Source organism: Melitaea cinxia, chromosome 14 (genome assembly GCF_905220565.1).
Source record: "Melitaea cinxia chromosome 14, ilMelCinx1.1, whole genome shotgun sequence".
Taxonomy (NCBI): Eukaryota; Metazoa; Arthropoda; class Insecta; order Lepidoptera; family Nymphalidae; genus Melitaea; species Melitaea cinxia.
Window position 1 is genome coordinate 9,564,559 of NC_059407.1, and position 72,089 is coordinate 9,636,647.

A 72,089-nucleotide genomic window follows, 5' to 3' on the forward strand; every position below is an offset into this window, starting at 1 on the left:
TAAAGAAATACATGAAAATTTTAATTCACTTCTGAAAATTAAAGATTACTTGCCAAGGAAAAAAAAATATTCGTAACAATGACATTGACAGATTTCTTTAAACAATGTCATTTGCAACATGTCAAACTAATGTCACAATCATGTGCGATACCGCATGTTGATTTGTTAGATTCTAAACCTTGAAAGCAGTTAATCCACAACAAATTTGTTATTTTTTATTTTAATGAAGGATATACTCGTTATATGACATAAACAATTAAAAATGGCTTGTAAACTACATCGTGTTCGTTTTTATAATCCTAAACCTGAGCAAATAAATTGCGTCACTTATAACAAGAGTAGTAAACTTATGGCATTGGCAAGGTAAGTTTTTTTTATTGATAACTTACAGTTATTTATAGTTTGTCACTTTTTTAAAACATTTACGTATTTATCGTTTCAGACGTGATGCATCTATCGAAATTTGGGATTTAAATTATGCACCTTATCTATTGAAATTTATTCCGGGTGAAGAAAACACTTCAGTAGAAGCACTTGGATGGGTTAATCATAGACTGCTCTCTACTGGTCTCGGAGGAGCATTAGTGGAATGGGATATGGATACTCTGTCTATCAAATCTACAATAATTCTCACTGGTTACGCTGCATGGTGTCTTGATGTTAACTCAACTCACACTCTTGTGGCTGTAGGAACGGAACAAGGCTATATAAATTTATATTCAGTCGAAAATGATGAAATCGTTTATAGAAGACTTTTTGATAAACAAGAGGGTAGAGTATTGTGTTGCAAATTTGATAATACAGGGAGTGTGTTAGTTACAGGTGAGATTTGTGAGTTTATATAACATTTGAGCATTAAAAGAGTACATAATATGTAAGCATGTTATATACAGTATTGAGATAAGAATTATACAAAAAATACTACTTAGTTTATTATATAATATTTCAGGATCAATTGACACAATCAGAGTATGGAATGTTGAAACTGGTCATGCTACCTGTCGTATGTCTGTTAGTAGACGAGGAAAAGAAACTATTGTTTGGTGCCTTGCAGTACTCTCTGATAATACTGTTGTCTCTGGAGACAGTTATGGAAGACTCACCTTTTGGGACAGTAATCTTGGAGATCAGGTAAGAAAAATATTACATGATCATTTTGAAAAATATTTATTGAGGTAAGGCAGCAGGCAATACATCACTTAAAATTTGAGATACCTAACTCGGAAAGTACCTTAACATTACAAAAGATCACACCAAACGGACAAAATAATGCTGCTATCAATTAGAGCTATCTTTCTTTAGTTAATTAGTAAAAAACCCAAAGTATCTGGAGAAGTTCAGTAATGTTCTTGTAATCTGTTTACAGTGAGGCAAACCACACAGTTGTTTGTCAACTATGACCTAAAACCTCAATTTTTTTTATTTTTGATTTCAGATTGAATCATATAAAAGCCATAAATCTAATATTTTGTCAATAGCAGTTTCGGATGACGAAAGTAGTCTGTATTGCAGTGGAACAGATCCAGTAATTATGAATTTTGTTAAAGTGAGCAATACTACTGGAAAACAAACAAGTGCACAATGGGTGAAAAATGTGCAAAGAAATATACATGAACATGATGTCAGGTATTATACAATATTATAATTTTAAGTGATGTATTAAATATTCTTGATGGTCATCACTTCATCCTATCATAGTCCACTCCTAGACATAGGCCTACGTAAGTTGGCGCCAAAATTGGCGTGACCTCATGTATGTACTTAGCTCATAGTCACCACGCTGAACAGGCGGGCTGGTGATCGCAGGGCTGGCTTTGTCGCACCAAAGACGCTGCTGCCTGTCTTTGGTCTGTGTATTTCAAAGTCAGCATTTGGATGGTTATTCCACCATCGGTTGGCTTTTTAAGTTCCAAGATGGTAGTAGAACTAGGTTATCTCTTAGTCGCCTCTTACTACACCCACGGGGGGATGCGGGGTGGCTATATTCTTTACTGCCGTAATCACACAGCAATTCTTGATGGTATTAGATTATAAATAAAAAAATAATTTTTTGAAATTAAATATGAATTGTTTTCAATTTTTTTTTAAATGTTACAAACTACATCCAAATTTCCATTTGTAATTACATACTCCGACTTAAATCCCTTACTAAGGGAACAATACTGAATTAAAAAGTATTAAATGTATAAAAAATTTCATTCGTTCGGTTTTTTTAAAGACAATGCATATACAATGTACAAATTTTTTTAAACAACCAATAAAAACTAATAAATAATAATGTGCACATAGTCTTGAATTCATTTACAAAGGTTAAATGCCATAATAATTATGATCACCTGCATCAATTAATGTTTCTAACGCAAAATAATTAAGCAAAGAACAGATTTCAACTGTTTAATATTTATTTCAAAAAGCAACTAAACTTTTTTGTTAATTAGGCTGTTTGACTACTACTTTATTCTTTCTTTTATTACTACTTTTTCTTTTCTTACTTATACTATATTCTTTCTTGGAGTTTTACTTACAAACTCCACTTATATGTCAAATATTTCTATTCAAAAACTGGTTATTTCCAGAGCTCTAGTGATAAATGGTGATAAGTTGATATCTGTGGGAGCTGATGGTTACCTAACTCTGTCTAGCTATCCACCAAAATGGGTGATGAGAATACCTCCCATGGTTCCTCCTCCTAGGTCATCTGTGTGTCCTCAAAAGAAATTACTTCTGCTGAGGTAAGAAATATTAAAATAGTTTATTTTGACTTTAATGAAACCTAAATATACTGGAAAAAAATTATATATATACTTCAAATAGAAATAGTAAGTACATCTTTGTTTTGCAAATAAAGTTATTATTATTATTATCTTACAAAATATTTAATAATGATATTTTGCTATTTTAAAGTATTTTTAACCGACTTCAAAAAAGGAGGAGGTTACTCAATTCGACCGTGCATGTTGTTTATGAACCGATTTTGATAATTATTTTTGTTGAAAAAGAGATATCCCTGGTGTGGTACCATGATAAGGTAACCAGGATCTGATGATGGGATCCCAGAGATATCGAGGGAAAACCTCGAAAATCCGCATAACTTTTTACTGGGCCGAAAGCCGATGTTTATCATGTGGTCCCATTAAAATTTAATTGAGATCTGATTTCAACTTTTGAAGTTATCTTTGATAACGCGTAGTTATTTGACAATTTTTTCGACTACCTACGTTGTATTACTTGTCAATGTAATTGAAGTCGGTTTTTTTTTCATTTGCCAGCAAACACAATTATTATAAATTTGAACATTTTTTTTAATACTTTAAACAAAATAGAATGTTTTCAATTTTAGATACAGCAACTACCTCGAAGTTTGGAAACTTGGATCCTATGCTATAAACGAAAGTGGAAATGTAACAATAACAAATGTAAATATGAATGTCAAGCAACAGGACAGTAATAATGAATTAGAACAAGACACAGAAATAGATGTTAAGAATGACATCAATATTGAAAAACAACATGAAACAAAAAGTTTGAAAGTAACAGTAAAACCAGTAAAACTTGTATCTATACAAACTAAAGGGAATAAACAAATCAAGTGTTGTGAACTTTCTCCGAGCGGGGAACTGATTGTCTATTCTACTGACAGTAACTTTAGAATGTTAAAGCTGGACTGTGTAAGTTTGTTTTCTCACTGTCAAAAAGGTATTTGTTTCTTTAGCAAAATTTCGTTTTCGAAAGTAAAGGGCTCGTAAACAAAATGATCCATTTTTTGCATATAGGAATGGGTATTTAACCTTTAACTACCTTCATACAGTCTTAAAGGCCGCTGCGGTTTTCGAACCTTGTAGATAACACTGTTCCCCTATTCCCCCATCCTGATTCTCTCAGTAGCTTCGAGCTTAGTAACACCAACTTCGTAACGGGTAGCAGTTGTGACGTAGTATGTAGTTAACTGGAGTAATTTGGGTTCAAAGTCGATCAACGGTCTCTATGACCGCAGGACCGAAGAGACTACATAACTTTTATTAAGTGAAATGATAATTTGATATTTTGTCTTATTAATTTGAATTCCTATAAAAATGTCACATCCTGACCCATCTTATAGAAAAAACAAGTAAAACTATAGATTTTATTCAATAAATGTAGTTAGTAAGGTATTTTCTGCGTCAGAACCACGTACTGGTGAAGAAGAAGAACTTAAACTTTGACTAATATAATCTCACAAACGAAAAAAAACAGACTTCAATTATATCGCCAAGTAACGTAGGTAGATAAAAAATTGGTCAAGTAAATAAGTGTTATCAAAGATTACTCAAAAAGTAGTTATCATACGCTTCAGCCTGTAATATCCCACTACTGGGCATAGGTCTCTTTTTTCATGTAGGAGAAGGATCAGAGCTTAATCCACCACGCTGTTCCAATGCGGGTTGGCGAATATATTCCCTACTATGAGTAACGATCGCTATCAGGTATACATGATAACAACCGGGACCGACGGCTTAACGTGCTCTCCGAGGCACGGTGGGGAGACCCACAAGGATTGCACAAACACCCAGACCACGGCAAACACCTGTATGGTCAATACAAATGTTTGTCATGTGTGGGGATCGAACCCGCAACCGCCAGCGCAACAGGTGCAATCCATAGCTGGAACCGTTGCGCCAACGCGGCGTCAGTAGTTATCATATCTCGATCAAATTAAAATGGGACTACAAGGTAACGTCAGCTTTTGATTAAAACAAGAATCATCAAAATTGGTACACCCAGTAAAAATACAACGTAGGTCGACGAAAAAATAGTCAAGTAAATACGCATTATTAGATATAACTCGAAAAGTACTAATCAGAACTCAATAGGTTATTCCACTATCTTTGAAAAAGTACTTAAAAATGTTGATTTTCTAATAAAAAGCCACAAAAAATATATTTCGGCAAAATAAATACGCTTTCATGCAATAAAATTAAATTACAATTTAAACCGTTTTTATTTCCGCTATTACCATTTTGGTGACGTAATATGTTTAAAAACAAAAGTCGTGTATGACGTATGTAAGACCGAACTCGTTTAATACGTCAAAAGTTCAATACCTTATACCTTATAGATGTCTTATAGATATACTCTTTATCGTTCAACGTTAACAGCTACAAATATTTGGTGTTTTTGTGTAAAATAATGAATTACAATAGCTATCGTTGGTGTGTAGTGTCTAGTTGTACAAATACTAGCATTAAAAAAAACTATTAAGTCTTAATTTGGCAATATCATAAGAAATAAAACATAACATAACACTTTCTAACATTATTTTTCAAATTAGGTATATCTGGCACTTACATAAGAAACAGTATAATATAACAAGTAATACTTACAAAGATGTTTTAACATTCCGAAATTCGACAGAACAGAAGTCTGGGTTACATGCAAAAACTTTGCAACCATCATTGAATCAATTTTTAGCAGATTTGTACTATCGGCTTTTACAAAACCTTTTTGCATTTTAATAAATAGCTACAAATAAAATGCACTAACGAAAGAGCACAAGTATTACTCCTTGAAGTTAAAGTTGATAGATGTGTACCGTTAGCGTTAGCTGTTTACAGCACTGACAGAACTTTGTTTTTGACCGTATGACGTCATTCCATGGCGGATCGTGTTTTAGGTCACGTGATATACAGATTAAAATATACGACTTTTAATTTCAATATAATAAATCAATAATGTGCTTTTATGATTCCAAACCAGAATATTTAAGTGTATTTCTGCAAAAATTTTAATTTTTATAAAATGTTATAATTTATTTTTCACTACTGAAAGTACCCTATTGAATTGAAATCGAACCACTTGACAACCACTACCTTTCAATTAAAACAATAATCATTGAAATCGGTCCACCCAGTAGTTCTAAGGTTAACATACCTAAAAAACCTTAATTTTTGTTTTGGAAGCTGGTTAAAAACAAAGACAAACCGACTATGTATTTGTGTACAGAAATTGATAAGATCGTCACCCCATCAGTTAATTCATTGAGTATATACAACAACATATGGTGCTGGTTTTTAACCGACTTCAAAAAAGAGGTGGTTACTCAATTCAACCATATATATATGTTCGGGGATAACTTCGTCGTTTATGAACCGATTTTGATAATTCTTTTTTTGTTGGAAAGGAGATATCCCTAGTGTGGTACCATGATAAGAAAACCAGGATCTTATGATGGGATCCCAGAGAAATCGAGGGAAACTCGAAAATCCGCATAACTTTTTACTGGGTGTATCGATTTTGATGATTTTTAATTTAATCGAAAGCCGATATTTAGCATGTGGTCACATATAAATTTCATCGAGATCTTTTTACAACTTCTGGAGTAATCTTTGATAATGCGTATTTACTTGATTATTTTTTCGTCTATCTACGTTGTATTACTTGTCGATATAATTGAACTCGGTTTTTCTTCGTTTGCCTGCAAACACAATTATAGCACCTATCGCTATCAGCTCCCTGGGCGAGATTTTTCAATGTCGCTCTGTAATTGCTATTTAAGCCATACGAAAAAAGGAAAAAATTTAATCACCTAACCATTCATTACATACATATAAACACACACACACATATATATATATATATATATATATATATATATATATATATATATATATATAATATATATATATAAAAACACACACAACGCATTTTAATTCAAATCCATCTACATCCTACATAATATATAATTTTTTTATGTTTCAGGACGAAGATCAAACCAACGTATCTTTAGCAAAAGTATTAGTTAATGGGCTACCAAGTTGTGATCGCGTGGCTTTTACTGCGGATTCGCGTACGATGGTCGCTTATAGAAATGGGGAGTTAAAAGTTTTACAAGTTGACCCCGAGGCAGGCGCCACTGTAGTGCAGAGCATATCTTGCGAGAAATGTAAGTAAAAGGTTATAATAAAATATAATATTCGACGACCCTTTGTCGCAGCAACCACAGGTCAATCGGTTGCGGTTTCGATTACCGCATGCCCATGGCGAAAATTCGTATTGGTCATACCAATGGGCCCGTTGTGGGCCATTGAAAACAAGTCATTCATGAACACCTCAATAGATATTTAATTAGTGAAATGGTAGGCCATTTCCTTAGCCATAATTTTAGAGGCGTTGTGGTGTCATTTTAACATTCATTGTTTGTCAGCTGTAATTATTTATTATGAAAACGAATGAAAGCTGTTTAGATATACTATATAGTTTAAATAATTGAACAAACTTTTAATAAATGTTTCAGACCTTAGATCGAAATGTATACTTCATCTTAATATATCAAAAAATACTCCGTCGAAAAAGGTTTACTTAGTAGCAGCTGATACAGAAGGTGATGTTGCAGTTTGGGTAAAGAAACCTAAAAAGTTTGAATTCTACGTCTCGTTGCCGAAGTATAGATGTGTGCCATCCACTTTGACTATAGATGACAAAAACGAGAAACTGATCATTGCATATGTGGATCAAGAGGTAAAAGAAGATATAATTTTATATCATGGTTTTAAATAATTGTTATTTTTTTTTATTTTTATAATAATGATTTATTTTCTATCACAATCATGATGATACAATGAAACCTTATCTAATAATATCCTTGTAATACAAAATTAGACAACTCGATTAGTGAAAGACTGGTGCTCAAGAAAGGTATAAAATGCCTGTACTATAAATCACCAGGTTTTTCCCACCCTCCCCCCAAAGTTAGGGATACAGGTTCAGATGTACAGAACTGAGACAAATGGAGACAGACCTCGTAGATGATAATATAATATGTATATTTCGGATGGATCCAAAACTTGTTGAAAAATTGGTGAAGGCGGAACATAATCCTTAGGATCCTTATCCACAGCTAAAAAATTTAATTCAAGCCCTTATGTACCCTTATACACTTAAAAGGTAGAATTCCCAAATATCCTTCCTTACTGTATGTACTGATATATATTGTCTTTATGTTCAACACATTGATTCATTATATTTCTTTATTTCAGATAATCGAGTACGACCTAATAAAGTCGAAGGCGCGTAAGTGTGAGGTTTGCGAACGTCCGGAGTGGCGCGCGCGTACTGCGGCCGCGATGGCGCTAGTGACGCACCCCACACGCGACGCTCTACTGGCGAGAGATGACACCTCATTATGGCTACTGGACTCTTCACCCCAAACTGACAACCATCAGGTACATCACTAATGCACTCTACGCACCCCACACGCGACGCTCTACTGGCGAGAGATGACACCTCATTATGGCTACTGGACTCTTCACCCCAAACTGACAACCATCAGGTACATCACTAATGCACTCTACGCACCCCACACGCGACGCTCTACTGGCGAGAGATGACACCTCATTATGGCTACTGGACTCTTCACCCCAAACTGACAACCATCAGGTACATCACTAATGCACTCTACGCACCCCACACGCGACGCTCTACTGGCGAGAGATGACACCTCATTATGGCTACTGGACTCTTCACCCCAAACTGACAACCATCAGGTACATCACTAATGCACTCTACGCACCCCACACGCGACGCTCTACTGGCGAGAGATGACACCTCATTATGGCTACTGGACTCTTCACCCCAAACTGACAACCATCAGGTACATCACTAATGCACTCTACGCACCCCACACGCGACGCTCTACTGGCGAGAGATGACACCTCATTATGTTTACTGGATTCTGCACCCCAAACCGACAACGACCAGGTCATGGGTGACCACTACTACTGCACCCTATACAACTATTCCATACAATTTTAATTGAGGTAGCCTTGCACTATATACAGCGCTTTAGTCTTTAATGGATAGATAGCAGGAAATATCTTGCTCATAGTTCAGAGTGGTCTGTCTGGGGCAGTATCTCAATTATACAAATCACAGCCAAAAAATACGGTTTTTATATAACTTTCGACGAGGAAAGCGGAAAAGTAAAATCGTTTATGGAATACCTTGTCAATTGTTTAAGGACCTTATGCTGGTTTGTGTCGGTACCTAATACGAACAGGCGTATCTGCCATTGTGTCGAAGACTAAACGTTACCTAATATCTTCACTGAGCTTTCTAAAGTTGCAGTGAAGTACCGCATGTTTGAACAAAAAAAAAATATATGGAATGACAAAAGCACAGGCATTATAAGGCTATGGATTTATCACTTACATAAAAAAAATATCCTCACTGAACTAAAAATTTAATGTTATTGAATGATTAGCTAATTAAACCAAGCTGTATGAGTCTAGTATAGTGCACAGCTATTCTTTATAAAATGGTCATAATACTTTAAAATGTTCTTTTAATTTATTTGAAATTTAATTCCTGAATTTCATATATATATTTTTTTTTGATATCAGGACAAGACTGAGGAACCAAGTCCAAAGAAAAAAAATACAGAGAAGAAAATAAGCAACCTTAATGCCCAAATTAAAATTATCCCTATAAAGGTAAATATGGTTTTCAACATTGACTTTGATACGTATATTACTTATAATTATACTAAGGTTTCTCTAAATAAATGTAAACAATCTAATCTAATAACCTGCAGTAGAGTACTGGCGGTTGCGCATTCAATCCCCGCAAATGACAAACATTTGTATTGGCCATACAGACGTTTGCCGTGGTCTGGGTGTTAGTGCAGTCCTTGTGGGTCTCCCCACCGTGCCTCGGAGAGCACGTTAAGGCCGTCGGTCCCGGTTGTTATCATGTACACCTGATAGCGATAGTTACCTACTCATTGTAGGGAATATATCCACCAAACCGTATTTGGAGCAGAGTGGATTAAGCTTTGATCCATCTGCTACATGAGGAAAGAGACATATGTCCAGCAGTGGGATATTACAGGCTTTAAAGTAAAAGAAATGTAGTAGATTAAACTCTATATTTACCCAGTATTATCCAATACTTCCCAGTATTATTCACTCTTCTTGTACTAAATAAATAAAACATAGTATAATATGTACTTAGCTTAAGTAATAAGATAAGAAAGAATATGTATAGGTTACAATTATCATTTTTATTGTTACAGTACTTGGCTGGATTCCATTGGCTTTCAGACGATGAAGCTGTTACGTTAGAAATTTTACCAGAAAACATTATTTCTCAATTGCCTCCAGTTTTAGCAACTAAGAGACACAATGTATAGATATTCAATATTTTCGAAATATAAAAATATATTTTTAAAGAACGCACTTTTATTTTTTACTAAAATATTTTACTGTATTATAATTGTCTACATATACATAGTCTTGCCTTAAATATTGTTACAAAGAAAAAAAAAACATTTTTTTTATCGCACACAACATTTATTACAAGTGTTTTATTTTAATACATAAATATGAAAAAATTATATAATATATAGCATACCGCTTACGTAGTTGTTTTTACCACCCTATTCTTTTTGTAATTTGTAATTAACTTAGGGCGTCAAAATCAAATAATGCTACATCTAATTGTTGTGGTTGTCCCCAAATTTTGTCTGTGACGTCACACCGCGCTGGCGGCAATTTGTACGATATTGGGTCGCCATCAACGCTCCTGTAACAAGTTTTTAATTTTTTACCATATTAAAATAGTATGATAAGCTTTGAAACTCTATTTGTTTTAAGAATTTTTATAGTTCTAAATGAAATCAATTTTAAATTTAGTTTTTTTTATCTGTCGTTATAGCTTCGTTATACTGCCTGTAAAATTTTATTTGTATCAGACAACAGCGGAATTCTAGTAATAGCGGAGTTACTGGAAAAAATTTGAAATGAAATCCTAAGATATCCTATATATATATATATATATATATATATATATATATATATAAAATAGTAATATATATATTACTATTATTACTAGTTTTGAATAACGACTTCCATTACTGCTAATTAATAAAAATAAGAAACTATATATTTATATATATTACTACTTATATATTATATGGAGTTGTTATAAATGTAAAAATATTATTCATATATACTGACCCTAAGAACACAATGGTTTGTTTGTAGGGGTTGTATATTTGTCCAGGAGGCAACGACGGTCGGAGGGGGTAGTCACGTGTCGCTTTCACTAACGGTCCAAACCGCTCCAATGAAAATAGAGCACGACGACCAATTATTCCTAGACAACATGAAATAAAAAGAAAAAATAAATAACAAGAATGATAAAAAAATTCAAATGTAATTCTGTATTTTGTCCATTATTTATTAGTTTGCAAAAGTATGAATAAATAAATATTTAAGATTATGACTGCATTTCGTTCAGAAAATTCGGTTTTATTTTTCGTCAGCGAGCAAATTTACATCGACAGCTAATACGACGTAAGGCAATCTATTAAATCATTTACATACGCATTAATAGGGACTAGTTACGAGTAATCGGCAGATCTCGACCAAATTTAAATCACCAATTATAATTCAAGCCTGAGCCTAGGTGTGATATTTGTATTTATTTATATATGTATTATTTATATGTATATATTAAAAAATATATTTTTAGCCATAACAGTCTGCCGTTACCTTTAACACAAGTATAAAGTTGCTTTCCATAGGAACAGACGACCGCGTGTATATGTTATAACTAGTGATGTGCTGGATCGTCAAAAATTGATATCCGTGAATACGGATCCGGATATGGATATTTACTATGAAGATCCGCGGATACGGATACGAATCTATTATTACCCACTCAATCAGAGTCAGCGAGTGATCTTGAAACGATATTTGACGTTACGCCCACTACAACGACGGGAGGACAGGTTTCGACTTGCATTGCGCGCGTATTACTTTTGTTTAGCAATTAGGTCTAGAAAACGTCGGGCATCTAAAAAAACTTAATAAACCACGATAATATACAATTCTTTTATTGTTGGAAAGGAGATATCCCTAGTTTGGTACCATGATAAGGCAACCAGGATCTGATGATGGGATCCCAGAGAAATCGAGGGAAACTCTCGAAAATCCGGATAACTTTTTACTGATTGTACCGATTTTAATGATTTTTAATTTAATCGAAAACCAATGTTTATCATGTGGTCACATTTAAATTTCATCGATATCTGATTACAACTTTTGGAGCAATCTTTGATAATGCGTATTTACTTGACTATTTTTTCGTCTACCTACGTTGTATTACTTGTCGATATAATTGAAGTCGGTTTTTTTTTTCGTTTGCGAGCAAACACAATTATAATAGTGAAAAAATGAAGTCCTGCAATTTTATTATCATGAAAAACATTTAAACAAACGTAGTTAACTATAGCTAGATCGATTCGGTTGTTTTTTTAACCAACGTACAATATTTTTGTTTTAGGAATAACTGTAATACTTTGTCATAAAAAAAGTCAGATAGTTACCAGAACTAGTGGCTGGTAGTGGTGTAGGAGAGGGTTCGATGTGGACAGAAAGCTCCTTTTCAGGTTTACAGCTAACTGAACGAACTGCTGTGCGATATTCATCTAGAGACATACCTAAAAAAAAAAAGATTTATTGTGAAGATTTTCCGCACATGGGTTTAGTTTGCAGTGAATTTTCTTTCTGCTTTTGGAGGTGGGAGCCTGCCCTTAAAATGTAGCTATATATTAGCCGACTTTTGCCTAAAATACAGGCAAGGTTGAATATCTTAGGAAAAGTCCGCCGTGTATTATAAACATATTTATTTGTTAAAATAATCTAGTGACTAATAATCTAGTAATCTAATACTAATTTATTTACTCTTTCACAAAGAAACCTTTACATTAGATGACTGGCACAGTTGCACAGTAAACGTCTCGTACAACGCCTTATAGCATGATATTCACCAACCTTTAAGCTTCTTTAGTATACATATTTTTAAACGAAAAAGTAGATTTAAAATTAGTCATGCACGTTTCGATATTAGGGCAAACAAACAAACTCTTTCGTTTTTTAATATAAGTGTCCGTTAAATTTGTAACGAACCTATTTTCAATGCTTCTTCTTCTTGCATTTCTCTTATTCGAGTAAGAAAGCCCCACCTTTGCTGCCAAAGACGGGCAGCGTGTTTTTCTTTCTTACTAACTGATGCACTGTAAATTGCACAATTTCACTAATAATAACAAGAGTAAAATTATATTATTACAAATATTAAAAAATATAAATACACCCTGCTGAAAGTTCCAAATAGAAAACGATGATTGAATGGGAAGTTATTGTAAACTATTGTGTGTTTGAAATAGGGATTCCGAAATTTTCATACAATTTGTACTGGAATCCAGATAGAACTATCTGGATCAAGAAAGACCAGATAAAAACAGATAAAAATTGTATGAAAATTGTTTTTCATACAATCATCGTTTTTTATTTTGAACTTTTAGCAGAGCAGGTATTGTTCAAAATTAAACACATTAATGGTTAAAAAAAATAATTTAATAAGAAATTGCTTTCGATTTAAATTGTTTTAGATTTAAATTGCTTTCGATTTAAATTGCTTTGATTGATTAAGAATAAAAAAAACCGTTTCGTAACAAAACAACAAAAAAACGTCTCAAAATAAATTAATGTAAATATTTAAATAATATTACGTTTTGACGTAAAAAGTTACAAAACGAATATACGTTCTGAATATTAAAAAAAAACTTACAGAATTCCTTGTGCTTTAACTGGATCTGTAGATGGCTCTCGACGAAAGCCACCTCCAGTAGGAACTTGGGTCGTATTTTCCATTAGGTACTTTATATTAGATTAAAATTGTTTACCTTATTTTATTCAGAAGAAAACTTATTCCTATTTAGTTTTCCTGAGTTACGAGAAAGAACAACAAGTATTGATCAAGCAACTCAGTCGTGGCAATGGTATGTAAAATGGATTTAGCTCCGTGACCGTTATTAATATATCTCTGTTGCTATGATTCAGATGATTTATTGAAAATAATTTTTTTTATCTAACTTTTTTCAAATACCTTGGTATATAATACCAATGCAAATGCGGAAAAAAGACAGGTCTACAACTCTGAGTGCGTTTGTATGTTTCCACGTGTATGTTAGCAAGTAAGATATCTCTGAATGTTTCATAGTAAAATTACTCTAAGTTCTAAAGAAGAACATTAGGTTGTTTTATTTAAAACTAGCTGTGACCGCGACTTCATCCGCATGGTATTAAAAAAAAATATTGTTCAGTTCGCAGAGTTACACAATAAATAAATTTCCAAAATAAAAGTAGCCTAAGTTACTTCTTATTGCATCAGCTATTTGTCAGTGAAAGTCACGTCAAAATCGCTCTAGCTCTTTCAGAGATTAGCCGGAACAAACACGCAGACAGTCAGACAGACAGACAGACAAAAGTTGTAAAAAAATGTTATTTTGGTTTATGTACCGTGTATATATCCATATGCATTTAGTATAAAGCGGTTATTTTAATATTACAAACAGACACTCCAATTTAATTTATTTGTAGGTGTGTTATTGTGTGCTGCCCAGACAGACTTCGTTCTGTCAAGTTAATAGTAAAAAATTATTATTTTTTTTTAAGTATTAAAACCTTCCGTGGGCCCTAAGAAGCATACAAAAAATAAATTAGCCGAATTGGTTGAGCCATTCTCGAGTTATGCGCTTAGCAACATTAATTTTTATTTATATAGAAGATAAGCAGTTAGTCACAACTCATTACAGGCTTACTATTACTTTTACGGAATAAAATTAATACAACTCACCTCACACGATCGTTTCTTTGTTCTGAAGGCTCCTTTAACTCTGATAGTCGCAACATCGATTCTCCCTCGGGAGTAAGATATTGGTAGGGGACAGCGAAGAGGGTTGAAATAAAGGTATGTTAAAACAACGCAAATTTCTTAGAGTCGAAAAGCGCAAACGAGCTAGTAATATGACTAATTTGTCACTTTTGCAAATCTCTCTCAGTGGTAGCTTTCGAATCAAAACTGACACTTTTGCCATTTATTTGAAATAGCGCTCATAACGACAATCCAACCGAAGGTTCACCTTGAATGTTGCTTCTGCTGTAATCAGTGTGGTTTGTAGTACAACTGTTACAGTGTGCAGTTTGAACTTCATACATGTTCATAATAACTTTGGTTCAAGGTAATGAATATTCTTCAGTTTTCAACAGATCCTTTCAACATTTAACATATGTGGTGTATTTTCGCTAAACATAATTCGCCATCTACTAGAGCCTACACAAGGTACACAAAATATAAGAAAGGTAAGTCGGTTGTATTAACTGATACGCCAGTTAAAGACGAATTAGCAGCAATTGAAGACAAAAAAAAGGTTACGTTAAGGTTATTCATTTAATTATTTATCAATAGAACAGTTACTTTCAAGTTCATTTTTTTTTATAACAAATTAAGTAATTGTAGGTAATGTATGTTTTAATTTCGGAGACCTCTGTTTCAACTTACCTCACTAAGAGGACTGTTAAAACAAAGTCATCAGTTTTCTTTAAATTGATTTTAATAGGTACAAAGGAAATAATGGCAACGTTTGTCGTATCCATTGGTTAGTTAATTAAACAAGATTTCATTGCGTGTACAACCGTTTACATACTATCGTTTATTTTTAAAGTTATGCGTATGTAAAATAAAAAAAAAATGGTATGTAAAGACTGTTTGAACTCTATTTGATCTCCCTTACATCATGTAAATTTCGTTTGTAATACCTATATTGATGAAGTAAGGTAATTTGTTCTTTTTGACCATTTTAACCTTCATAACGTCTTTCAAACTTTTTCATAACAATAAATTTACTTTGTTTTTTTGACTCTAAATTAATTCATAAAATATTTCAAGTGTGAAATTATAACTATAATATCAAAAAGTATTTTTTTATAAAGAAATAAGTAGTATCCGAAATAATTCCATTCGAATAACTTTTGATAGCAAGCGAATATAAACTGTGCATAGTTTAATTAATATTAATAAAGATAAAATACAGTAAGTTGGTGAAAAATATGTTCTATTTTAATGATTCTCCTGCAATTATTGTCGCGCAAAACGGTCATCTACTGTCATTACCGAAGCTCTACGCACCCCGATAATTGCGCCCGTCTAGACATAGAGGTGAAATAATGCGAAGCAAGTGATTACAGTGCTTATGTAATACCTCAATTTACGATGACTGAAATTGTAAGTGAGATTGATACTTTTAGTTACTTTTAAATTAAGATTACTTCACTAAATAACATTAAAAATATCTCTACTTTTTTAGGTCTGTTCCTCCGCTTAAAGTACGCATCGAGGTTGGATACGGTTTGCACTTGTTATAAGAAATATAAACGAAATAATCATTTTGTATTTTGTGTATTTAGTGAGGGTGCTGTTCGCTGAACATTGTATACAGAGCAGGGTTCGCCAAACCGATTCATAAAGGTAACCGTTTGAAACGGTTACCGTATGAATCGGATACCGATTGAAAAGGTTACCGTTTTATTTCGGTTCCAAAACCGTAATAAAACGGTTACCGATTAAACTGTAATACCGAAATATAACGTTATGTATTTCGGTTTTAAATGATTCGGAGAAGTAACAGAGAAAAATGAAGAATCTGTAATGTTCCTTTGCTTTTATTGATAATGCTTGGTTTTTCATAAGACTGGCTTCTTTAACTATGAAAGTAATTAAGTTTTTTGTCTTGAATTATTCGTTATACGCAATATAAACATTAACGCGAAAAAGAGATGAAATCTTGCTCGCGCCACGCCCGGGGCCTGTCGTCTATCACAAATAAATAAGTTTTAAGTAAAATCACGCAACACACGGGAGCGAATGAGATAGAGATATGGTGTACGTTCGGACCGCAATCCGAGCTAGCGCAGCGCAGCTACAAGAACGGGAATTGCCCGCTTAAACTTACGACGCGAACGTTATGCCTACTACCGGTTTATTTCGATACTGTATTACCGATATGATTCGGTTACCGAATGATTCTCTTACCGTTATTTTGATTCGATAAGTACCGTTTTATAAAGGTAAATAACCCATACCGGAATATCCCTGATACAGAGACGTTTAAAAATAAGTCACACATTTTAAGCAATGTCTTTTTCATAATATTATAATCTGTCTATGATATGTCATACTTGTAGATAATGCTAATAGTTTGTTATGGGATCTGTAGTCATGGAAATTATATCACCTGATACTGATAACATAGGTATTGATACATAATAGTGATAGCTGCTGTTAGCAAAGATGTACTTTAAAGATTAGTAACATGATGCAATTACAAGAACATAATAAAATAGTTAGACAAACGTTTATTATAATATGAAGTTCACCGAAATATATTGGGGTTCTAAAAATCTGTCGTTTAGAATAATATTGGTTTACTAGAGAATAAAATTAAACTTTACAATGAAACTTAAATTAATTATAGCTTGTATTATTGATTGTAAATATAAAAATACCTCAGACCTTAGTTTTTGATCACATAAGTAATTATACTCAAAGTGATTCTGTATACATTGACAGGGTGTACATAAACGGTCTAGTCTAGACGCGGGGGCGGGCGGAAAGGTTACGATACTTTGTGGGAACGCACCGAGTATTTCACGACCTTTTCGCTTCGATGCAGACTTTTACAAAATTGGGTCACGTTTTATGTTCACGCCCATTTATAGATTTGTACGTGAGTACTGTAAGTATCCGTAGTTATGTACCTACAATACATTACGTATTTTATTATAAATTATTTAAAAGTAGTCGACCTAGTTAGTTTAATTTTTAATACTGACTGCTTCTTTCATATCAATCGTCTTGCAATGTCCTATTTTGAAGTAAAAATGATTTATTATTAAATTAAATTATATTTTTGCCTATAATAATTAATATTCAAAACATTTTGAAAATCGGACCTATAACGTACTGAAACTAGCACGTAGCGCGCTCCATGCTAATTTAGAAAGTAACGCGAATCAAACTAACACTACCTCTATGTATCAAAAAGTACAGGTGTAAGGATCTCCTAAAATGAATAGCACTTATATCATGACACCCTTATATAATAGACATAAATCTTTTCTAGCCACTATAATCTAATTTCATTTCAGTTCATGATATTATTTTGTCACTTAATCTGTAACATCAAAATTCGTAAAGGTTTGTATTAAAAGGTAATTGATGATTGGTTTTATTAGATCCGAAATATTATACTCACAAACAAAATTTATTTATAAGTCATGAAATAAACATTTTCAATGAATAACAAAACTAATACACTAGACTATAATATTATATTTTACACAGTAGTTCTAAATGAATGCAAATAAAATTATGATGCATTTAAAACGCAAGGCCTTCATCTCACCTCCAGACGTTTTGCACGGCTCGTTTGTTGTCCTCCGGCATGTAAAGTCTAGTCTAGACAGAATAGGCACACAAAGAACATTGAGTTTTTTACGTCAGCTTCATAATCGAGAGGTATGCAATTGACTTTCGTAACCTTAAAACTTATTCTTGTATACCTCAATGTGACTTTATATCCTACGTTTATATAATACATTTATTTTATATTATTTTAATATATTTTTAAATATGTGTATGTATGTATATGTATGCATGTATGTGTGTATATTTGGTTTTCTTCCTGTTCTCTTCATTTTAATTCTGTACACTCTTTCCGCTTTTTTCACATTATCTCCTCCAAGCTGGTTGTCTGGAAGAGATCGCTGTTTAGCGATAAGACCGCCTGTTGTACATTTCTTTTTGTGAATCGTTTTGTATGTAAACTTTTTTTTATGTGTACAATAAAGAGTAAATTAAATTAATCAAATTACATTTAAAAGTGGGAGAATAATGCTATATTTAAATTAATTAACAAACTATTTATTAAGGTAACGTTAATAATAATTTATTAATGGTAACGTACCTAATGTTGAAAAATAAAAAGTGGAAATGTTTAGGTCAAATATTCATATGCCATGTACATTTTCAATTATTAAGTTACTTACGTAATTTTTTTTCAACACGGAGACAAGTTAAATTTAAATAGGACTTTAAAGTGAAGTAAAAAGTGCAGCGCACTGCAACTATTATTCGGTTCACCTCCAGACGGTGCCTTTTCTAGGCGCGCAAGCGAGCACTTTGTTCAGTCTAGACGAATTGCATTATGAAAATTTATATACCTAGACGATTTACACAAGTAGTAACTAATGTAAAAATGTTACGGAATTTATTTATTAAGTATGTATATCATTGTTTTTGCATATTACTGTCTAACTATAATATTTTGACAATTTTAACTGTAACTATTAGGCGTGAAAATTATTAACTTATCACAAATGCGTCATAAGTAGGTACTAACATCTTTATCAGTAAGCATTATGTTCTTAAGTTTAAGGTTCAATTTCGTATAGCAGAACGGTTTGTATATTTTGACGAATAAAACACGTGTTCACTCCTTGATAATGTATTTGAGACTGAGTTTAAACATTTATGTCAAATAGTGTTGGACATACCGCCCACCAAAAACAATTGTTTTTAAATAAAGTCTAACTACATTTACATCCTTTAGGTGAAACTAGCTTTATCTTGAATACAAATTACAATTGTATTATTACAAACATTAAACACAATTCATTTGTAATCTGTCCATAAAACATAATTTTGTAAATATTTTTGTTTTCACATAAATGACTTCAATACATTTAAGTCTCAGAACTATGAACTTGAAAAACACATAATAATACAAAGTAAATTCTAAATACTTAAATCAATCAATTACTTTAATTCATATTTTGTTAAAGTTTACACTTAATCACAGCACTTTTTATGACACAGTCACATACACAATCATATACACTTTTATTTGTAGATACATATAGTTTACTCGTATAATTAACCGCCCACCATGACTTAATTGTAATCTTTGTCTTTGGGTAATAATATTAACTTCGATAATGGTCTCTTAAGTTCATGGTTGCCCGGTGTCTGCACTGTTAATACTCTCACTAAATCATCTGCTCCAGGGTGTAAATGCTTGACCTTGGCCAATAACCATTTGGTTGGAGGTGTGTTTTCATCTTTAACTATGACAAGATCACCAACCGCAGGCGATGGAACCTTAGTTTGCCATTTATATCTTTGTTGTAGTGTATTTAAATATTCAGTTTTCCATCGCTGCCAAAAATCCTTTGTCATTTTTTGTATTAGATGCCACCTACTCATCAAACTAATATTCCTTTCTTCGTAATTTGTATCAGGAACACTTATTAACGGCTCGCCTACCAAGAAATGTCCTGGTGTCAAAATTGTATCTGTGCTTTTGTCTATCTGACAGAGTGGACGCGAATTAAGGCAAGCTTCGACTTGAGCTAGAAGTGTGGCCATTTCTTCATAAGTCAGTTTGGTATCCCTATTAATTCTTGTAAGGTGTCTTTTAGCCGATTGAATACCAGCCTCCCATAAGCCTCCATACGAAGGCATTCTTGGTGGTATGAAGTGCCATGTTGTGCCATCATTCGCTAATAGCTCTGCCACTTCCTTTGTCACGTTATTCATAGTCTTTGTAAATAATTCCTTTAACTCTTTGGCAGCACCAACAAAGTTCGTCCCATTATCGCTCATTAAATGTGCGCAACGCCCTCTGCGAGCCACAAATCTTCGAAATGCCGCTATAAAGGCCTGTGAAGTCAAATCTGTAACTGCCTCAAGGTGAATGGCACGAGTAGACATACACACAAATAGGCAAATATAACCCTTGGTAGCATGGTGTCCACGACCTTTCGATGTTCTTAGCATTACAGGGCCGGCGTAATCAACTCCGCTATTGAAAAAGGGTCTGTATGCATTGACCCTGGTGAGTGGTAACTGACCCATTAACTGATGCTTCACCTTGGCCTTATCGATAATACAAACTTTGCAGTTGCGTATACAGTTTCTTACCGCTGATTTTAATCCGATAATCCAGTATTTTGTTCTCAGAAAAGCCATCATTTGCTGAATCCCGCCGTGCAGTGTTCGAATATGTGCTTCCATAATTAAAAGTTTTGTTATGTGTTGATTAGCTGGAATTATTATAGGATGTTTAAACATTTCAGGCATCGAAGCATTTTGCAATCGACCTCCCACTCTTATCAAACTCTTTTTATCTAAAAAGGGTGAAAGTGTGATTAAGGAACTTCTAGATTTAACTATTCCTTTCCTTTTGAGGTCATCAATTTCTTCTTCATAAATTAAATTTTGGTAATATCTTATACTGTCTTCTAATACCCTTTCCAATTCATTTACTGTTAAATAACTTTGTCTTTCTTCTATCTTACCTTTCCTTAAAAATCTTCGACAATAAGCTAATACTCTTTTCATCCTAGACAAACTCGAAAATCGTTCCCAGATGGGTTTTTCTTCATCTTCTATCTTTGTATGGAAGCATCCTTTCATTTCTAGTTCCGTCTGTGGAATGTCATCTCTCCTTTCCATGAATTTTTTATTTTTCTTAAGCCATTCCGGTCCAGACCACCAAATGTTGTAATTCTCAAGCTCGTATGCTCTTAGACCTCTAGTTGCAATATCAGCTGGATTATCAATAGACTTAATGTGTCTCCAACGATCATTGTCTAGCACTCTTAATATATCTGATACTCTGTTAGCAACAAAGGTTCGCCAACGACTAGGTTGAGCTTGTAACCATGATAGTACCACCATAGAATCCGTCCAGGCAAATGTGTTATCTTTATTTATTTTTAGTAACTCTGCAAGATCATACATGAGTTCAGCCAATAAAGCCGCAGCACACAATTCTAGTCTAGGTACTAACAGCTGCTTTAACGGCGCAACCTTAGTACGAGACGCGAGAATCATTGTATGTACTTCATCACCGTCCACAATTTTAAGGTAAGTGACAGCAGCATATGCTTGAGTAGATGCATCTGCAAAACCATGCAATTCTACCGTATTAAAATTATTTTTAGTTGTTTTTAACCATCGTGGTATCTGTATGTTTTGCAAATGTGTCAGCTCTTCTCTATATCTTATCCAGTCTTCACACATATGTGACGGTAGCTCGTCATCCCATCCCAAGTTACAGAGCCACAGTTTTTGAATCCAAATTTTAGCAGTTATGACAACTGGCGATAACCATCCAAACGGATCAAATAATCTGGCGACATCTGATAGAATGGATCTCTTCGTCACAGGATGTATCATCTCAGGTAAGTTCACAGTAATTTTAAATATATCTTCTTTCCTATCCCATGTTAATCCAAGAATTTTAATAACTTTATCTAGTTTTATCTCCACTGTATCATTTATTTTTTTCTCTCCTCCTTGTAAATATCTTAAAACTTCCTCGGAATTACTACACCACTTTTGCATAATAAATCCTCCTTTCCGTAATATCATTCTAATTTCTTCACATTTTTTCTTAGTTTTTTCTTCACTATCACTTCCCGTCATTAAATCATCCATGTAAAAAGACCTTTTGATTACAGGTGCAGAGTGTGAATATTCCTTGGCTTCATCGTCAGCTAGTTGATGTAACGTTCGGACAGCTAAATATGGAGCTGCTGCAGTGCCAAACGTGACAGTTGTTAGATTATAGCTTTCGAGATCTTTATCAGGGCTGTCCCTCCAGACGATTCGTTGTAAATTTGTATGTACTCCTGTTATATTTATCATTCTATACATCTTCACTATATCTCCTACTACACAAATTTTGTATGTACGCCAAGTGGTTATCAGACTTCGAAGATCAGGTTGTAATACAGGACCTACCATCATGGCATCGTTTAAGGATTTCCCATTAGAGCCACTTGCTGATGCATCGTATACTACTCTAACCTTAGTAGTGTCTTTGTCTTCGCGGATTACAGCGTGATGAGGTAAGTATATAAAATTTTTGTCTGTTGTTTCAGATCTTATCATGTGACCCATTCCTATATATTCTCTAATAACCTTTAAGTATTCTTCTTTTAATTTCTCATTTCTTTGAAATTTCCTTTCTAATTGTTTGAATCTATTTATAGCTCCTTGTTTTGTATCTCCACATAACTGGACTGTATCTTCTATGCTTTTTTTCAGTGGCAAATGTACAATATACCTTCCGTATTCATCTCTTTTAGTTGTATTTTTGTAAATCTCTTCACACTTCTCTTCCTCATTTGTAAGTATCTTCTTCTTCTTGTATAATTCATTATCTATTTCCCAGAACTTCTTTAATATATTATTATCTTCTGTAACCATGCTTCTTATATGTAATGTGATTACATTGTGTTGATTCTTCATAAACTCTTTTTCTCTTTGTCCCGATAATATCCATCCTAAACACGTTTTTTGAGCTACTATTCCATCAGGCATTTTAATTAAACCATCTTCTATAATTTTACTAAAGACTTCAGCGCCCAGTAAAATGTCTATACTTCCTGGTTTATAGTAGTTCGGATCAGCCAAATTTATTTTTTGCAGCTCTTGCCAGTTCATCAAGATGTTCTTCGAAGGTAATCTCGTCGATATGGCTTTCAGCACATACGCCTTCACTGTTATGACTTCACTGCTGTTAAATCGCGATGCAACTGACAGGTAAGTTAAGTGTTTTATAGGTATTCGGGTTTCTTCTCCTACTCCAGAAACTTCACCGTTGATACTAATCCTTTTCAGGCCTAGTAGTTCAATGACTCTCGCAGATACGAATGAAGCTTCTGAGCCTTGGTCAATCAAAGCACGAAGCAAGTGTGTATCACCATCTCTTGACTTGACTTCCACTTGTGCTGTTGCCAATAACACCTCATGACCAGGTTGTTGTTTAGAGAAGTGAGCGGTTGTGATTATCTGTTCTGGTTGAGTACCTTGTTCTTCACTTGTCTCTTTTACTCGATGTAATAAGGAGTGATGTTTTCTTCTGCAGATTCGGCATGTCGTTTTATGTTTACAATTGTATACGTTGTGATTTGGTATAAGACAGTTAAAACAAAGATGATTCTTCTTTACAATTTCGAATCGTTGTTCAATTGGTTGCTTCGCAAAATCTTTGCAACTATAAATGTAATGACCCCCTTTGCAATAGGAACATGAAGGTTGTATATGAGTATTAGGGTGCTGGGTTTGATGAATTTCATGATCTCTGTTTGTGACATGAAATGACTTTGAAGTTTGTGGTTTGTCCCTTACCGTTGAAATCGGAGCGATTAGTTCGAGTGTACGAAATTTAGACTCGAGAAAATTCTTAAAATCCTCCCACGAAGGCATTTCATCACTGTTCTTCTTATACGAATATTCTTCCCATTCTTTTAATGACTCTAAGTCCAATTTCTGTCCCACTATAAATATCAAAATAGGATCCCATGTATCTGTACAAATATTTAAATTTTTCAAACTACTTATACATTCCGTAGTTGTATCTAGAAGATTCTTAATTTGATAAGCTAACTGATGCGAAACTTTCTTCTGGCCAAATAATCTTTTTAAAATTGAAAAAACAATCATTTTCTTATTTCCGAAGCGCGTTTTAAGTAATTCCCATGCACCTTTATAATTGTCTTGTGTAATTTTAATGTGTCGTAATAACATCTCTGCTTCTCCAGTCACACTAGTTTTTAAGTAGTGAAGCTTTTGCACATCATTAGTTGTTGTGTTATGTACAAGCGCCAAAAACAAGTCTTGATATGTGGGCCAGTCTTCATATTTACCAGAAAACGTTGGTAACTGAATCTTCGGTAATTTAGCAAATGATGACTGCGCATTTTGTAATAAATTTGACGAATTAGATTCTTCAAAAATTTTCGGTTTGGAATCCATATTCGATAGTAAATCTGTTAAATCACCTTTCAAACAAATATACAAATCTTCGTACGAGTAATATTCTTCATTTAGAAAGTAAGGTAAAACTCCCCTTTGTTCTCGTGGCGTACACTTCAAAAGGTTTTTATGTGTTTCTTTAAATGTCTCCCAGTACTCATCGATAGTTTTTAATCTTGTTTTTATATATCCTTCTGTTAACCTTTGTTTCGGACACTTTTTAATATTTGTTTGAGCCTTCTGAATCATATTCGCCACATCTTCTAAAGCAGATAATAATCTATTTTGTTCCACAGTAGGAGAGGCCATTGTAATTAATAAAAATAACTTTTCAAATCACAAGTAAAACTTCATACAAAAAAAGTTGTTTACTTGAACCGATGCAATTCCGTATCAAAGGAATGTTGGCTTCTTTTGTATTCACGCGGCCGACTGCACTGACCGTTCGCTTCTTCAATCCGGCTCGAAGGACCATATGTTCTTAAGTTTAAGGTTCAATTTCGTATAGCAGAACGGTTTGTATATTTTGACGAATAAAACACGTGTTCACTCCTTGATAATGTATTTGAGACTGAGTTTAAACATTTATGTCAAATAGTGTTGGACACATTAAAACCATTTAATATATGAAATATGTTTTTTTATTAGTTAGTTACAATTCTGCAACACGATGTCATGCATTTTATAAATTTTACAAATAAATAACATTAAGTTTTAAACAATTATGAAAAATAAGTTTTATGTTAAATTCACATAACTGCCAGTATTTAGGATAATACTAGCTGACCCAGCAAACGTTGTTTTGTCATATCCATTATTAACCCCCTTAATCCCTCTCCCCTAACTTAGGGGTATGTAAAATAGATGTTGGCCGATTCTCAGACCTAACCGATATGCACACAAAATTTCATAAAAATCGGTTATGATAACTAACATTGTGACACGAGAATTTTTTCTAATATTTTTATTTCAAATATATATCATATTTAATTAAATACATATAATAAAATACGTATTTTTAAATACAAGAAGTAAAAACATAAACAAAATCTTAAAAGCATTTACCATAATGCCTCCTTAATAGGATGTCAACAATTGCGTATCGGCCTCAATATATTTTAGGTTTTATTGAGGAAAAACGTAGTAATTTTATTGTTGACACACAATTTGGGTCATATTCTTTAATAGGTCGTGAGGACGAGCAAGTAGGGAGCTCGACCCCACGCGTCGCTCGCCGTCCTATTTTTTTTGCTGTGGAGCAGATTGTTATAATCGCGGACTGGCGACGCAGCAACCGTTAGTTACGGCCGCGCCACTTTAAACCTCATCCATTTTAATTTAACAAAAGTGCCGGCCGATAGCGCGGAGGAAGGACTCATTTCCGTCGTGGTAGCTCGCGCCTGACTCATTTGACGCGTCACCCGGGACTGGAAAAGAACGCGCAATGCACGTCCCGGATTTTCCTATGTCACCTGATGCACCATGCGATGTGCATTCAGAAGAGTTGAACTGGTATGAACGGTATTGTTATATTATTTTCTTCTTTTCAAAAATTGTCTTTGACGAGTAGAAAATATTACAACAATATGCAAAAGTAATAAAAAATAAGTCTAACATAAAAATGAGATTTGATAAAGCTTGAGTCAAGCTTCAAGGAAAAAACACTAAGAATTCTATGACTCTATTATAATAATTATGAAAGAGATCATAATGCTTATTGAATGAGAAACAAAAAATCTTTTTGAGACCATATGAAAAAGCTTATGTTATCCTGTGTGTATAATAATAATATTACTTAATAATAACGAGTTGTAAGTTTTCCACTCAGTCTCATCGTGCTAGTGTTATCATTTTTAATACACAAATTTAGACACTATTTTTTATATTATTAAAATTTATATATATACGGTATTTCGAGATGTATATAGAATAAATTTAAAATTTATACAAAATTATGCCAAATTAATTGCATTCGCATACCTACCTAATGAAATGTAAAAATGTATCAATTCACTTAAAAACTTCATTTTAATACTGAAAAAGAAATAGGGAATGTTTTTGCTTAATGGCAGCCCTATTTGTGACCTAACAATGTCGCCTGTGACGTATGTATTTTGTACATTTATACCTAATAGCTTCTTGTCTGAGCGCGTCGAACAGTCTGCCCGTTTCATTCGACACGCCTACGTAGATTTCGAACGTCACGAAACATTTTTTAGTAGTGACGTATTAATTTTTAGCTATACTCCTATTTAAAAAAAAAAACTTGTTATTCATCAATTAGTCCTCCGATCTAATCTTACACTAATACGACGTATTCGAATGATGTTTTTTGTCGTAAGGTCCCTATTGTGATCATGAATTATGTAAGAGACGAATAGTTCATTTTTAAGTAGATTAAAAATGCAGATTATCACACATATAGGTACTAAAGTGATCTTTCTTAAAATGAAATATATAAAAATTAATCTATACCAATAAATATAATTGGAGTGTCTGTTTGTAATATTTAAAACAATATATTAATATAATAAAAGATTTTTACTAAATGCATGTGGATGGATGTATACACGATACATGTACCAAAATAACATTTTTTACAATTTTTGTCTGTCTCTCTGTCTGTTTGTTCCGGCTAATCTCTAAAACAACTGGACCGATTTTAACGGGACTTTTACTGGCAGATAGTTCATATATTAAGGAGTAATTTAGACTAGTTTTATTTTAGAAATTTATTTATTTTATAATTGTTCAGCAATAACTTTTTGTTACATTCCATGCGGACGAAATCGCGCGCACAGCTAGTATTACATAGTTTCCATTAATTTATTAAATTTTACATTGCCATATTATATTCACCTTAGCCGGTAACATCCCACTGCTGGGCATAAACTTCTTTCTCCATATATAAGATATTTCTCCTTCTCTATATTATATTACTGTAAGTTATTGTTGATTTTAGAGATTAAAAAAGATTAACTAACTTATAAACATTTATGTTATTAGTAAGATGTATAAATTATTAGACACGGTAGTTCTTAATTTAAGTTCATAATTATATTAATTTATTGAGCATAGTGTTATAGTCCTCATATTAATTACAATTACTTATAAATTTAGTTAAAAAAATTATATGGGTAATATCGATTTGAAATCTAAAAATAATTTCATTCCTATCAATATTATAAATGGGAATGTAATGCAATTCTGTCTTTCTGTTTTTGACATTTTTACGGCCATATACCTACCTACTTATCAGGATTAATTGTGATGAAATTTAAAACGGAGAAGTGGGGAAGGAAATACGCTACACAATACAGGGTTATTACGTTGTTACTAGGCAGTGTTCGGATACGAACAAGACAAATGGAAAAGTGACATTCCACATTAACACACAATTGAGACAACAAAAGAAATTGCTAGTACCGGTTTGTTACAAAATAAATTCCTCATACAATACCTATAAATAATAAATATAATAAATGCTACAAATAAAAAAATAGTTCACTATATTTAACAAAAAAATGTTTTTAAAATGTTTAACACTTTCGCTTTAGCCTGTAATATCCCACTGCTGTGCATAGGCCTCCTTCCCAATGCAATGTAGGAGAAGGATCACAGCTTAATCCACCACGCTACTTCAATGCGGATTGGCGGGTATATTCCCTATTATGAGTAACGATCGCTATCAGGTGTACGTGATAAAAACCAGTAGCGACGGTTTAACGTGCTCTCCGAGGCACGGTGGGGAGACCCACCGTGCCTCGTATGGCCAATAAAAATGTTTGCCATGTGCGGGGATCGAACCCGCAACCGACAGCGTAACAGCCACAAATTAGTGCTGTGACCGTTGTGCCAACGCGTCGTCGTCCAATTTAACACTTAGCGATAGAATTGGAGGAACTACTTGTCTTTTTCCAACGATGAAGGAAGAAACTACTTGTCTCATATTTCCTCTGATAGAATCGCCGACTATAACAATTTTATTTAAAAAACAGATGTCTCTTGCTCAAGTACTTTTGTTTTTCCGATCCCAAGCCATATTGGATTTCTTTTTAAACAGGTATAAGCTGTTTAGATAGACTGCAAGTCACTAACACTTCAAAGAGCTTCTTTGTAAGCAAAGCTAGCAGATCGCAACTAAAATCATCATCATCATTACAGCCTATACAGTCCACTGCTGGACATAGGCCTCCACAAGTTTACGCCAAAAATAAATTATAAATAATAAACATAGATGTTTCTGTCAGTGGTTTCAGTATTTCACATTGGAACACTATTGTCCTGTTCTAATTATTAGATATCACATTCAAGATTTGCTACAATAATTACCTTTTTTATCCCCAGTCTCTCAGTTAGTTTCAGGTTATAAAAGAGAATTTGAAACAATCGTGCAGTTACTTTGTATTGTAAATAAATAAACGTCTCACACTTAACAGCCCTCAATAGTAATATCCTGTCTTGGGTGGAGACTGAACACGCATTGCTATTAAAACTCAAACAATTCCCAATGTAATATTTTTATTTCAAGCAGTGTACCGATTTTGATGATTCTTTTTAATTTAAAGCTGGTGTTTATCATATTGGCCCCATTTAAATTTGATTGAGATCAGACAAGAATTTTTTGAGTTATCATTAATAATAATGCATGTTTACTTGGCCATTTTTCGTCTCCAATTGTATTATTGTATAGTCAATGTAATGGTTTGGTCGATTTAAGTTAAGTCGGTTTATTTTCGTTTGCGAGCAAACACTACATATGTAATTATTGAAATTATTGTAATAATAAATTTTAATAATTACGCTAATACGACCGTATTTTGTGTATTTGTAAAAAGATCGAATGAAATAATAAATATTGTGGTTGTCAGCAGCGTCCTTCACGCTCACTTCTTTGAACGACCGTCACGAGCGTAATTAAATTCGGTTGTGGAATATGATTTGAAGATACAAAAATATTACCTATTTTTAATGATATTAATTTTAGAGAACAAAAAAAAAAAACAAATGACTAACTTATCAGTTCAGTATGGTCAATACCAAGATTCATTGTTTGTGTGTATTATTGTCTTTCATTTATAATCTTATTTAAAGTTTTTGCTAATACTAAAACTTTAATTACATTATTAATAATAATAACATGCGAAACAGAAATGTATATATTTCTAAGTGGTCGCACTATCTAAGCTTGTACCAGAGTTAACGTTTAAGCTAGTACAAAGTTAGGATTTACAACAAATGTTTGCCATAACACTCACATATAGATGCCGGTTGTGTCAAATAAATTAAATGTAAAAAATAAATAATACGAGTATTATGCTACTATTATTATATAAATGCAACTATAACTAAGCTATTTAAATACTGCACTATATATTTTGGGTTTGCGAGAATATGCGTGGTGGCGGACAGGTTGGCCTTCACCTTGAACGCCTCCGTCTGACCCCTGCGTCCCAGCCACCCTACCACCCGGCTCCTACTTCCAACCACCCATCACTTTACACCCTTAAATGAGCCGTGTTATAATAATGGATACATGTATAAAACCTATATAAAAATCGAACTGTCTGTCTATGATTCCGACATTTGCAAAGAAATCATAAGCCAAATCAATCAAAATTCTACTATATATTGGATATGTATATGTCGCTTAAAAAGATATTAGTACTTTTGTCTAGATGATTACAATTTTTATTTTGAGAAAATTTATATCTTAAATAGATTTAATAGGTACTAACTACTAGAACTATGAATTGTCAATTCACTTATAATTTATAATTAATTAGTTGTCCAAAAGTACTTCAAAAAGATCTGATTACGAAGCAAATTAAAATTCAGTTAGGACCGAAACTAGGAGATTTTATAATATATCTTATTAAATCTAATGTGATGCTGTAATAGAAAAAGTTTCTACGTGTATAGATTGGTAAAGACTCCCGAGTTTGAACAGAATCCAAGGCAAACGCAAACATGGCGCATTTGGTGTTCTTGACGTTCATAACCAAGTTGTTTGCCTTAAACCAATCTTGTATTCATGACGACGAGTAAAGATAAGCGATGTATTATTAGCAAATAATACTATATCAAAAATATCGTATATTAGAGAAAGAAAAGAACCTAAATATTATCCCTGTGGAACTCCCATTTTAGCACAGCTCCAGAAGGCTTTGTTCGGTTAATTGATACAGGTTGAATTCTATTAGCAAGATATGATGCAATGAGATTATGAGCTTTACCATTTACACTGTAATACTCAAATTTACTCAATACCGTGGTACAAGCAATCAAACGCTTTTGACAAGTCACAAAATATACATGTCAGCGCTTGAGAAGTAAAAAATGTCACTAACATTAAAATGGAAAATAAGTTTTCAAGATTGAAATTACTACAATTACTGATAATAAGTTATCACACTATAATTCCCTTTTTAAAAAGTAGTAAAACTTTGTTTTAAAAAAGTCGGAAAAGATATCACTTTAAGATAAACTTTTAATCACAAATCACAATCATTAGTCACAAATGATTGTACTAATTCATTTAACTGAAATACTCTAGAGATCACTTGTTTTTTTTTTCTATTAAAACTTTTGAATTAATCAACCTGCAAGAATGAAAAACCAACACTACATTTGCCATCGCTTTAAAAAAAATTGAGTACAACTCATTGAAGATGATTTCAGTTGAGATGTTAGGTCAATGGGTATTTTATCAAAAATACTTTTTCTAATGTTCGCTAACTAGTAATATGAATTCCCACTAACGTTGTAGTATAATTATTGCAATAAAACACACATAGCATTGTAATAAATAAATATGTAAATAAGACAAAAATTATATTTATATGGGAAGTTTTTAATTAAAAATTTTTACAAACTTCATCTAAAGATAACTTAAAATCCGAATTATAAAGTTCACCTAGATCCTGTGCCATCATATCTGCTTTATATTTTTTTTTTCCGCCACACTACCGTTAAAACATTTTTTTTTTTTACACACACGTAATTCTTCTCGAATATATTAATTTTCCCATCCATAGATAATTTTGATTGCAGTAGTCGGAAGTTAAAACAGTCGTAACAGATTCCAAATTCTTATGGACTTCAGGCGAAAATCATTATTCATCTTTTACGCGACGTCTTTAGCTGATATACGTGTCAAATAAACTCTCTTCAGACTGAGGAACGAACGAACGATGGCTCTTCCTGACAGGCCTGCGGGCCTGTCCGGGTACGGGCTTTTAGGCATAGCCTCTCCACCCGGGCTGTCATCACCGAGGGACTACGCCCTCGGGATCTGTGTTTTGACCCGATGGGTCAGGGCCATACCCACTTAAAGTAGGCTATGGCCTGTTAGCAATTGAGGTCGGCAAGTCTGGTCTGGTTGGAGTTCGAGGGGACACCGCGGTTGTAACCCGGGTGTCCTAGCCGTCGTCGTAGTCGTCACTTTCGTCGCCACCGACACCGGCGCTGGGAACCGGCGGTGACAGTAGGAGCTCACGAGGCAGGGGACGTCCATCTGGTGGTCTCGCGTGAAGCGGTGCGATACCGTGGAGGTGTGTGCACGCGCTCCTGTCCGCGCGGGCGAACATGGTGCGTGCGAGGCGACGCACATACTCCTAACCACGGTGGGCGTCTTGGTGTCTCTGTGTATGACGTCGTTCCTGACGTACCTCGGATCTCCTACTATCAAACGTAGGCACCGGTTCTGCTGGACCTGAAGCCGTCTGGCCTGGCTCGCCGAGCAGAGGGCGTACCAAGCCGGGGCCGCATACGTCAATCGCGAGCGGACGTAGGCTCCGTAGACCTTCAGCTTGGATCTTGTCGGTAATCTGGAGGTGAAGACCGAGTGGAGCTTCGACCGGGCCGCCGCTGCATGGATGACCGCCTGGTTGACGGTCGGGATCATGCGCAGCCTCCGGTCGATGTGGACCCCCAGATACCTCACTGAGGTCTTCCACTCTACGCCCTGGCCTCGGAGAGTAAGCTGGTACCACGGCTTGTACCCGCCGGTAAGTAGAGCGGCCGTCTTCCCAACGTTGACGGCCATCCTCCACTTATCCAGCCACTCGGGGAGCAGGTCCAGCAGACGTTGGATCTTGTTGGTGGCGACGAAGTGATGATACGACGACGCGAAGTAGGCGCTGTCGTCCGCATACAGCGCCAACATCACGTCGTCCTCGAACTCCATTAGGTGATCCTTGAGCGTCGGGATGTCGTCCGTGTACACCGCGTATAGGCGCGGCGACAGACAGCTGCCCTGGGGTACTCCAGCCCGGATGGGGCGCGGTTGGGAATCCACGCCTTCCACCGAGACGTAGAAGCTACGGCCTGCCAGGAACGACGCCACTACTCGCACAAGCGCGGGCGGCGTCGTCGTACCGATCACCTTGGCCAGGAGCCCGGCGTGCCATACACGATCGAAGGCCTTCTCCATGTCGAGAAAGACCCCGACCGTGCAGTGCCGGTTGTTCAACTCACTGGCCAGGTGACCGAGGACTCTCGCCAGCTGGAGCGTCGTCGAGTGGCCGCCGCGAAACCCGAACTGTTCCTCGCGCAAGGGGAGGTGTGGCGCGAGTCTTCGCAGCAGCAGACGCTCGAACAGCTTGGCGATGTGCGAGAGTAGCGTGATCGGCCGGTAGCTTCCAGGGAGGCGGCGGTCCTTCCCGGGCTTGGGGAGGACGATTACCTTCCCTGTTTTCCACGCCTCGGGGAAGTGTCCCGACTGGAGTATCCCATTGAAGAGTCTCGTGAGCGCTGCGAGACACCCGACAGGCAGCTGCATCAGCGCGGCGTTGGTGATCCCGTCGGCGCCTGGCGCCTTCCGCTGAGGCAGGCGGAGGATCGCCCTCCGTAGCTCGGACAGGGTGATGAGCTCGTCACCCCGGAGCATCGGAGTGGGCGCCGATAGGAATCGGTCCACTTGGTCGCGGACTGCCGCGTGATGACGGACGACATCCTCGCTCTCTGTATTGGCCGGGTTCGGGGTAAACTGCCCCTCCATGTACTCTGCCAGGATCTCCGCTCTCTCCTTGGCAGAGTATACCCTTTTACCCGCTCGGTCCATGAGCGGGTAGATGGGTGTGTCCACTCCGGTTAACTTTTTGCAGAGGCTGTACAGGCTGATGTCGCGCTCAGTCGCTCGATCGACGGCGGCCTCCCAGTTGTCGTCGTCGAGAGCAGACTGAGGCAGGGAACAGCAGGTCAAAATATGGAACAGCCCGACTTGGGTAGTACCTTACAGAAGACCACAGCTAAATAATACTGTTTTCAAGCAGTATTGTGTTCCTGTTGTTGAGTAAGGTGACCAGAGCTCTTGGGGGGGGGGGGATTGGGAATAGGGTCGGTAACGCGCCTGCAATGCTTCTGGTGTTGCAGGCGTCTATAAGCTACAGTAATCGCTTACTATCAGGTGAGCTGTACGCTTATTTGCCGACCTACTATTATATTCCCGATTTCACTCGTTGGTTTTTGTCAACGTTGCGTAGGCGTGTAAGTAAGATGCGACAAGTTTATGCACATGATTCAGCACCTACATTTGCTACTAGTTCTATTAGGTGGCAGAACGTAACAGAAACATAAACAGCGAAAGTTGATTGTTTTCCAATTTTTTTCCTGTAGGCTTACATTTTACAGACATGTTCGTAGCATTATTAAATGACTGTACCCGAAAGTGTTTAACGTTTTTCTAGTCTTTCTCAATGTGTCTATTTACGAAATTAAAACCATCTTTAATTACCAGTTTCACTCTCAACTAAACGCGTCAAAAGAAGTTTAACTTCAATAATTGTGTTTCCAGGCAAACGAAGAAAAACCGACTTCATTTACATCGCCAAGTAATACAACGTAGGTAGACGAAAAAATAGTCAAGTAAATACGCATTATCAAAGATTACTCCAAAAGTTGTAATCAGATCTCGATGAAAATCTCGATTAAATGTAACTACACGATAAACATCAAAATCAAATCAAAATTATTTAAGTTATTATATTGAAATAATATTGGATTACATATAACCAAGTTGGTTATATGTAATCCAAAAAGCAATCAAAAAAGGAAATTCTCAATTCGATTATATTTTTGAAGCACTACGTCTTTTGGTGTGTTAAGGAAAAATGATGAGAGTAATTATTACGATTCGCGCATACACCGTCACAAAAAACTGACACCCTGAAGTTTTTTACGTGTATTGTCTAATATTTTCACTATTTTACTGGGTTTTCAGATTTTGATGATTCGCTTTTTATTCCATAGCTGGTGTTTGTCGTTTCGTCCCATTTAAGTTTGACCGAGTTCTGACAAGTACTTTTTGAGTTATTCCTAATAATTAACTGTACGTCGGTCACCAACCCGCCTGCCCAGCGTGGTGACTATGGGTAAAACACATTTGTTCCTGCTATTTTTTGGCGCGAGCTTGTAGAGGCCTGTGTCCAGCAGTGGACTGTATTAGGCTGAAGTTATGAACTGTACGTATTTAATTGTCATTTTTTTGCTGTTGTTTTGCTTGTTAAGCAACTAGTACGTTGATGGTGTTCTCATTTTATTGCTTGTCGATGTAAGCTAAAGTCGGTATTTATTGTTTATTAAGAAACACAATTTTCAAAATTCATGATCACAAAAGTATTCTTCACAGAGCGTTTAGTATTTTTTTTTTTGTATTAGACATTGTTAGGGTACCGTAATGAAATATTGAAAATTTTATTTATGTAAGAATAGTGAAACTTTTCTAAATTGCTACCCCTAAAATTGGCTGCCCTGGGCTCCAGCCTACTCAGCCTACTTATACGTATTTACGTATAAGTAGGCTAAGTAGGACGCAACTACTAGACAAATAAGTAATGGTTTTAGTTGCAAAAATAATATACACCACCAAAAAAGAGAATAAAAACGAATCTAAACCTTATTATGGTTATATCATACAAAATCCACTTAACTCCAATCAAACTCGACTTAACTTATACCTCAACAGCTAAAGTGATTCCGATAAGTAAGGTGAGTAAAATAGCCAGAGTTCCTGTAGATGCATTGTGCTCAACGGCGGTGGGCGTGGGCGTTAGGATCAACAACACACATGTGGATGTGATACACCAATAACAGCCGTCCTAGGCTACGGGAGCCGCTTACAATCAAGTTTAGATATATCATCTTATTTTATAGTAATAAAAAAAATAAAAAATATATATAACAACGCTTATAATGAAATCCAGCGCTGATGTGTTATTCGTTGTCATGATATTATGCTTTATACGGTTCGCTTCTTGGTTTGACGCTATTTCTTTTAAATATTTCATTTAACAAGACTTATTTTTATAACAGCAGTTTTATTTAAATAGGCCTCAGCCTTCCAAAAACTATTTCATTTATTTCTTATCTTTAGACGATTTAATGATAATACAGTATTTAATAATTACACTTGTTTATTGATGTAAAACAGAAATAATTTTTAGATTTATTCTGAACACGTGTTTAGAATTCAAGCTATTTAGAACCATTCTATTTTTCATTTAGTACATAAGAATTAATCAATGGAATGTCAGCGTTATCTGTAATAATAAAATGGCATTTACAATTCTGAATTCCAGAATAATAAGAGTAGGGAGTATATAAAAGAGCGTTGTAAAAAAATATTACAAAGTTCAAAAAAATGCCTTTAAAATTAGCACTTTGCTTTTATTTTATCCATGGTGGTATTTATGCCCACTATTTGAATAATAAAAAAACTGGTGAAGAAATTATATCTACAGAAATTGCACCAACGAATAGTCACATCAACATCAACGGAACAACATCACCAACATCATCGGAAATCAACGGAACATCAACGGAAAGTACACTGACAACAATCATTTCAACAGAATTCACCACAACGCCTAATATAACCGGTAATTTGATATTTAATTATCTGTAATATGTATTTTCCCTTTTTTTTACTAATAATATAATTATGTGTTAATTATAATTATGTAATAATGCTAATTTTGTAAATAAATATATGGTACTTTGAAACTCTTCAGATAACTCATGTCCTGAAGATAAAAGTTTATTTAAAATAAAAGACATAAAAATACTTATAGATTACTTGTACAAAGAATCAGCCATTGACAAAAAATTATCGAAAGCTTATAAATCTCAAGCTGTAGCGACGCGTAATAACTATACACAGGAGCTTAAAAAATTCATTGAATGGTTCAAACATCAACCAGAACATCTGAAACACATTTTAAATAGTATAAGTGAACTGAGAGTACAAAATATAGAACCGATGGCAAAAAAAATTAAAAATACATTAAACAGTTTCCCAGAATTAGAGAAGCGCGTTAAAGAGAAAGATAAATTATTTCACAAATTACTGAAAAAACAAAAGAAGTACGAGTTTATATGTAGCTTTAATTGCGATGAAAAAGAAGGTAAATAGCCATTTTATTATTTAAAGTGTTTAAGACACTTTGCTCATGGCTCTTATACGATTTTCTTAATTTCAGAACGTAGTGCATTCACTTGGGTATTACAGAATGAGTATTATTGCAGTTCTTTAGAGGAATTGCATAATAAAATCAATAACAAACTAAATGAAACTATGGAACAACTGAAAGTAAAAATTATGATAAAACTCTCAAGCGATAACGAAAATTATAAAGAGAGTATTAAAAATATCAAAAACAATTTAACGGATCGAGCCTTACAGGAGTTCGGTCGGACAATGTATGATATTCTGTTTCTACAAGATCAGTATCATCACTTTGTTGAAGATCTAAACATAACAGTAGCAGAGAAAAACATATTTTCTTTAAAAGAACTAAGCGTACAATTAGATGATAAATTATTGCAACTTGACAGAGTTGTCGAAACATATGGGCAGCATTGTAAAACTTGTGGCAAAGGTAAGTAGCATTAACGTCATCATTTTTCAATTTGCTTCAACGTGAAAAAATATTTTTAATATCGTTGTCAATAGAATAAATATTGTATTTAAAAAAAAAACACCCGTACCCAGTGAGAACAAATGTTATAGTAGTCTTACAAATGTTCCAGATTGTAAGAACAACAATAATAAAAACTTATTATTAGTAATGGGCTATAATCGATTTTATTTCATGTTTTTTAAATAAGTAACATTTGAAATTTAAATAACATTATAAAAGATACCTTTTTTTGTTTCGAAACATTCTCTTTTTACCAAAAAAAAATTAGCAATCTCTACTTCATGTCACATCGATAATGTTTGTAAGATCTCCCGGCACTAAAGAAAGGTTCCCTAGATCTCCAGAAGAAGAATTCAGTTATGGTTCAGTTAATCATAGTTACAAATTAATTTTAATTGTTTGAATATTCCAATAATTTTGTATTTTTAAACGATAACTATTGGAAAATAAATTTAATAACTTATAATTTTTTAAATAAATGGCGCCTATTTGGGTGTTTTTAGAACTAGATAGTCAAGCACAGAATGTAATATAAATTTTTTGTATACATTGGTTTTGTTTTAAAATAAAACTTCGCTATTAATACTCATTTAATATATTACAGAATATGGGTTAAAAACAACTTTCTAGCAAGATTTTTTATAATATCCTTATTGACCGAAAACTTACTGTCGATAGTTACAGTAGCGTAGCATAGCAAGGGGGCCGCCCCGGGCGGCATTTTTAGGGTGCGGCAAATTTAACAATTCTTAAATAATAAAAATATTTTGTAAATATTTGAACCATAATATATTATTTTTATCGCAACTACAAATTCAGACCGATTGAAAGTAGCACGGAATTTTTAATTACTTATTTTGTGGCGAAGTCGAGGAATTCCTTTTCTTTGAATGATATTTTGTACAAATAGTCTAGTCAACAAGTTCTAAAACGTGTTAAATAGAAATAAAGCTTCGTCAGCGTCCACGTCTCGGCTCCTTATGTTAACACAGTTAGGACGCATTGCTCGAAGACTTTTGTCTTCAAGCATTGCGGAATCTTCAAAGTGAAGACTCGTCGAAGCCTGCCAAACGCCGGCTAGCCCAACCGAATCCTCCTATCGGCCTCCCTATCGAAGTTATTGCGGCCTAGTTGGAGAGTATGGCCTAGGTAAATATAATCCTGAACAACTTCGAGAAGGGTACCATCGACCGATACTCGTCTCGGTATGACTCGGTTGTTAAACATAATTTTCGTTTTGTCCTAGTTCATACATAGACCGACACGTCGGGAGGACTCGTTTAGGCCGGCCAGCATTTGGCCTAACTCATCCAACGTCTCCGCAAAGACGACGATATCGTCGGCGAAACGAAGGTGAGAGATGCATTCGCCGTTGACGTTGATGCCTCGTTCTCTCCAATCTAAGGTCTTAAAGTCAGCGCAGTGGAAAACAGTTTCGGTGATATTACATTTCCCTGTCTTACCCCACGCCGGAGGAAAATGGGGTCTTGTTCTCTGGTCCTGGATATAACGGTAATCGTCGCCGCATCGTACACACATCTCAGTACCTCGATAGTCGATATGACATCTCTGCAGAGAGTCCAGTACAGCCCAGGTCTCGACAGAGTCAAACGCTTTTTCGTAGTCCACAAATGCCATACACAGCGGCTGATTACATTCTTCTGTCTCTTGAATAATCTGGTAAAATAAATTTAAATAATAAAACAAAAGGTATTTAGTTTTTCGGTAATAGTTTCTATAATAATGATATTTAAGGAATTTTGAAAAAAGATCCTGAAAGAGGAGGAAATTTCTAATATAAAAATTTCGGCTCCCGGAACTCTATCTCTATTATTTACCTTTTTTTTTACTCTGAAAATAGTGCTCCGCGAGTTCGTTACGGCATAGGCGTGCCGTGTAAAAAGCCGATATATCACCTATAAAATATTTTTTGACATGACAACGTCTAATAAATCGATTAACGCCGGCTACATGCACGAAAAAGGATGACTTATTTTAGCGTTACGCTCATTGTACGCTTGCGCCGCATCTATTTCTCTTCCACTCGATTGGCCTATGCGCCCGAGAAGAATTCTTTTTATTTAAAACCAAAGAATTCAACAAAAAAGTTTTTGTTTAGTTCACAGTTATAAAATTAAATGTATAAAATAAAAGTAGCCTAAGTTACTCCTTACTACATCAGCTATCTGCCGGAGAAAGTCCGTCAAAATCGGTCCAGCCGTTTCAGAGATTAGCCGGAACAAACAGACAGACCGACAGACAGACCAAAATTGTAAAAAAATGATATTTTGGTATATGTACCGTGTATTGTACCCATCCATATGCATTTAGCAAAAACTGGTTAGTTGAATATTACAAACAGACAGTCCAATTTTATTTATTTGTATAGATGTATAGATATAACCTGTACAATGCAAAATAATGATGACTGATCTTGCCGAAAACTTCTCCATAATAATGAATGTAATGTATAGTATACATTAAATTGAAATACCTAAATAAAAGGGCGTCAACATTTTCTTCCGCCCCGGGCGGCCGACAACCACGCTACGCCACTGGATAGTTATGAATAATGAATGCCGACTGAAAACTTGATTTGCTTGTATTTAAAGCTTGAGTAAATAATAGTAATGATGATGAATTATGTGTCAATTTTCAATATACTTTTCAGACCTTTTTCTGCGGGGTACGAGAAATACAAAGTCTACTTTCAAAGAAGACAGTTCAGAAAATATTGTTTATAGATTAATAGGTGACAAATTTAATGAAACTGAAGTTAAAATTAAGAATGATTTAAATAAAATATTCAATGAATTGAATGTAATGGTAAAAGAAGTCGAAAATGGAAATACTGATATAGCTAATTTAAAACCCATTCAAGAAGAGATTTTAAAAATGACAAATGTTGAAAAAGAACAGATGGAAGCACTGAAAAGTAAGACTCCGCAGTCAACAATAAAACACGTATTAGATTTAATTAATGAATCACATAATTTACTGAAAAGCGTCGATGAAAAAATTATCGCCATTAAGACTCTTGTAAGCCAATGATAGTAAACGAAACCTTGTATATGTGTCTTATTTATCGAATAAAATATTTATTGCATAATTTTATTTAAAACTAGCTGTGCCCGTGACTTCGTTCGCGTGGAATTAAACTGAAAAATTATTGTTAAGTTTGCAGTTATAAAATAAATCGATTTCGAAAATAAACCAGCCTAAGTTACTCCTTACACTGAGTTTGTGGGACGTGCTCCGGCCCGTTGGACCGACGATCTACGTAAGATTGCCGGTGTAGGCTGAATGAGGATTGCGGAAGACCGGGATGTCTGGCGCGAACTTGGGGAGGCCTATGTCCAGCAGTGGACTGCGATAGGCTGAAGTGTGTGTGTGTGTGTGTGTGTAAGTTACTCCTTACTACATCAGCTATCTGTCAGTTAAAGTCCAATAAAAATCGGTCCAGCCGATTTAGAGATTAGCCGAAACAAACAGACCGACAGACAGACAGACAAGAATTGTAAAAAATGTTATTTTGGTATATGTACCGTGTATACATCCATATGCATTTAGTAAAAAGCGGTTATTTTAATAATACAAATAGACACTCTAATTTTATTTATTTGTATAGATGTTTAGATAGATAAAAACGTAAGGTAACGTAAAACGTAAGGGTAAGACAATTTTGTAATTTTATGCAAGTCAAAAGTAAATAAATATCTACACAATACACACACGGTCGTCTGCTCCTAAAGTAAGCAACTAAATGCTTGTGTTGGTAACAGCCGATTGGTATATAGCTACATATTTTATAATTTTTTTTCAACACCTCTGGGTGTTTGTGCAGTACTTATAAGTCTCTCCTTGTGGACTGCTACAGCAAAAATTTGTATGGCCAAAATAAATGTTTGTCACGTGTGGAGATCGAACCCGCAACCGCTAGCGCAACAGCCACAAACCAGTGCTGTGACCGTTGCGGGAACGCAAAAGATTTTAAATGGATTATATTTTAAAATCCGTACAAAATAATTTAGCAACTCTTTATACTACTATCTTATTATATAAATAAATATCTTATAACATACACACATGGTCGTCTGTTCCTATGGTAAGCAACTTAATGTTTGTGTTAGAGGTAACAGCCGACTGTTATAACAATTTTTTTTATAAATATGTATACATAGAAATAATACATATTTTAATATATAAATACAAATATTACACCCGGACTCAGGCGGGAATTGAACCCGCAACCCATATCTTATATATAAAATTATTATCTTATATATGTATTTATATATCTTATATATAAAATTCTCGTGTCACAATGTTAGTTAAAATACTCCTCCGAAACGGCTGGACCGATTTTTACGAAATTTCGTGTGTAAATCGCGTAGGTCTGAGAATCGGCCAACATCTATTTTTCATATTAGGGGAGGGAAGATAAGTAATAGGGGAGGGGGTGGGTTAAGGGGGTTAATAACATATATGGCAAAACAACGTATACGGGGATATATAATTATATATATATATATATATATACTAGCTGCTGCCCGCGACGTCGTCTGCGTGAACGCTATACAGCACCAAAAAATACCTACCATTATACTCGTACCTTTTAAAATAACATTCATTTACCCGTTTCTTCTTTACATTTCATATCTACAGAAAAGTCTCATAGATGGCGCTGCTTTAAAATTGTCTTGTCTACTTTTATTCATTTAATTATGTTTATCGGCTTAGTTACTTACATTGCGTGATTTTTATAGTGTGAAGCTAGCTTATATAGCATGGTTATTAACATAATAACAACAACATTCAAATATGCGTCGTTAGATTACACGTTGTTATAGAATGCGTTGAGGAAATAAAGGTTCACTGCTCGTTCCCGGTAGGTGACAGCATGATATTATGTAGCCTATATGTTGACCCGACTTCTTAATAATATTCGTGCCAAATTTGAAGTAAATCCATACGGTACTTTTTGAGTTTATCCCGGACATACAGACAAACAGACAAACAGACAAAAATTCTATAAACTATATTTTTGGCTTCGGTATTGATTGTAGATCACAGCCCAAGTATTCTTTTAAAAAAATATTCAATGTACAGTTTTGACTTTCCTATCATTTTATTATATGTATAGATATATAAAATTCTCGTGTCGCGGTGTTTGTAGTTAAACTCCTCCGAAACGGCTTGACCGATTCTCATGAAATTTTGTGTGCATATTGGGTAGGTCTGAGAATCGAACAACATCTATTTTTCATCCCCCTAAATGTTAAGGGTAGTCCACCCCTATTTTTTTTAATTTTTAGATAAATTATTTCTTTTCTATTTTTAACAAAGCGATCACTAAAGATAACGCTTCTATCTTACAAAAAAAGTAATGCTGCACTTTTTAGAGTACCCATAAAAAGCGCTAAAGTATAGGTTTTATAAAAATGTTTTTGAATGTTTGCTTCATTTTCACTTAAAAAGGGTACACTGTATTAGTTCTGATTATATTTTGATCGTAAAATTGCAAGCATTGTTGCAACCCAAAGCCATAAAGTACTCAAAAATAAAAAGGATTTATATTCTTTACGTGCATTAAACTCTTTAGAAATACATCAGTTTAACAATAAAAGTTTCAAAATCACTTGTCCTCTTCGAATTATCCATATAATGTAGGGTGAGCGACCGAACGGATTGCCGATTACCGATTCAGCGCTCCTCAATAAATCTGAATAGGTATTGTGCGCGGGCGCATACAAAAGTGTTACTCCTCATTGTGAATTAAATTCGTGAAGTAGGAACTCAAGGTGCCGTTGACATCAATTTGTTGTAGGTACGTGCTATGTTTGACAGATAAATTACGCACAGCAAATCGTTCAAGGCAAATACTGAGAATTTATTGAATTTTTTGATATATAGTACTTATTGATATAAGTAGAATTTAAACAGAAATATTTTTCATTGGGTAGCTCTTGGCACAGCTGAGAGTGACCCTGATTTCAGCACTAGGTTTGAGAGTTCGACTTCCGCATCGAGTCTGGGTGTAGTGCCTATTTATTTTTATATTTCTTCAGGTACGTATATTACAAAAATGTGTCAATCGGCTGTTATAGGTATTAAATATATAATTTAACAAATATATATAATAACAAGTATATCTTGTACTGTGTGGCTACGGTACTAAAGAATTTAGCCACCCCTTCTCTTCCCGTGGGTGTCGTAAGAGGCGACTAAGGGATAACACAGTTCCACTACCACATTTGAACTTAAAAAACCGACCGGTGGCGGGATAACCATCCAACTGCTAGCTTTGAAATACACAGGCCGAAGACGGGCAGCAGCGTCTTCGGTGCGACAAAGCCAGCACTGCGGTCACCAACCCGCCTGCCCAGCGTGGTGACTATGGGCAAAACACATGAGTTCACGCTATTTTTGGCGTAAACTTATGGAGGCCTATGTCCAGCAGTGGACTGTGATAGGCTGTAATGATGATGTAATGATGTATATCTTATGTACCTATACAAAATTCTCGTGTCACGATGTTAGTTACAATACTCCTCCGAAACGGCTGGACTGATTTTTATGAAATTTTATGTGCATATCGGGTAGGTCTGAGAATCGGCCAACAGCTATTTTCATATCCCTAAGTTATAAGTGGAAGGGGGGGAGGGAAAGGAGGCTAATAAAATATATGGTAAAACAACATTTTCAGATAGTTATGTCGGCATACGGCTCACCTGATGGCAAGCGATTACCGTAGCTTATGGACGACTGCAACATCGGAAGCATCACAAGCGCGTTGCCGAACCTATCCCCAATCCCCCCCTCTCCCCGAGCTCACATCTAACTCACAACACTGCTTGAAAAAAGTTTTATTTAGGGAAAAGTTACCACCTCAGTCGGGTTGATTCATATTTTGAGCAGGAAATTTCCTATTGTGCCCTACCTCAGTTATATATTTTTATAGTTCATATCAATGGGTAATCTTAAAACGTTAAACCTTTTTTAAAAAAATATTTTTGCATGCGGCAGGATGAATGGCCTTTATTATCAAAGGATACCAGCAGAGCGTAGTAATTTGTAATTTACCAGTAACGAAAAAAAGTTAAATACTTCTTTTAAAGAATTCGTTACTTTATTTCAGATACATATCATGAATTTATTTAAATAAAAATATTTTAAAATAATATAGTTTATTATTTTTTACACATTTGTTTTTTTTTTTAAATATTGTCCAAATATTAGAAAAAATAATTTATAGATAACTTTACGAATACCTAGCCATAATAAATTAAATAGTTAAATAGTGATCGTTTAGATGAAATGAACAGGCATGTTTAATATACGGATTTTTTTAAAAAATAATTGTACTCGACCGAAACGTTCAGATGATAAATTTATCCTGTTAGTCAGACTTGAATTGAAAATTGAACTTTTATGAAGGTTTAAAGCAAAGGAACATTAGTTATTCAGACAATCGTTGCATAAAGTTACATTGCTTTCAAAGAAATCGAAATACTTCGAATAAACAAAAACATTTTGCATTTGATTGCGAACAATTGGACATTATTCACTAGTGACTGTAATGGTATATTTATTACCATAAATTATTATATCGAGCCATCGATATTGGTGTACAGTTTTATATTGTGACGTTCATTTCCTAGATTTTTTAATAATATTTTACTTTACGTCATTCATTTACCTGAACAAAACGGACCGAATAAAAACATTGATTTAATGTGTTTTTCTCAAACAAATAAAAATACGATTTCAATTTAAATCGACAAGTAATGAGAGCATCATCAACATAATGAAATCAATTTATAATACACAGGATTAAGGATAATTCTAAAACATTCGCCAGATCTCGCTCAATCAGTAGGTATACGTAGTAAAAAATGAGGTAATAATAAAAAATACAGTCGAGTTGAGAACCTCCTTCTTCTGTTTCAGTCAGTTAAAAAGCAACTAATAAGCAATAAAGGAATAATTATTTCTATCTCTTACTTAAACTCTGAATTAATATGCTTATTATGTTATGCTTGTTATGTTATTGTTCAGTTCGCATAGTTATAAATTTTGAAAAATCTAAAATAAAAGTAGCCTAAGTTACTCCTTACTACATCAGATATCTGCGAGTGAAAGTCTGCCAAAATCGGTCCAGCCGTTTAAGAGATTAGCCGGAATAAACAGACAGACGTCGCGTTGGCGCAACTGTCACAGCCATAGATTGTACTTGTTGCGCTGGCGGTTGTGGGTTCGATCCCCGCACAGGACAAGCATTTGTATTGGCCATACAGGTGTTTGCCGTAGCCTGGGTGCTTATGCAGTCCTTGTGGGTCTCCGCACCGTGCCTCGGAGAGCACTTTAAGCCGTCGGTCCCGGTTGTTATCATGTACACTTGATAGCGATCGTTACTCATAGTAGGGAATATATCAGCCAACCCGCATTGGAGCAGCGTAGTGGATTAAGCTCTGATCCTTCTCCTACATGGGGAAAGAGGCCTATGCCCAGTAGTGGGATATCACAGGCTAAAGCGTAAACAGACGGACAGACAAAAATTGTAAAAAATGTTATTTTGGAGTATGTACCATATATACATCCACATGCATTTAGTAAAAAGCGCTTATTTTAATAATACAAACAGACACTTCAATTTTATTTATTTGTATAGATGTATAGATAGATAAAAGCGGAAGGTACCATATAAGACAATTTTGTCATTTTATGCAAGTCAAAAGTATGTTTAAGCTTTTTTTAAGCGGTTATTATAATATTACAAACAGACACTCCAAATATTTATTTGTATAGATTTTATTTATTTGTATAGATGTTGTGATTTTAATTGCATTAATTTATAGAATAAACGGGATAATTCGCAGGGGGTACGACCGCGCGAGACGTCTAGCGTGTTATAAAAATGCACTAACCTGCGGTAAGCCGGTGCAGAGTGCATGCACCGTCTGGCGGCACGCGGCAAGGGCACGGGGGCGCCTGCAGCGCCCTTGCGCCGTCCGCCACGCCCGTGCGACCTCTGCGCCGCGACCTGACACGACTACGTGGATTTGGACATCGAAATTCGAAGTAGACTAAGTACCTAAATAGCTTTGATTGAGTAGACCTCTGATTTAAGTCTTTGGTTAAGGAATAAATCTTGTTAAAATTACGCAACATCAAGGTTCTAATGTGGTATATGTTATGCTATTATTCTTTAGTATGTAGTAGATACAATAAATTCTCTACATCCTAGAGAGTTAATTAGGACAGTTTTTTTTCTGCGTATCTTTAAGTAGTTCTTATATAATTGTGGTGAAATTTATCCTTTAACTATTAAAAAAATATATTTATTTATTTATATTTTCAAAGATAATCACACTAAAACGGTACAATAAATTAATAAAGGAGAGTTTTTTTGACGATTTTTCCTACACCTACAAAAGGGATATTTTTTTATATTGTTTATACGATTTTCAGGAATAACTATGATCATTAATAGTGGATCCATTTAGATGTAAAAAGGAATTCGTTTGGAATATACTAAGCTTTAGGGTACTATTTTTTATTAAAGTTGTGTCACCAGTCCTTTTCAACTTAATTATTGCTTTTAAATTTATGAAAATTTAGTGAATATTCTAAATTTAATTAAATAGTAATTTTTATAACTAAGTGAACTATTACCATCAAACTACGGCGACGTATACTTTATAAATTAACAAGAAAGTTATTTAAATAAATTTTAAAAGAAAGTTATTTTAAATATTTGTTATTAATTGAGTAAGCATTCAGTAAATGTGAAAGTAAAGTATTTGATTGAGACAGGCAACAACGGAGCCCTGTAACCGCAGGGTCTTTACATGCACTCAGCTGGTTTTTATTATTGTAAGTCAGTGTCAGTCTGCGTACATTAAACTAAAGTCATGTACCGAACTCGTGTTGGTGACGGTACCGACACACGGTGTCACAGCAAGGTCGACAGATCACTTACGAGTCCTACGTATACTAATAAATTATACCTTTTTTGCAATAATAACCGAAGTATCTTTAAAATCATTAACATAAGTTTTTTTAAATACAAATTAGTGTACTGTAAACAGATTCAGGTTTAATTTTGAAGCAATACAACAACCAACCTCGGTGAAAGTACTTAATCAAATAAGATTCAATCCACAGGTATAGGTCTAAAGTCAGTGACTGGTATGGTGATAAGTAAGGTACGGTCTGTCTGACCACATGACAAGTACCAGCTTTCAATTAAAACAAGAGTCAACAAAATTGGTGACCTAGTGAAAAGTTATGAAGTAACACATATAACAAAATTCAGTCGTATTGAGAACCGGCTCCTTTTTTTAATTCGGTTGAAATTCGGTGCTTTTTACACTTGAAACAAAATATACGTGGGACCTACCGACGGGTGGCAACCACACTGCAGCCGCATCATTTTAGCATATCATAAAATAAAGCCTTGTCCTTTTTTGTTAATCTTAGTGATGATCACTTTATATTTTCAACGTAACCAACAATTAAACCAAGTGTAGGTACTTAATTGGTATGAAAAATGATAAAATCGAATAATTACATTAAGGGTTAAATTATTTACAATAAAAAACGTTTCAAATAAAAATTAACAAAAACATTAAGGTTGATACAATCAGCTAAATTGCCTACACTTGCTTGAGGTTTTGTAATCTGATTGAAAGTGCTGTTCGTCGAACAAATACCTATACGATATAACGATTATAGTTAACATAAAACTATGTGCCTAGTTATTTGAGTAGATATTAACAAATTATTGTGCATATTATTATCTCATTAAAGGAATCTCTACAGTATGCTGTAAATGTGCTTTATTGCTCAGGTAGCTAACATTGATGATAACGTCATCTAACAATTGAAGGATAAGGCAAATCATTCTCTCTTTGTGCATGTCTCCGACTGTATGTTACGTACGATGTTGCATAAAATTTCGAAAGACTACCGTATTGATATTTTTGAGTGCACAGTACATAATGTTTGATATTGTTTCGATTTATTTCGTTGGCTTTGTGAAATTATTGAACTTTTATCTTGTTCCAGCATTTTCAGTTGATTTTTTATTAGGTAGTTGTTCTCTTTTAGTACAATGTGTAGACCAACAATATAGCAAATCGAGATACTAACAAAATCCCTAACACTCCTAACTATACCTCATTACTCATTCTGTCGCATTAGTTTTACACAAGTGAGTTAAACACCGCTCAGGTTTTAGCCGCCATCCGGCCTCTTACCACATTTTTACGCGACATTGCCCAGACAGGACTTCGGTCTTACCGCTTCACTAACGGATTTCCTCGTCGTTTTTTTTATGGTCACATAGTTCGTATAGCTGCTTTTGCACTTATTTTATATATAAAAAATGTATTAACTATCGTCTTAGACAAAAATATAAAACGATGACCTGCAGATTTTGACAATGTTACGAAATTTACATGCCTTCATTTATATGATTAAGAACAAAAAACTTGTTTGTTATTAAAGTTTTGTATTGCATACACATTTATTTAGTTGATGCGTGGGCGCAACGGTTACAGCCATGGATTGTATCTGTTGCGCTGGCGGTTGCGGGTTCGATTCCCGCAAATGACAAACATTTGTATTGGCCATACAGATGTTAGCCGTGTTCTGAGTCTTTGTGCAGTCCTTGTGGGTCTCCCCACCGTTCCTCCGAATATTTGTAAATACGCTTCAGCCTATAATATGCCACTGCTGGGCATAGGCCTCTTTCACCATATAGAAGAAGAATCAGAGCTTAATTATCCACCACGATGTTCCTAGGTGGGTTGGTGGATGTACATGATAACACCCGGGACCGACAGCTTAACGTACTGTCCAAGGCTCGGTGGGGAGACCCACAAGGACTAAAAACCAGACCGGAAATAAATATTTGAATAAACACAAATATCCATTCCGAGCGGGAATCGAACCCGCAACCGTCGGTGTTAACATGTATTTTTAATAGATGTTACTGTCTAGTTAAAGTAAAAGATAAGTAGTGTAATATTTAAATAATTAACAAACTTAAAGCTAGAAAATATGTAGCAGTTGTTACAACCATATCGCATATAAGTAGTTAAATATTCATGGCAAATCGTAGACTGAAGTAAGAACAAAGCACAGGGCAATAAGTGCAATTAGTCTAGTCAAAAAGTTCAAAAATGTGTTAAATAGAGATTGTTGATTAGATTAAGTACTGTATTCGGAAATACAATCGAATTTTAAAATAATTTTGCTCGGGTATGTAGATACATTTTTGTAAATGTAAACGAAATGGGTGGCAATGGCCAGTAGAGGCGAGCGTTGCATTGCACACGGTGCAACGAATGCACCGACCCCCCCTCCCTTCCTCCCTCAACCCTCACCCACATGCATCGCTATATCGTTGACCTTTTGTATCATACAGTTTTTGACGAAAAATAAACGAAAACAGATATTCAATAATATTTGCCTTTAATCAACAAGGAACACTATGTTTACTTAGCATTTAAGGCAGTCAACACTACTACAGCACTATTTATTTTAATTGCGACACTAGTTATATCTCTTGGTTTCACTCACGATGTAATATGATACTTTCAGATTGGTATCATTCATTTACGTTACCTACAATTATATAATCATGTACAATGGCTAACATGATACAAAAATTAATTTTCAATATTTTAATTGACTAAATGTTTTGTTGCGAAAGATAAATATACCCATACATCAATTCGAATTCTCGAATAATCCGTACATTGACGTCGTGAATGCAGAAAATCGTGTTGGGTGCCGTCACCGACACCGACAGCTCTCATTTGCAACATGCGCTTATACGGGCAGAGAACCGTTATTTTTATTTATATTATTTACTTGCGACAGCAAAAAAATATTTTGCAATAATTTTAATACATATTAAGAAATAGAGAAAATCGAGACAGAATGACAAAATCTCTTCATCTACTACTCTTTCTTGTACTTGTAATTGACTTGAAGATAAGTCTTAAACTTCTATTAAAAAAACTAAACTAAGCTGTGTATTAATACAAACAGCAAACAGAAAATACATAATTGCGCAATAAAGTAATTAAAAAAATGTAATAGTAGAATTGTTCAGATTTTCGACCACTTGTACAGAAAACGCTTGGCTTATCTATCAATACCGAGAAAATAAAATTTAAAATTTAAATATCTTAATTTAAGCACTGTCATCGTAAATTAAATGTAGCCGAGATTCGTCTCGTTCATAAAACTTTCTACCCTGAATTTAGAACAAGCGCGTCGATATTGCGTAATCGTAGTAGGGGAGCGAACTGGGCGAGATAGGAGAATATAGGGGGTTGAGGTGGTTTTTCGGCGGCCTTCCTGAAGAGCCTTCAGGCTGACGCGACAGAATGTCTAGACGTCTGGCAGCTACCATGTGTTGTAAGACCTATTATAAAATTCATGTCATAACAACGACTTTGTCGAACAGTCTTTGTTTTCTTGAAACGTATTTTATGACTTTTTTTAATTCGATATGTAAATACTCCACAATACAAATAACAGCTTTTTGTTTTAAAATCATCGTCTGTCGAAATTTGCATATTTCTAAATTTAAACATCTTTTTTTAATTTTGCATAGCACGTACGTATGCTTTACAATTTTTTCATCGCAAGTATAAATATGTATTTTATATTATACGTTTGTATATTTACGATCCGGTCGAACTATGGGTAGCGTTCCGGCAAAATATTACGTCACGCTTCCAATTCGTCGTAGTGGGTATCATTTGTATAAACTTGTACGCAATTCGTAGAGTAATTCGTAAGTGTATACTGAACACTGTTCGGCTGTTCGGCCCAGGGGTGACGCACGAATGAATCCGTGTCGAGACAAGGTCGGTGGGAGGGCGCGGGCCTAGCTCGCGTAGCATCTGCCTCATTCACATTGACTGTGGATTAGACAAAACATTGCGTATAGTCGTATACGTTATTTATTAAGTCGGCAGGAGACGCTACCGGGTAAAATTTACCACATAGTGCGTAAATTTAAAAATATTTAGGGTTTCTGCTTATTTTTGTGCCACGTCGCTTTGAGTATCTTTCGAGAAACGTGCAACGATCCACCAGTTTGAATGGCTGACTATTGTTTCCATAGTATGAGTAACAGTTGCTATCAGGTGTCTATGATAATGACCGGGACCGACAGCTGTCGGCATGTTAAGCTTAACGTGCTCTCCGAGACAAGGTCGGGGGACCCACAGGGATAGACATCCAAATCAGAAAGAAATATTTATAATACAAATACTCATATCTTTTCCAAGCAGGGATCGAATCCGCAAACCATCGGTGTTTTGCATATTTCTAAATTTGTTTTCTAAATGTGTTTTGGTGGCGCCTACGTGCACCACAAACCAGAGCGATTGTTTTTATGATTTATGATACGATTGGTGTTGATTTTTATTTTAAATTATCTACTTTTTAAGATGGGTTTAAGGTGTTCGATGTGAGTAGACCGTCTAGATTTAGCGACGCAACTCTGACAGGCCAAACGATGGCAGACAGACGTGAGTCAACTAGCGCGCGTCACGTTTTACCGCACCGACTCGCATTCGACCAAGTTATCTGTATGCAAAAATAATTAACAATTATAAAAAAAAAAAAAAAAAAAAAAAAAAAAAAAAACAGTATATTGTAACGTATTTTAATTCCAAATTATTACAATTTCTATTTTCATGCATTTAAGTTGAAAGATATTTCTCACATTCGTATTTATGATTATTTTATAATATTGTAAATAAACAGAGTAAGGCTAGTTTAGAAACGAGTATCTGTCACTACAATGAAGTAAAAATTTATAAGTTCAGTATAATTATGTTTATGCATGTACGTGAGTGTGTTTGTAGGTATGTTTACGTATGCTGAAAATTTTAATTATGTATTTTATTCGTTTCTCATTTATAGCACCTAGCCGCTGTGTTCGACTAAATTACATATACAACAAAGTATAGCAGTACGAAGTACGAATAAATAAAACTATTAATATAATCTACATCGGCGATTACTTAATCGGATTCTTAAAATTCCACTATAATCATTAGAACAATTTATTTATATTTTAATTTATATAAACTTAATTTTAGTCAGTCCCAATCTACTGTTTTTAACCCGGTGTTTCGGTTTATATCGACCGAAAATAACAAATATAGGTCAGGAATGAATGCTGTCTCTGACATGTTAGACGACTGTCTGACATGATATTTACCAAATTTGAAGAGGATGATACCGAAAATATTTTTTTTTTGTTTTTCAAAATATAACAAATAAGAATGTTATTAAAATTTCGTTATTTTGAGTGGCAAACACTTTAATTAATAACAATTGATTCCTTGAATTGTGACTTTCTTGAATGTTCTATGCCTTCAAACTTTAAGAAATGCTTATCTACCCTAGTATTCATATCAGATTTTTAAATACCTCTAATCTTTAACGATTACATATCGGTGTATAGATATAAATAAAATTGGGATTGACTTCGTACGAATATGTTACCCTTTATTTATATACGACTAGCTGACCCGACAGTCGTCCTGATTTGCAAGTTATTAAACTCGTGAAGTGGAAGTACTCGTTACTTTTTTCATTATTTCTTCTTCAACAAAGTATAAGAAAACTTAAAGTTGGTCTTAAGTTATGGCGTGACCAAGAGAAATAGGAATTCATTTTGATTTGTGTACTGACTGTGACTTGTGACTTTCCCTTTTTTGAAGTAAACTAACAAAGTTTAAATAGCTACTAATTATCAAAATAGCGGAGCGTGTATAATAATCTAAGAGAGGGATAAATTACAGTCACTAGGTCCAGCCAATATTCATTATTGATTATGACTACGACACCTATGACTACGGGTTTATTCTATGAAATTAATTTTAAATTCAATATAATAAAAAATGGCTGTAAAATGTATCTCCATAAATTAAAACGGAATCCCACACAATGCGTTAACCTGATTAGAATACGTAAGCTGCTAAATAAATCTAGAGATTTCTAAGTACAAAATTCTAATGTGAAAATTCTAAAAAAAAAACGACTAAAAAACTAAACGTTCTAAAAATCGGCAAATTTGCCTACTTTCGGTATTTTTAATGTTTTTAAAATGTTTAAGCCATTTTACTTACATACTTATTGACAGGGATATTTAAAGAGACAATGCACACTGAACACAATTTGCTTTTAATAATAAAGCTCAATCAGATTACAAAAATATGAAAAATAATTGTTGTTATGAAAAAAAATCCCCGACAACAAATGGTCACACAGCAAAGAACAAATATTAGAGAATTATTGCGTTGTAGCGGTATTTTAGTTTTGTATTGAATAGATTATAATTACAGTAGTAGAAAATATAAGGTCTTTACCTATGAAATTGCCGTTTCGTCGTACTGGCTATTTCAAAACTAAAAAAAAACCGCTAAGAATCATATTATTTTAATTTTAAAAATATAGAATTCTATTTTTATAATTAGTCATTTGTTTAATGGTTAGCGTTCTGTTTACATCGCATTTGTACGTTTTTCGTCATCATGGATACGTTGAAAATTCGGGTGATTATGGAGTATGAGTTCCGTCGTGGTAGCAAAGCGGCAGAAGCTGCAGCTACATCAACGACGTTTACGGTGCGAACACTACTAACGATCGTGCCACCCGTTATTAGTTTACTCGCTTTTGTTCCGGAAATTTTGACCTAAGAAATGAATCACGTGGTCGGCTGAAAATGTTGGTCGACAATGACAAATTAAAGGCCATTGTGAAGGCTGATGATTCTCAAACTACAACTGAATTAGCAGCAGCTTTCGAATATACAGATTAAATGCACTAGCGAAAGAGCACAACTATTACTCCTTGAAGTGAAAGTTGATAGATATGTACCTTGCTGTTTACAGCACTGACAGAATTTTGTTATTGTCCGTATGACCTCATACAATGGCGGGTCATGTTTTACGTTACGTGATATGGAGATTAAAATATATATACGACTTTTAATTTCACTACATGAACACGGATGCTAATATTCATATTCCATTTATTAAAAATTGTACTAATCCTTCAACTAATTTCTTGCTTTCAAAATGTGCAGCAGAACGCTGTTTAGTACTGTCGCAATTTCATAAAATTTTAATTATAACCATCTTTCATTTCTCTTTTTTAGTTTTTGTAATAAAGTACGTAGTTAATGTTTAGAATGAAAATATTTACAACATGTGATTAAATTTGTCACAATGTAGGCATTGCTAACTTGGTGCGTCTCGACACTTGTTAATATCTCGAGCGTCATTATCGCGTTATCAGTAATGATAACACTCGATAAGACTACGGTTCGTTTGCAGACAACTCTAGCTTGTCTGGGTAAATGTTAGTATATTATTACTTATATATCTAAGTCTGGTAATAAGGTCAATTTCTATTGTTGTTGCAGAGGTATTTATTTAACCACATGATGTGAACATAGATATACTTAATATATACACATATTTAGCTGTAATCTAGCACGTAAAAACACTTGTGATATTACTTTTGTGTCCTATAATCAGTCATTTTGCGAAGCGATTATATACCTACTAATAATTTAAGTAGAAAAGATAATTGAAACTCGTTATCAGCCACTCTACTGCGCATTTGTCCAGATTTTGAATAAAAAAGATAGAGATTTTTGAGGAAATGATGAACTAAAAAAATATAACAATGACATAAAAAAAAAAAACTGTCTTTTTGCGTTTTATTCTATTTTAGTGTTTTATCTGTTCGACAAGTAGTTTTATATACTTATTGTTTACATATTTTTTTGCTTCAAAATAAATCTTCTACTCTTCTCTTTGTGCTTGCTGTCGACAAAGGAATAAATCCTAGCCGTTGAGTGCGAAGCGTTTTTTTAAAGAAATAGTTATTTGATTGTTTTTAATCGATACAGTGTGGAACTAATACTATAATCAAGCGAGACTTCACATTTTGCAAATTTAACATAGGAGACATAAAATAAGTACTGGTGTATATAGATAAATATTTCGATGTGGATAGATTGGAGGCTTGGTATCGATTTCATAAGCGTAAAATGAGATTAAACCCTCGAACACCGTTAGCGTATAAAATTTATTTATTTAAAACTTTAAGAGCACAATACTAGAATTCTTCATTTTACAGTATATTAGGTTTATATTGTAAAATTAAGTATGATATATATACCTATGAAATTGTCGTTTCGTCGTACTGGGTATTTCGAAACTAAAAAAAAATCGCTAAGAACTCAAATTACACATTATTTTTATTTTAAAAATATACAATTATTTTTTTTATAATTAGTCATTTGTTTAATGGTTAGCATTCTGTTTACATCGCATTTGTACGTTTTTCGTCATCATGGATATGCTAAAAATTCGAGTGATTATGGAGTATGAGTTTCGTTGTGGTAGCAAAGCGACAGAAGCTGCGCGCAACATCAACGACGTTTACGTTGCGAACTCTACTAACAATCCTACCACCCGTTATTGGTTTGCTCGCTTTCGTTCGAAATTTTGACCCAAGAAATGAACCACGTGGTCGGCCGAAAATGTTGGTCGACAATGACGAATTAAGGGCGATTGTGGAGGCTGATGATTCGAAAAACTACAGCTGAATTAGCAGTAGCTTTCGAAGTTAGCACTAAAACAATATTGGTCCATTTGCGTCAAATTGGCAAGGTAAAGAAGCTCGACAATTGGGTGCCTCACGAATTGAACGAACGCCAGCGCGAAATAGGCGTCGAGATGTACCTTGCACTGCTCAACTGACACACAAACGAAGGCATATTGAATCGCATTGTTACTTGTGACGAAAAATGGATTCTATTCGACAATCGCAAACGTTCAGCTAGTTGGTTAGATCCTGGTGCGGCAGCTAAACAATGCTCTAAACGAGAAATGACCCCCAAGAAAGTGATGGTAACTGTTTGGTGGTCTAGCGCCTACTTTTTGGCGGGAAAAAATTCAATACCCGAGAGGCAGTACAAAATGCCTTTGAAGAGTTTGTAGCCTCCCGTCCAGCAGAGTTTTTCAAGAAAGGCATAAGCTACCACTACGTTGGCAAAAATGCATTGATTCCATGGGAAATTACTTTGAATAATAAAAATAAAAAATATAAAAAAGTACGTTAACTTATTTCATCAAAAACGGCAATTTCATAGGTAAGAAGATTATAATTGTGTTTGCTCGCAAATGAGAAAAAACTGACAGACGAAAACATAGTAACAGTCAGCGACGTGAGGCGACCAAGCAAAGTGCTGTCCATCAAAATTCCTAAATTATTTACTTTCCCATTACACTCTAAGCAAATACGAACAATCAACAAACAAAGAATGATGAATTTTGTGTAGCTGGTTTATGTTGCCAAAATATATGCATGTGTACTATATTATGTTAATTTATAATATTAAAATATTGAAAAAATTACAATCATTTGACTGTAAGATACTGCAATTAATTAGGCCACATGAGAGTCAAGCACGAAACGACCGTCGCCGAAAACGACTAGGACAACAACTGCTACTACTGTAATTAGAACTTTCTACTTTTTTAATTCAGTTAAAAACCAGAGCGAGTTAAATAATTTAAACTCAACGGCTAGTAATAAAACGTCTAATTGATTTTTAACCGACTTCCAAAAAAGGAGGAGGTTCTCAATTCGACTGTATTTTTTTTTTATGTATGTTACATCAGAACTTTTGACCGGGTAGACCGATTTCGACAAATTTTTTTTTAATCGATAGGTGGTGTGTGTCAATTGGTCCCATTTAAATTTATTTGAGATCTAACAACTAATTTTCGAGTTATATCTAATAATGCATTTTTACTTGACGCTTTTTTCCTCGACCTACGTTGTATTATACCGCATAACTTTCTACTGGATGTACCGATTTTAATAATTCTTTTTTTGTTGGAAAGGGGATATCCCATCTTTGATAACGCGTATTTACTTGACTATTTTTTCGTCGATCTACGTTGTATTACTCGTCGATGTAATTGAAGTCGGTTTTTTTTTCGTTTGCGAGCAAACACAATTATTTATCATAACTTTTGTACTAGAGTTAAATGTGAATTTTACAATGACTCAATTAAATTATATTGGTACTGTAATGATTCATCATCATCACTTCAGCCTATCGCAGTTCACTGCTGGACATAGGCCTCCAGAAATTCGCGCCAAATGGCGTGAACTCATGTGTGTTGCCCATAGTCACCAACCACGCTGGGCAGGCGGGTTGGTGACCACAGAGTTGGCTATGTCTCACCGAAAACGCTGCTGCCCGTCTATGTATTTCAAAGCCAGCAGTTGGATGGTTCTCCCGCCATCAGTCGGCCTTTGAAGTTCCAAGATGGTAGTGGAACTATGTTATCCCTTAGTCGTCTCTTACGACGGTGGCTTTTTTAACCGACTTCAAAAAAAGGAGGAGGTTCTCAATTCGACTGTATTTTTTTTTTATTTATGTTACTTCAGAACTTTTGACTGGGTGAAGCGATTTCGACAAATTTTCTTTTGATCGAAAGGTGGTGTGTGTCATTTGGTCCCATTTAAATTTATTTGGGACCTAAACACTACTTTTCGAGTTATATCTAATAATGCGTTTTGACTTGACACCTGAGTAGAAATTTTTTCGTCTTCCTTAGAAGGACCGGACCAGGCATGCCTGATCAGGACTAGATAAGGCATGTAACGCAGATGATTGGTCTGGACCTGATCAGGATGAGATGAGATTTCCTAATCGGGTCCAGATCAGGAAATCTCATCTCATCCTGATCAGCCGGTTCGGTCCGGTTCTTTTAAAAAACACGAATGTATATTCTTGAAAAAATTGTTTAACAAAAAAGAAATAAAGCGAATTGATATTATAAATATGTTACTTAGGCATCATTATTATGATATTTATTTCCGTTTATTTTTTCCAATGCAGTATTTATTTATGTTTTTACTTTAAATATTAATTATTTTTATTTATTTTTATGTTATTAATATAAATAAACTTTATTTATACAAAAAATTATACATATTTACAATTCACAACAATTGCTATTAATTAATTATTATTATTAACTTTTAATAATTAACTATTAATTAATTATTTCCTATTACTTACGACTGCTCCACTGTGTAGAAATGAACTCCCTGCTAGACTGTCCTGATAACTGTATACTAAGTGAACTTAAAAACATTAATAGCGCGATTCAGGTTTAGTTTGCGTAATTTCTTTCAGGCTATCCTGATCTGGAGCGGACCGAGTCCTGATCCAGTATGCCTTACCATACTTGTTTATATTTTACATCAGGCTATCCTGATCTGGACCGGACCGGGTCCTCCAGTATGCCTTACCACACTTGATTATATTTTACATCAGGCTATCCTGATCTGGACCGGATCGGGTCCTGATCCAGTATGCCTTACCATACTTTATTATATTTTACATCAGGCTATCCTTGTCTAGACCTGGTTGTCCTAATAGAGCTTGCCAGATCTGGCATGCCTCATTCTATCCTGATCCGGTCCAGATACATGATCTGGTTGAGCTTTACCTTTTTTCTAGTCGGGCTTTTTTCGTCGACCTACTTTGTATTATACCGCATAACTTTCTACTGGACGAACCGATTTTGATAATTCTTTTTTTGTTGAAAAGGAGTTATCCCTAGTTTGGTACCATGATAAGGAAACCAGGATCTAATGATGGGATCCTAGAGAAATCGAGGGAAACTCTCGAAAATCCGCAATAACTTTTTACTGGGTGTACCGATTGATAATTTTTAATTTAATCGAAAGCTGATGTTTATCATGTGGTCACATATAAATTTCATCGAGATCTGATAACTACTTTTTGAGTAATCTTTGATAACGCGTAGTTACTTGACTATTTTTTCGTCGTTGTATTACTCGTCGATGTAATTGAAGTCGGTTTTTTTTCGTTTTCGAGCGAACACAATTATTTTTATATCACTAGTTCCGCAAACAAGCGTACGGCTCACCTGATGGTAAGATATTACCGTAGCTTATAGACGCCTGCAACACCAGAAGGATCGCAAGCGCGTTGCCGACCCAATCCCCAATTCCCCCCAGGAGCTCTGGTCACCTTACTCACCAACAGAAACACAATACCGCTTGAAAACAGTATTATTTAGCTGTGGTCTTCTGTAAGGTCATGGTACTACCCCAGTCGGGCTGCTCCATATTTTGAGCAGGAAATTCCTGCTGTGCCGTACCTCAGTCCAGTCAGTACCTATATTTCTTACTGCCGTAGCCACACAGCTTATTAATGATTAATGATTAAAAACGAATAAACTAGTCCTCCCGTGACCATGGTTGGTGGAAAGTATCCGAAACGTTGGGCATGTAAAAAACCTAATAAACCGCGATAAAATCCGAAAATGTTGTTTCATTATAATGAGTGAAATTTGCGTAAACATTAGAAAACAATATAATAAACTAAAATTATAAATAAGAGTAATAAATAAAAAGTATTTTACATTTTAAAAAGAGCAAACTCATTTCCTATGAACAAAGACATTTAACGTTGAAGCTGTAATCAATTTCAATAAATATATATTTTGGTACCTATGCATATATATGCATTAGCATGCAAATCCAAATACATCCCCGAGAATAAAGAGCCGACGGAGCACGGCGGGGTTTCTTTCCAATTACTCTTTACAATTCACTGTGATCCGTCCGACTTTATGACGCCCGCACCCGCATGACATGTTGCTCCTAATTAAATAAATAATTATACTCCCCAATGAATTTCTTTTACAGCGAAGGAACAATGAACGTTCCCTGAGGTAAACCTGTCTACATCTGCCAGGATGCATAGCGGAAACAATTATTGAATGAATGCTTTTCCTTTGCAAAATTCAACAGTATTTTATATTACTAACATAAATATTTATATGTGTATATGCTGCGATGAGTTCTAATATTATACTATACTACATATGGATACATGAGGGATATGTATTAATAAGTAATATACTCGTATATAGGGTATTCAAGTCATAACTGCATTTCTTCAAACGGGGGTCTTGTAGATGTTATAAATCACGTTTAACATGAAAAAAAAGGAAATAGCAATTATCTATAAAATGATATATAATTTATGTGGAGTAATTGTGAGGTTTTTTCTAAAACGGGAGGCAAGCATAACATATATGATTTTTGTTCAGCAGTCAAGGGGCTGACAATTAGTCTAAGAATGACACCCATAAAATTACATTTTGTGTATATAAATAAAGACTTATCATAATATCGTCATGGTATTGAAACTATTTAAACATTATCATTAAATATTATTTTCTATATAATGCGTTATACTATGAATAAGAAGGAAGGTTTAATTTTTTGAGGGGAGAATATAATTAACATAATTTAAGATAAATATTCAAATTATTAGTTTTAAATAGTTTAATAGAATAACTGTCATCTAATTTTTAATAAAGTTTTTGCTTAGCTGAATAAAACAAATATATAACCAAACATAACGTTACCATGAATATATAATAATTTTGTTAGTTAGGCTAATCTCTTGACTAAACTTTAAATAAGGCTCTATAACACATTGTGTAGCGACAGCGGAGCCATAAGTTTTCGACTTTAATATATTTAAGATCAAACATAGTAACAGGGGTAGGATAAAAAATATATTTTTTGGGTTTTAGCTTTCTCTTTAATTATTACATATCTTTTCTTATGTAACGTTGTGTATTGACAAAATAAGCTTTAAGAAGTTCCTCTACCTTTTTTGTTATAAAAAAAACAATAAACTTAAAAAAAAACTAAACTTTCTTTCTCAGTACAAAACATTACAAAAACTGATAAATTTAATTTCTAACTAACATTTAAATACAGTAACCAGTTTTCCTTTAAGTATTTAATTCATGGTTTAATCTTAACATTATATTAATTGAAATATTTATTTTAGTTTCTTCTACATGGAGAAAGAGGCCTATGCCCAGCAGTTTTATGTTCGTTATCGTTGTATTTTTGTTAAGTTTAAAAATTATTCATAACGATTAAATACAACAAAACAAAAGGTATCCGAAGACGATAAATAAATAATCACAAGGTGAGTTGCATCAATTATATTTAAACATAGGTCATTGACTTAAGGCGATATAATACTTTCGCAGTTTATAAAATGTTTTTATTTCCTACGGTATATAATAGTCACTCTTATATAAAACAATCAAAGTAGATATTTGTTTATTACTTTTTTGTCTCCACGAAAATTAATTTATTTTCTAGAACAGTCTACAAATACATTGATGCGTAAATTCGTAATGTAATGATAGCGAAAAACAATTTGCAATTTATTTTAAGGATAGCAACATCAGCCTTGAAAAAGTACCCTAAAAAAAACAATACAAAAATTAGAACGACTTTTCGGCAATCAACATCACATTTAAACTGATATGGTTCGTTTATTTTGAGTTTCGTAATTACGTAAAATATTCTTATTGTATTTGTTTTAAGATTTTTACCTGATATAATATTTTAAACAACTAGGAAAACCATTGAGTAGAACATGTATTAAATGTAGTTTTAATTGACACTATTTCATTGCTTTTATTAAAAACAATTCAAGTTTTCGTTTCTTTAAAATACTTTTTAATTTCTTTTGTATTAAACGTTATTAATTTTAGTAAAAAAAATCCGTTTCTAGTTAAAACAGAAATTATTAACAATCAAAATTATATAATATAGCACTTAGAAAGTGGGACTGGTTGTTCATCGCGTCTGCGGCTGGGCGCTGGCGACTGAAGAGCCTTCAGGTGACGAGCCGGAGCCACGTCTAGCCGTCTGGCGCCTACCTACCATATGTCGCGCACATCAAGCAAATTTAAATAATAAAAAAACACATATCAAGTATTTTAAATAATAAAAAAAATTATAAACGCCTCACAATCAACGATCCACACTAGGATTTACTCCTGTGTCGGGGGTCCGGAAACACACACAATACACAAGCACAAACGCCCACGCCACAGCAAACGTATGTATGACCAATACAATTGTTTTGCCATGTGCGGGGATCGAACCGACTTGTCGACGCGCGTCAGTGTCGTAACCGTTGCGCTTACGCGTCGCGTCGTCGCGTAATATGGTGATATAATTTTAATCGTGTTATTAGGCGAAACTGCGTCAATATTTTTATAATAATATTATAGTAGTTACGCTTAGAGTATTTAGTTATGTACTAAATCAATTATGAAGCTATGCTAATTTAATTAATATAACTACGAGTATTAACAGTAAATTTATATCGAAAATGAGACTCGTTTTCACCTACCTGCGAGGAAACCCAAAAGGTAGGTAATAGTAAGATTGTGTGTAGAATTGTCTTTAGGGCGTTAATATTTCATGTGGTTTCATGGGTATACAATGTGCATTGATACTGGCCAAAATAAAATCTTTTCCTATATAAATGCATCCATTCAAACTGACATACTGAGTAAAATATCAAAAATAGACTTAGACGTAAAAAATCAACTTTGTTTGAGTTTCGTTGTAAGGCATTTTTTTTGCTATTAGAGAACTTTTTGTCAATTTAAGAATTTAATTGGAATAATGATAGTTAAATGTGACCTATTACCGTTACCAGTCACCGTTTTGACTAGTGTAGTCATTTTATAGACAACTTATGTCTTAATTTAAATTGGAGACTAATTATATTTTCTGTAGCGTTTGTAAATTATATTTATTATACGCTAACGCGACCTCAAACAATGCGAAAGTTTAATTTACGGGTTATAAAATTTAAATTATGATCAAGAATTTCGCATAATTGTTTATACGTGGACAGCAAAATTTACACAAAAGTATTTCCTATGATGGTTAGAAAGGAGCTTAAAGTTTAATAAACTAGTTTGATTTTTGTAGTAAGGGAGAGGATAATCTCCGTGGATGATTTTAAATAATATTTCAACTAGTAACTTTATTTGAGTTTCAGTTTTCTAAGAATCTATCTTATCAAGGGAAAATTACGATAATAGATAATTGGACGTCTCCCTGTGATATCATTGTACTGAGAGGACATAGAGAGAGCCCCTTTCGTATATCAAGTATCATCGCTAACCAAGTAACCATGAAGCGGTTTATAGAACGTGTTAGTATATAAACATAGCGTGATATTTAAAATGACAAAAAATATATATTATCGGTAGATGCCTATTTCTGTTCCAAATAACTTTTATCTACAAGGAAGTTATGAAATACTTTTAACGCGTCACGCATGTCTATATTGACGTATTGATAACGTCATGATATTGATAAAAGGTGAAAACGTTAAACGGGTAAAACTTTCCTTTTACTCGTACGATGGTTATAAGCAAGGCCATCTTGATAGAGGAGTGCAAAGGGTTAGAAGATCCAGGAGGCTTAATTGGAGAGTATTTAGCTATATACTAAGTCAAATTCATAATGCTTATTTAATTAACTAGCTGTGCCCGCGGCTTCACCCGCGTTGAAATCAGTGTGTCACACAGTTTTCCCGGCAAACTTCCAGTAAAACTCCCGTCAAAATCGGCTCAGCCGTTCCGTAAACCTTCCTCTTGAACCACATGAAAATCCGTTCAGTAGATTTTGAGGTAATCGATCACATATAGTTTTGGGGACTTTGTTTTATAATACACTAACTGTTGCCCGCGACTACGCCCGCCAAATTATTTTTTTATTTCAGTCACTTGAAATGCTTAGCACACTAAGTAACTTTTTAAAAGGCACAATTTAGTATAATTTAATAGTTGTTTTTATAAAGCCTCTCTATACACCACATTCTTAGTTTTATTTTCAGGCTGCAGTATAAATAACCTATCAGGCGAACTTCCTGAATAGAAATTTTTTCGTCTTCCTTAGAAGGACCGGACCAGGCATGCCTGATCAGGACTAGATAAGGCATGTAACACAGATGACATTTCTGTGGTGAGTAAGGTGACCAGAGCTCCTGGGGGAGATTCGGGGTAAGGTCGGCAACACGCTTGCAATGCTTCTGGTAATCGCTTACCATCAGGTAAGCCGTACTCTTGTTTGGCGACCTAGTTGTATAAAAAATATTATAAATATTTATCATGTCTTATTTTTATCATAACAGTTGGGATATTTTTTTTAATATTATCTCATCTGTTATGCTACGAAAAGAGATACATTTTTTCGATTTTGGAATATTTTTATTTTATTAATCGTTGTAGCGTAATATTTTATAGATTGCTTTCGTCAATGAATTGGCTCTCAAATATCATATCATATATTATATTAATACACTTAGGTTAAGATGTTTGCCTTCCTATTTGGAAAATTCTCACAATTACTCCACATAAATTGTATATCGCACTATGAAGATTTATGGGTTAAACTTGAACTGCTAAATAGCAATGGTCAAATTGATTATCTGTACATTTGCACCGTTTATATTCCCTCTTCGGTACAGAAACATATCTTGGAACACTTCATTTTAAATACAAATCACATAATTGATAACCTTAGCTCCTTTAACATAATCGTTCTTGGGGATTTTAACTTCGGTGGTCTGTGTTGGAACTAGACGACTGGCCCTGCACTGACTCCGAAAACAACGAATAATTTGTCGAATAACATGATTACTGATTTAATGTCATTAAATGCTCTTACACAGTATAATTGTTGTAAAAATAATAAAAATCGCGTTTTAGACTTAGTAATTAGCTCTCTGGTTATCTGAGCAAAAGCAAGGACCCTCTTTCCGGGATAGAACCATTACACCCCCCAATTGAGTTTTCCGTTAAAATTAACTTTCAGGAAAAGCCCGAATCTTGTATTGGAGCTAGGTTCCGCTTATACAAAGCTGACTATGACAAAATTACAAGTGCCCTGAATAATATTCTTGGGAGAAGAAATTGTCGAGTTATGATTGCTGTTCTGAGAATTATCATTGCTAAACATGTGCCCAAATCCAAAACACGGTCTAGTAAATATCCGCCATGGTTTTCTGCAGCACTGATAAAAGTCATCAATGAAAATTTTAAATATCGTAAAATTGGCAACCCTCGTGATTTAATTACTTTTAAGTTGCTCAGGGAGCGTTGCGCGAAGCTTCATAATCTAAACTATTAATTGTAATTGAATAGCCTGGAAACAACTTTGTCTTCAAACCCTAAACTTTTTTGGAGTTTTATCAAGCGCAAAAAGGGTAAGTCAATTTCCTATCATGCCACGATGTCCTTAGATGGCGAAGTGGCTTCTTCCGGACCTAAAGAGATATAATATCATAAATAACGGTTCGGTTCGTTATTAAACAGGTTTGTTATTTTTGTTGGCGTCCTGTCGTGTTGGCGCATTGGCGCGTTGGCACGTTGGCGCATTGGCGTGTTGGCGTGTTGGCGCATTGGTGTGTTGGCGCGTTGGCGTGTTGGCGTGTTGGTGTATTGGCGTATTGGCATATTTGCGTGTTGGCGTGTTGGCGTATTGGCACATTGGTGTGTTGGCGTTTTGACGTGTTGGCGTGTTGGCGTGTTGGCGCATTGGCGTATTGGCGTGTTGGCGTGTTGGCGTGTTGGCGCATTGGCGTGTTGGCGCATTGGCGTGTTGGCGTGTTGGCGTGTTGGCGTATTGGCGTATTGGCGTATTGGCGTATTGGCGTATTGGCGTGTTGGCGTGTTGGCGTGTTGGGGTGTTGGCGCATTGGCGTGTTAGCGCATTGGCGTGTTGGCGCATTGGCGTGTTGGCGTGTTGGCGTATTGGCGTGTTGGCGTATTGGCGTGTTGGCGTGTTGGCGCATTGGCGTGTTGGCGTGTTGGCGCATTGGCGTATTGGCGTGTTGGCGTATTGGCGTGTTAGACTATTGGCGTGTTGACGTGTTGGCGTGTTGGGGTTTTGGCATGTTGGGGTGTTGGGGTGTTGGCGTATTGGCGTATTGGCATGTTGGAGCGTTGGCGTATTGGCGTCTTGGAGTGTTGGCGTGTTGGCGTATTGGCACATTGGCGTGTTGGTGTGTTAGCGCATTGGCGTATTGGCGTGTTGGCGTGTTGGCGTATTGGCCGGTGGCGTATTGGTGTATTGGCGTGTTGGCGTGTTGGCGCATTGGACTGTTGGCGTGTTGGCGTATTGGCACATTGGCATGTTGGCATGTTGGCATGTTGGACTGTTGGCGTGTTGGCGTATTGGCACATTGGCATGTTGGCGTGTTGGCGTGTTGGCGTGTTGGCGTATTGGCGTGTTGGCGTGTTGGCGCATTGGCGTATTGGCGTGTTGGCGTGTTGGCGTATTGGCGTGTTGGATTGTTGGCGTGTTGGAGTGTTGACGTGTTGGCGTGTTGGTGCGTTGGCGTGTTGGCGTGTTGGCGTTTTGACGTGTTGGCGTGTTGGCGTGTTGGCGTATTGGCGTATTGGCGTGTTGGCGTATTGGCACATTGGCGTGTTGGCGCAATGGCGTATTGGCGTGTTGGCATATTGGCGTGTTAACGTATTGGTCACATGGTGAGCCACCCTAACTGTTCGTCATACCATCGAGTTAGTGAGGACTGATTTTGATTCTGATTTTGTTGTTATTCCTTTAAAGTGTCAGTATGACTACGCTTTACTTAGTACAATTATAAAAATAAATTTTAATTGTTGGAAATATATGTATCAAAATCAAATAAATTTGGGGAAAACGCGATATCATATCCATTAACAACTAATTTGTTAATAGGTTTAAAGAATTTATTCTCAAAAAGAAAATTCACTTACATGAGAACAACATAATGTAATGATACAAATATTCGCCTTATAAGTAGGTACTTAGTTAACGGAATAGACTATTAGTCGTTTTATATATTTTAATCATTATAAATTGGGTATTCTCTAAAATATATTTAGTTAATGGTTATATGAAACAGCTTTTTATAAATTTTAATAATTAATAATAAAGAAAAAAATATACCTAATAATATACCTATATAGAAAACAACGTATGCGGGTGCAGCTAGTATATATATGTAGTAAAATATTTTAAATCATTTCATTTTAACCTAGTATATCTCACATACCAATCTTTTAACGCAACAATGCTAGTGAACGACCTCTTGACACACGAAATAAGGTCTTTTGCATAGTTCTTCTATTATTCTATTGATTGCGTTTCCACAGCTAGGCTCATTTTTCCCAGGCACCGAACCGTATCGTCTAGCCACGGAACGTGGACGGAGATGACATGAATTTATACGAATATCAATAGTGAGAATATACACTTACCGTTATAGACATTAAAAATAAACACATTTTTAGAGTTTATTACAAAAAAAAGTATATAATGTACTAATGTCAAGTTAGCAAAGGAAAAAATATCATAAAAAAGAAACTGACGGAATAAACCATTTATTTTCTGTCGACAACCAACAGAGCTAATGTAAATATAACAATAAAAATTATATTTATTTATGATATTATTACAGCAGCTCTTAATATGCTCGATTTCGTTCAAAGTAACATTCATTCATTCAGATAAATGGTTTCCAACAGTGTTCAAAGTAACACACAGCTAACTGTGCAAGTACGTGTCACTAAAGCATAAAAACAATATAAAAAAATAACTGATTTCAATGGAAATAAAAATCCGTTCCATACTATATATACATATATATTTCTTACTATTGAGAATGGGACTTTTTCTTTCAACAGGAACCAACAAAGAAAATAAGATTTCAGGGCTGGTTCAGAAATGATAAAGTACTGAAACAAAAAACTTGAAAAAAGTATTCAAAATAAGTTATCAGTAATTTTACCGTTTTCCTTTTTCGTATACAATTTATACAATTACAATTTTTCTTTGAAACAATATTAGTTAAAATAAGTTCTATAAATTAGGTATGATAATATATATATAAAAAATATGTGGTGTCATGGGACACCAGGTAGGAACGATGTTCCTTCGGATAGTATAGAAACAACAAAATTTGAAAAAAAAAATGTTGAATTTTATATATATTTTCTAGTTCTTGATTTTTTTTTAATTTTGTTTAATTAAGTACATATTACAGAAGTATTTAGGAAATTTAGTATTTTAGAAAATCACAAATACCGTAAAATAAAATAAATCAAACAAAATAATAATAATAATAATTCAAACTATTAAGTGAAATAAAAAAACATATGTCTTTATTTATTTTTGTCGACAGTATAAAATGACATAAATAATTTAAAAAAATGTTTACTAGTAATATTTTAGATTTACAAACGTCATATTATACAGTCGTGTGACTGATATTACGTCACTTCCGTTATATATTTTTCTTACGGTTTTAGTATCACATTTTTTTCAGTTCGGTCGCCCAGCCAAATGTCAAGCCTGCCGTAAGGAACTTTGTTCCAATTCACCACATCATCATATCACATCATCACTTCAGCCTATGGCAGTCCACTGCTGGACAAAGGCCTCCCCAAGTTCGCGCCAGACATCCCGGTTTTCCGCAATCTTCATCCAGCCTACTCCGGCAATCTTACGTAGATCGTCGGTCCAACGGGCCGGAGGACGTACCACACTGCGTTTGCCAAGACGCAGTCTCCACTCCAGGTCAACTCCACACACTCCACACACATTAAATTTGCAATTAACAATTAAATTATACTAAACTGTGCACTTTAAAAAGTTACTCAGTGTGATAAGCATTTGAAGTGACTGAAATAAAAAAAAGCATTAAACATCTTAATAGTAATGCATATCTTCATAACCACGCAGACGTAGTCACGGGCAACAGTTAGTGTATTATAAAAAAAAGTCCCCAAAAGTGTATGTGATCGATTCCCTCAAAATCTACTGAACGGATTTTCATGCGGTTTCACCAATGGAGAGGGGGCTTTAAGAGGAAGGCTTACGGAACGGCTAAGCCGATTTTGATGAGAATTTCACTAGAAGTTTGCCGGGAAAACTTTGTGACACACTGATTTCAACGCGGGCGAAGTTGCGGGCACAGCTGTATATATATAGATAAAAGATAGAGTAATAATTTTTTTTTTCAAAATATTGTCAATGCATAAAATTCTACTGCTATAATTTTCTTATAGGTATAGACTGCGCACTAGTAAATATATTAATGATAATACAACGATAATGACTAAATTTAAATAATCTCGAATAAATAAATTACTGAAATATAGCTATACTTACTACTTTGATTTTTTTTTTTTCTAAAAAAAAAGTTTAATTTAATCAGCGTTTTCCTATTTTAAGTTGCGCATTACTTTAATGTAATGGGAATGTTAAATTGAGTGCGAGATACTAATGCGGTGTTCAGCTCGTTAGTTCCTGCACATGTTATTAGCTAGTAGGCGGAGTAAATAAGCGAAACGAGCGTTACAAATCGCTTTTAAAAACATAGACATAAATATTTCAATAGTATTACTTTTTGGTCAAATACACATAGTTAAAACACACTAAGGAATATTTTTTATTACGTAAGTTTTATTAAGTATCGGAGTTTTACATAATTGTACCTTTTTTAAATTTATATAAGTCCCTATAAAATAAACATATATAAAATGTAATTGTTACATATTTGTCATGAAGTAAAGTGAAGTTGAGGCCGCGTTAGCGCAATCCTTGTGGGTCTTACCACGGTGCCTCGGAGAGCACATTTAGCCGTCGGTCCCGGTTGTTGTCATGTACACCCTATGGCGACCGTTATTCACAGTAGGGAATATATTTGTCAACGCACAAACAGCGTCGTGGAAGCTCTGATCCTTCCACCAAGTGGTAAAAGAGGTCTATTATAACATATACTAAGATATAAAATTCTCATGTCGGTGTTTGTCCTACTAAACTCCTCCGAAACGGCTGAACCGATTTTTATGAAATTTTGTGTGCATATCGGGTAGGTCTGAGAATTAATTATTCAATTCATTGAGAATTAATTTTTCATTCCAACATTTATTCTTCATACCCCTTAAAAAGGGAGACCCACCCATATTTTTTGACAATTTTTTTTTTATTTTTTTATTATGATTTGAGATTAAAAATACATACAACTCAATATTTTCACCCTTCTACCGCCAATCCCTATTTTTTAATAGCGTTTAGCGGCACGACAACATTTGCCGGGTCAGCTAGTATATCTATAAAAACAATGGAAGACAATTTTAATTTTAAAATCATGTTCTTACTGATCTCAAATATGTAAAGTTTATCTTGATGCTCGATCGTCTACTAGAGAATTTTTTTATTTTAATTATGTGTGTGCGTAGTTTAGACAAAAACTAGCATATCTATACATATAAAGGTAGACAAGACAAAACATAGCAGTAAAGGTTACTTTAGTATTATTATATCTTATATAAGCTGTGTGGCTACGGTAGTGAAGAATATAGCAATCCCCTATCTTCCCGTGGCTGTCATAAGAGGCGACTAAGGGCCGATGGCGGAATAACTATCCAACTGCTGGCTTTGAAATACACAGACCGAAGCCAGCCGTCCGGTTACCCACCCGCCTGCCCAGCGTGGTGACTATGGGCAACACATATGAGTTCACGCCATTTTTGGTGCGAACTTGTGGAGGCCTATGTCCAGCAGTGGACTGCGATAAGCTGAAGTGATGATGATGATGATGATGATGATAATGATGATATTTTATGTATTATTAAATTATTAATTACTGATCTTGAAAAAGTTACTACTTTTAAATTCAACATAAGTAGAATTTCGGGGTGGCTTGTTAAAAATAATACAAACAAAATACTACGTAAATCACTTTGTTCGAATCCATACTAGTGTGTGAAACACGATTTAAGCGTATAAACGTAAATTATAAATGGACTTCAAAAGAGCTAATGTAACCAGTCGCACATTACATATTTTTCAAAGTTGTTATGTTATTATTATAGCGGTATAAATTCATGTATCTACAATCGCATCCAGTCTAACGATCACAAGTGCCACGTTCAATAAACCTGCGTCGGAAGTGAGTTACGTGTTCATATTCATTCAACTGGAGAAAATGCGTTCATTCAGAGAAATTGAACATTCGAAATGTAAATTTTCCTCTTTGATGTTCTAGCTCAAAACGTATAGCTATTGTGTATTTATCACTCGCTCGAACACAACAAAGGGATATACAAAGAAAATCAACTAGCGCAATTATCATTTTTGGCAATCATTCGGCTATTATAAATCGTACTCGTAGCTCGATTTTATTGGCTATGTCACTTCTGAATTAATTAGTTTACTAATTAAAACCTTATTATTTACGGTTTACTGGAAAAATAAATATTTTTCATTTTACTTAAAAATACTAAACAATTACAGTTAAAGTGAGAATAAATTTAAGATAATTTCTGAAACTAGACAATAAAAAATTAAGCTATGTTTACTAAGAGAAAAAATAAATATATATGTATAAGCTAATTAAAAAAAATGATAAAGTAACGGTGTTGTGTTTACTTAAATAAAACAATTTTTAAGCATATATTG

General features: G+C 34.6%; 4 protein-coding genes across 4 annotated transcripts; 2 read left to right on the top strand and 2 right to left on the bottom strand.

Moving 5' to 3' along the window:
- Positions 1–262: 262 nt before the first annotated feature.
- Positions 263–10,201, top strand: LOC123659557 (U3 small nucleolar RNA-associated protein 4 homolog). The gene is made up of 11 exons (XM_045594766.1): positions 263–363; positions 443–822; positions 950–1,131; positions 1,436–1,626; positions 2,577–2,732; positions 3,341–3,668; positions 6,736–6,919; positions 7,271–7,494; positions 8,013–8,198; positions 9,375–9,464; positions 10,046–10,201. Exons 1-11 carry the CDS (start codon positions 263–265, stop codon positions 10,160–10,162), a joined length of 2,139 nt encoding a protein of 712 aa, XP_045450722.1. The 3' UTR covers positions 10,163–10,201.
- Positions 10,202–10,309: 108 nt separating this feature from the next.
- Positions 10,310–13,688, bottom strand: LOC123659381. The gene is made up of 5 exons (XM_045594596.1): positions 13,606–13,688; positions 12,945–13,057; positions 12,362–12,475; positions 10,989–11,127; positions 10,310–10,554 (listed from the first exon to the last, which is right to left on the bottom strand). The coding sequence occupies exons 1-5, from the start codon at positions 13,686–13,688 to the stop codon at positions 10,431–10,433; spliced, it is 573 nt and encodes a 190-aa protein (XP_045450552.1). The 3' UTR covers positions 10,310–10,430.
- A 6,139-nt stretch (positions 13,689–19,827) lies between these two features.
- On the bottom strand, positions 19,828–25,011 carry LOC123659382. Its single transcript, XM_045594597.1, has one exon. The coding sequence runs from the start codon at positions 25,009–25,011 to the stop codon at positions 19,828–19,830; it is 5,184 nt and encodes a 1,727-aa protein (XP_045450553.1).
- Positions 25,012–36,961: 11,950 nt separating this feature from the next.
- Positions 36,962–40,743, top strand: LOC123659383. The gene is made up of 3 exons (XM_045594598.1): positions 36,962–37,106; positions 37,182–37,580; positions 40,294–40,743. Exons 1-3 carry the CDS (start codon positions 36,962–36,964, stop codon positions 40,671–40,673), a joined length of 924 nt encoding a protein of 307 aa, XP_045450554.1. The 3' UTR covers positions 40,674–40,743.
- The last annotated feature ends 31,346 nt before the right edge of the window (positions 40,744–72,089 follow it).

What these genes read in the sequence shown, in the direction of transcription:
- LOC123659557 (XM_045594766.1), top strand. Translation starts at nt 263, where the DNA reads ATGGCTTGTAAACTACATCGTGTTCGTTTTTATAATCCTAAACCTGAG. An exon ending in AAACTTATGGCATTGGCAAG is followed by an intron (nt 364 to 442) that starts GTAAGTTTTTTT and finishes TTATCGTTTCAG; the next exon opens with ACGTGATGCATCTATCGAAA. An exon ending in AAGAAATTACTTCTGCTGAG is followed by an intron (nt 2,733 to 3,340) that starts GTAAGAAATATT and finishes TTTCAATTTTAG; the next exon opens with ATACAGCAACTACCTCGAAG.
- LOC123659381 (XM_045594596.1), bottom strand. Translation starts at nt 13,688, where the DNA reads ATGGAAAATACGACCCAAGTTCCTACTGGAGGTGGCTTTCGTCGAGAG. An exon ending in ACTACCAGCCACTAGTTCTG is followed by an intron (nt 11,128 to 12,361) that starts GTAACTATCTGA and finishes CATGTTGTCTAG; the next exon opens with GAATAATTGGTCGTCGTGCT. An exon ending in CAAACCATTGTGTTCTTAGG is followed by an intron (nt 10,555 to 10,988) that starts GTCAGTATATAT and finishes AACTTGTTACAG; the next exon opens with GAGCGTTGATGGCGACCCAA.
- LOC123659382 (XM_045594597.1), bottom strand. Translation starts at nt 25,011, where the DNA reads ATGGCCTCTCCTACTGTGGAACAAAATAGATTATTATCTGCTTTAGAA.
- LOC123659383 (XM_045594598.1), top strand. Translation starts at nt 36,962, where the DNA reads ATGGCAAAAAAAATTAAAAATACATTAAACAGTTTCCCAGAATTAGAG. An exon ending in TAATTGCGATGAAAAAGAAG is followed by an intron (nt 37,107 to 37,181) that starts GTAAATAGCCAT and finishes TCTTAATTTCAG; the next exon opens with AACGTAGTGCATTCACTTGG. An exon ending in TTGTAAAACTTGTGGCAAAG is followed by an intron (nt 37,581 to 40,293) that starts GTAAGTAGCATT and finishes TATACTTTTCAG; the next exon opens with ACCTTTTTCTGCGGGGTACG.